This window comes from Monodelphis domestica, chromosome 1, assembly GCF_027887165.1.
Source record: "Monodelphis domestica isolate mMonDom1 chromosome 1, mMonDom1.pri, whole genome shotgun sequence".
Classification (NCBI taxonomy): domain Eukaryota; kingdom Metazoa; phylum Chordata; class Mammalia; order Didelphimorphia; family Didelphidae; genus Monodelphis; species Monodelphis domestica.
The window spans coordinates 576,573,212-576,645,300 of record NC_077227.1 but is presented as its reverse complement, the minus strand read 5'-3'; the positions used below and the strand labels follow the sequence as shown (position 1 = coordinate 576,645,300).

General features: G+C 35.5%; 1 protein-coding gene and 1 long non-coding RNA gene across 3 annotated transcripts; one reads left to right on the top strand and one right to left on the bottom strand.

The window, feature by feature from the left end:
* Positions 1-14,875: 14,875 nt before the first annotated feature.
* Positions 14,876-18,637, bottom strand: LOC130456534 (uncharacterized). Its single transcript, XR_008915546.1, has 2 exons — positions 17,599-18,637; positions 14,876-15,278 (listed from the first exon to the last, which is right to left on the bottom strand). It is a non-coding gene; the product is annotated as an uncharacterized LOC130456534 (long non-coding RNA).
* A 20,895-nt stretch (positions 18,638-39,532) lies between these two features.
* On the top strand, positions 39,533-42,564 carry LOC100029635 (ezrin). Of its 2 annotated transcripts, XM_007476328.3 has the most exons (2): positions 39,702-39,760; positions 40,132-42,564. In XM_007476328.3, the coding sequence occupies exons 1-2, from the start codon at positions 39,702-39,704 to the stop codon at positions 41,423-41,425; spliced, it is 1,353 nt and encodes a 450-aa protein (XP_007476390.2). In that variant the 3' UTR covers positions 41,426-42,564. The 2 variants fall into 2 exon arrangements, with proteins under 2 accessions (XP_001372743.1, XP_007476390.2); XM_001372706.4 differs by having other exon boundaries at positions 39,533-42,564.
* Positions 42,565-72,089: the final 29,525 nt, after the last annotated feature.

The following is a 72,089-nucleotide window of genomic DNA, read 5'->3' as shown; positions in this document are numbered from 1 at the left end:
TGTCAACCATTAATTTCCTCTAGTGCCTGTCTCAATAATCTGAACATAGTATATATTTAATAAAATATTATTTGAATGTATTCAGTTGGATACATCAAAGATGCTCTTTAAATACCAGTAGTTTTTATTCTAGTAGAGTCCTCAATTTCAAAAAGGCATAAAAATGGAGAAACAAACAACATTATATATAGAGAAAAAATTTTTGGTTTGGAAACAAATGACCTCATATCAAATCCTGGTTTACCAATTTCTATTTATGTGACTTTGGAAAAGTTACCTAAATTTATTGGGCCTCTGTTTCTTCCAAAATGGGAGAGACTTTACCAGATATAATTTTATGATCCTCTGACTCTTTTAATGAGTTGTTTCTATGTTACTAGATAATAAAGGTGATAAGTAGCCTGAGCTTTGGAGTTTGTGTTATGAAGGTAATGGTGGACACTCAGTTTTTTAAAATGCTAGAGAAAGCAAAGGGTGAGAGAGAGACATTGGAGATACAGAACAGCATATGGTCCTGAGAGAATTTCTGAAACCTACTTACTATATACCCAAGCTCTGAAGACCTTTTTTTTGGTTCTTGTGCTTCTTATTTTCCTCATAGATAATATATATGTATATATATATATACACATATATTTCCTCAGATAATATGCATATATATAAATATGCATACACACATCTATCATAATTTTAGTTGTTTTTGTTCATCCTTCATTTTTGAAGAGTTCCAATGGGGGACATTTTGACTTAAACATGAGTTAGATTTAAGTGAAGTAGTTGCTCAAAGATTTCTGTCTCACTCTCTCTTCTAGAACCTTCTAAGGCCAGCAGCAAGACAAAAGTTAGAATGATTGGTGATAGTAGACAACCTTGATATCTTCAATATTTGACCAAGCTTAAGTGCTTCATAGACCCTACATTTGCTACTTCCATGGCTATTGGAATAATTTTTTTTCATCTGACCATTCCATTTTGGGAATTCCTTGAATACTTGGGGTAGACATCCCCTAACTTACCCACAGGTTTACGGCCTGTAGGTAGCTTCAACTCTCTTTAGTCAGTCTGCTGAGAAGTTTTACCAGTTTACAACCAATGAGCATGCTACAGCTTTTTGGAGCCACAGGTGAGAGTTGGGTGAGTGGTGGACAAAAAAGGTTGATGAGCAACCCTGAAAATGACTCAATAAGCCCACACTCCAGAAGCACTAGTACTCCATGAATATTCCTTACACTCATGCTTTCAGTATTCAGTAATGAGTGGAGTGAGGAGAAATGTTTGCTTTGGATTGAGGAAAGATTAAAAGAAAGCTTTTGTATTCTTCAAATTGAGAAAGCCCCATTCCTTAGAAATGTGGGTCCAAAACAACGAATAAGAGATCATATAATTTAATAAACTGGTCTGGGAAGTCAGAATTTATTTATTTATTTGGTTAAAATACTCACTTTATTTCCCTCTCTCCCCTCCAACCACCCTTTCTGCAGGTGATGCACATATTTCATTGGGCATTACTTGTGTCCTTGATCAGAACCCATTTCCATGTTGGTATTTGCACTAGGATGTTCATTTAGAGTCTATAACCCCAACTATATCCCTTTCATGCATGCATTCAAGCAGTTGTTTTTCTTAAGTGTTTTTGCTCCCACAGTGTTTCCTCTGAATGTGGATAGTGGTTTTTCCTCATAGATTTCTCCAACTTGTTCAGGATCACTGCACTGCCACTAATGGAGAAGTCCATTACATTCATCTGTACCACAGTGTATGAGTCTCTGTCCACAATGTTTTCCAGGCTCTGCTCCTGTCACTCTGCATCAATTCCTGGAGGTTGTTCCAGTCTCCATGGAATTCCTTTGAGCACAATAGTATTCCATCACCAACAGATAACACAATTTGTTCAGCCATTCCCCAATTGAAGGACATCCCCTCATTTTCAATTTTTTCCCACCACAAGCAGCTATGAATATTTTTGTACATGTCTTTTTTCTTATTATCTCTTTGGGGTACAAACCCAGCAGTGCTATGGCTGGATCAAAGGACAGACAGTCTTTTAGCACCCTTTGGGCATAGTTCCAAATTGCCCTGCAGAATGCTTGGATCAATTCACAACCGCACCAGCAATGCATTAATGTCCCAACTTTGCCACATCCCCTCCAGCTTTCATTATTTCTGTTGCTGTCATGTTAGCCAATCTGCTAGGTGTGAGGTGCTACCTCAGAGTTGTTTTGATTTGCATTTCACTGATTATAAGAGATTTAGAACACTTTTTCATGTGCTTATTAATAGTTTTGATTTCTTTGACTGAAAATTGCCTATTCATGCCTGTTGAACATTTATAAATTGGGGAATGGCTTGATTTTTTGTACAATTGGTTTAGCTCTTTATAAATTTGAGTAATTAGAAATTTGTCAGATATTTTTGTAATGAAGATTGTTTCCCAATTTGTTGCTTCCCTTCTAATTTTGGATGAATTAGTTTTGTTTGTACAAAAATTTTTAATTTGATGTAATCAAAATTATTGATTTTACATGTTGTGATTTTTTTCTATCTCTTGCTTGGCTTTAAAGTCTTTCCTTTCCCAAAGATCTGACAAGTATACTATTTTGTGTTCACCTAACTTGCTTATACTTTCCTTCTTTATATTCAGGTCATTAACCCACTCTGAGTTTATCTTGGTGTAGGATGTGAGGTGTTGATCTAAGCCTAATCTCTCCCACACTCTCTTCCAATTTTCCCAGCAGTTTTAATCAAATAATGGGTTTTGGTCCCCAAAACTGGGATCATTGGGCTTATCATTGACTGTCTTGCTGAAGTCATTTACCCCTAGTCTATTCCACTGATCCTTCTTTCTGTCTTTTAGACAGTACCAAATTGTTTTGATGACTACTGCTTTATTGTATAGTTTGAGATCTGGGACTGCGAGTCCTCCTTCCTTTGCATTTTTTTTCATGATTTCTCTGGATATCCTTGAACATTTTTTCTTCCAAATGAACTTTGTTATGTTTTTTTTCTAATTCATTAAAAATTTTTTTGGTAGTTCAATGGGTATGGCACTAAATAAGCAAATTAATTTGGGTAGGATTGTCATTTTTATTTTGTTAGCTTGTCCTTCCCATGAGCAATCAATGTTTTTCGAATTGTTTAGATCTAGTTTTAATGTGTTTTGTAGTTGTGTTCATATAGTTCCTGTGTTTGTCTCGGCACATAGATTCTTAAGTATTTTTTATAGTCTAAGGTGATTTTGAATGGAATTTCTCTTTCTAATTCCTGCTGCTGTAATGTGTTGGATATATATAGAAATGCTTATGACTTATGTGGGTTTACTTTGTATCCTGCAACTTTGATAAAGTTGTTGATTATTGGACTAGCATTTTGGTTGATTCTCTAGGATTCTTTAAGTAGACCATCATATCATCCGCAAAGAGTGATAGCTTGGTCTCCTCATTGCCAGTTTTAATACCCTCAATATCTTTTTCTTCTATATATGCTACTGCTAGTGTTTTTAGTACAATGTTAAATACTAGAGGTAATAATGGGCATCCTTGTCTCACTCCTGATCTTATTGGGAAGGCTTCTTGTTTATCCCCATTGTAGATGATGTTTGCTGATGGTTTTAGATATATACTGTTTATTATTTTTAGGAATGGCCCTTCTATTCCTATACAAATCATGTGATTTTTGTCTGTTTGCTTGTTAATATGGTCAATTATGTGGATGGTTTTCCTAATACTGAACCATTCTTGCAATCCTGGTATGAATCCTACTTGATCATGGTGAATGACTCTTCTGATCGCTTGCTGGAGTCTTTTTGCTAGTATCCTATTTAAGATTTTTGCTTCTATATTCATTAGGGACATTGGTCTATAGTTTTCTTTCTCTGTTTTTGACCTGCCTGGCTTTGGGATCAGTGCTATATTTGTGTTGTAAAAGGAATTTGGTAGAACTCCTTTGCTTATTATGTCAAATAATTTGTATAACATTGGGATTAGTTGTTCTTTGAATGTTTGATAAAATTCATTTATGAATCCATCTGGACATGGGGATTTTTTCTTAGGGAGTTCTTTGATGACTTGTTCAATTTCTTTTTCTGATATGGGGTTGTTTAAGTAATTTATTTCTTCCTCTATTAGTCTAGGCAATTTATATTTTTGAAATTATTCATCCATATTACCTAGATTGCCATATTTGTTGCTATATTATTTGGCATAATAGTTTTTAATGATTGCCTTAATTTCCTCTTCATTAGAAGTGAGCTCTCCCTTTTCATCTTGGATACTATCAATTTGGTTTTCTTTTTTCCTTTTTTTAATTAGACTGACCAGTACTTTGTATATTTTATTTTTTTTTCAAAATACCAGCTTCTAGTCTTATTTATTAAATCAATAGTTCTTTGACTTTCAATTTTATTAATTTCTGCGTTGATTTTTAAGATCTCTAATTTAGACTTCATCTGAGGATTTTTAATTTGTTCACTTTCTAGTTTTTTAATTTACATGCCCAATTCATTGTCCTCCGCCCTCCCTAATTTGTAATATATGAACTCAATGATATAAATTTCCCGCTGAGTACTGCTTTGGCTGCATCCCATAGGTTTTGAAAGGATGTCTCATCATTGTCATTTTCTTCAAAGAAATTACTAATTGTTTCTATGATTTGTTCTGTGACTAACTGGTTTTGGAGAATCATATTTTTCAATTTCCAATTAATATCTGATTTACCTCTCCATGTACCCTCACTAATTATTATTTTTATTGCATTGTGATCTGAGAAGTTTTCATTTATTTTTTCTGCTCTTTTGCATTTGTTTGCAATGTTTTTTTACCCTAATACATGGTCAATTTTTGTGAATGTACCCATATGCTGCTGAAAAGAAAGTGTATTCCTTTTTGTCCCTATTTATTTTTATCACTGTATCTACTAACTCTAATTTTTCTAAGATTTCATTCACTTCTCTTACCTCTCTCTTATTTATTTTTTAGTTTGATTTATCTAGTTCTGATAGAGGAAGGTTCAGGTCTCCCACTAGTATAGTTTTTCTATCTATTTCATTCTTGATCTCCACTAGTTTCTCCTTTAGAAATTTGCATGCTATGCCATTTGGTGCATACATTTTGTGTTTTGATATTTCCCCATTGTCTATACTGCCTTTTATCAGTATGTAATTACTTTCCCTATCTCTTTTAATTAGATTTATTTTTACTTTGGCTTTGTCAGATATCATGATTGCAACTCCTGCCTTCTTTTTTTCAGTTGATGCCCAATAGATTTGGCTCCATCTTCTTACTTTGTCCCTATGTGTATCTACCTTCCTCATGTGTATTTCTGGTAGACAGTATATGATAGGGTTTTGGATTCTAATCCACTCTGCTATTTGCTTGCGTTTTATGGGTGAGTTCATTGCATTCACATTCAGAGTTATGATTACTAGCTGTGTATTTCCCAGCATTTTGATTTCTACTCCCAGTCCTGCCATTTCCTCTTTCACTATTTCCTTCTACACCAATGTTTGTTTTTAATCAGTTCCACTAGTTCCCACCCTTATTTTATTTCCCTTTCTACCCTCCTCCCTTCTTATTCCCCACTTATTTTCTGTGCAGTATTTTAAACTACCTGTCATCCCCTCCCTCCCTTATACTGCTTCATTCCCCACCAGTCCTTTTTTTTACCCTTCTACTCCCCTATAGGGCATGAATCTATTCTCTGCCCCAATGGATTGAATTGTTCTTCCCTCTTTTGGTCAATTTCAATGCACATAAGAGTTGAGTATTTCCTATCTCCAACCTCTTTACTCTTCCAGTATATTGATGTTCTCCCCTCTAGCCATGAGGTTCTTTGTGACATATAACTTTAACCCCTTTCATTTCTTTCCCCATTTCTTTTAGTATTAACCTCTTTTTTAGATCTAGTTGTACATATATATGTAAATATATATGTATGTGTATATATACACATGTATATGTATTTATGCAACATATATCAATATACCTATTTATGTCTTGTTATTTCATCCTATACAGTTTGTCACTGTTCCCTCTAAGTATAATTCTTCTAGCTGGCTAGGTGATAATAGTTTTTAAGAGTTACCAATGACCTCTTTTCTTATAGGGATACATATCATTTTAACTTATTGAGTCTCTTAAAAATTTTTGTTGTTGTTGTTGTTCCCCCCCCCTCTTTTTTAATTACCTTTTGATGGTTCTCTTGAGTTCTGTGGTTGGACATCAGATTTTCTGTTCAGGTCTGGTCTTTTATTTATGAATGCTTGGAACTCTTCTGTTGTGTTGAATGACCATATTTTTCCTTGTAAGAATATAGTCAGTTTTGCTGAGTAGTTGATTCTTGGTTGTAGACCTAGTTCCATTCCTTTCCAGAATGTCATATTCCATGCCTTTTGGTCCTTCAGTGTAGATGCATCCAGATCCTGTGCTATCCTCACTGTGGTTCCATGGTATCTTAATTACTTCTTCTTGGCAGCTTGCAATATTTTTTCTTTGGTCTGATAGTTCTTGAATTTGGCTATAACATTCCTGGGTGTTGTCAGTTGGGGATTAAGTACAGGAGGTGATCTGTGGATTCTTTCAATCTCCACTTTTCCCTCTTTTCTAGAATATCAGGGCAGTTTTCTTGAATAATTTCCTCTAGAATTATGTCCAGGCTCTTTATTTTGTCATGGTCTTTTGGTAGACCAATGATTCTTAAATTGTCTCTTCTCGAAAGATTTTCTAAATCTTCTGTTTTGTGAATGAGATGTTTCATATTTTCCTCAATTTTTTCATTCTGTTTATTTTGGTTTATAGTGTCGTACTGCCTTATGAAGTCACTTAATTCTAATTGTTGTATTCTGGTTCTTAAAGACTGGATTTCATCCCTGGCTTTTTCGTCATCTTTCTCCTTCTGGTCTGATTTTGTTTTGAGGTCATCTTTTATCCTCTTTACCTCATCTTTCATCTCCTTTCCTCATCCTTCATCTTCTTTGCCTCATCTTTCATCTCCTTTGCTTCATTTTCAAGCTGCTTGATTTTGGCTTTCAAGATACTATTTTCTATATCCAGATGACTTTCTTAGTTTTCAAGTTATTTTCCCAATTGTCTTCAGCCTCTCTTAACTGTGTTTTGAATTGCATTTTCAGTTCTTCCAAAGGCTATATCCAATTCACTGGGATTGCTGATTTATCATTTGATATTTCCTCCTCCTCTGTTCCATTTGCTCTTTGTTTGTTGCCTGTATAGAAGCTGTCTGTTGTAATTTCTTCTTTTTCTGTTGTTTGCTCATATTTACTCCTTCTGCACTCCCTGTATTTGTCTGTGCTCTTCATCCTGTCATATTTTTTGGTTTGGGGGTTTTCTGTCTGTCTCCCCTCTTGGAGCTTTGACAGAAGACCTCTCTGTGTAGTCTGTGGGGGAGGAGTGTTGGAGTTTGAACTTCCCTGTCCTCTGGAGGCTTTTGATTGGATTAAAGTCCAGCAGTCTGTGGGGTTGGGTCATTGGAGCTTGGGCTTCCCTGACCTCTGAAGGCTTTTGATGGGATTAAGTTTATCTGGGTTCAGCTGGATGTGCCCTGAGGTCAAAACCTCCTGGAAGGCTGGAGCAATATGGAGCATCTACACCTCTGTGACCAGGCTGCCCACTCTTCACTCCCTCTCCCATTCCTTCCCCACCACCTGTGTTGCTTGGCAGAGCCCTGCCCACAACGTACACCCTCCAGACAAGTGCCTCTGTCTGCCCAGAGGTTCCTGCTGCCACTGGAGGCTTAGTGCTCTTGGTGGGGGGTGGGAGGGAGTCCTGGGACCTTCCTTCTGTCTTCCCCTTCAACACAAGTGTTCTTGAATTCTGGCTTTTGTGGGGAGTACCTTTTGCATTGAGTCCAGCAGGAGGGTTCCTTGGCTCTGTCTTGTTTTTAGATTTGATTTTCAGTCCCCTAGGAGTATTCAGTTTGTGATCAGTAAGGAAGGGTTTTCAGAGGTCTGAACTTTTGCTGCTTCAAAAAGATGATCTTTTCTTTGTATACTACTTAGATCACAAGTATTCTGGTGTTTATTTAGACAAATGCTAGGATTCCTTTATCCAATCAACCCCACCCACTTTGTGATCCAGTAACACTTGGCTCCTCATTGTTTCTCACACAAAACATTCCATTTTCCAAATATAAATTGTCACTGTATCCTTCTCCACCAACCCCACCCCACCCCAACACATACCTTGCTTCTCTGCAACCCTTCCCCCCAATCCCTTTCCTATTTCACCTATATTTTTTCCTCTTTTCATGACTCCTGACTTCTCTAACATCCTTCAAGTTATAGCTAAAATCTCACCTTTTACAGAAGAATTTCCCTGTCCCTTTTAACTATTTTTAAACCCTTATCTTCTGTCTTAGAATCTATACAATATATTGATTCCAAGGCAGAAAAATGGTAAGAGCTTGGCAATGAGGGTTAAGTGAGTTTCCCAGGGTCATTTGACAAGGAAGTGTCTGAGGCCAGATTTGAACCAGGACCTCCCATCTATAAGTCTGTCTCTCAGTCCTCTGAGTTACCCAGCTGCTCTATCCCCATTAATTCTATTGTCTTCTTCTCTCTGTTGATTATCTCCAGTCTGCTCTTTGTGTGTGTGTGTGTGTGTTTATGTGTGTGTGTGTATACAGATATATCTTATTTCAGTATGGTTACATCCATATTGTCATTCCCTCCCTTTCTTCCCCACTGGAATGTGAGCTTCTTGAACAATGATTGTTTTGGGCTTTCTATCTCTAGAGTTTAGGAAGATTTTCTAGGAAGGATATAACCAAAGGGAAGTATATCCAGAGAATGTATGTAGAAATAAATCCATAGAATAATTAGGAAAAAGAAGATCTTTTGGAAGAACAGGGAAAGATTATTGCAGAGAAGAAAAGATATAAGGGGAACATAATAGTTATCTTTAATCCTTTGAAGCTTGTCATGTGAAAGAAATTATTAGATTTATTTTCATTGACACTAGAGAGATGAATTAGTAGTAATGTATGGACTTTATAAAGAAATATACCTGGGCCTGAAATAAGGAAAACTTTCTAAATGAGTTAACTTTGGAATTTATGAATTCCTATTCATTGGAGATATTTAAAGAGTTACTGAATGACTATTTGGCAGTGATATAGAGGAGATACCTTTTCAGACATGAAGAGTTCCTTCAACTCTAAAATAAAGAAGTTGGATTGGGCAGTTTCTAAGGACCAGCCTAGTTCTAAATGATATAATCCTAAATCCCTCTAATATTAAGGTTCTGTGAGCACTGATTCAAAATGGAAGTAGCAACATGGTGAACAACACTTGTGGAAGATCTCAGAGTTGTAGTGAAATAAATAAACAACCTTAAAGCAGCAGATACTGAAATGTTAGTGGAAAAATATTTCTAAATTAAGTATAGTGATAAGAAAGCGTGATATAATTTAAGCAACACCAAACAATCATGGAATGATTGCAATTTATTTGGATGTCTCGTTTTCTCTAACATGAAGGTCAGGATCTTTTTGGAAAGGCTCTAAGAAAATAAAGTTAGTTGAAAAATATAAAGTGTTGCCTTATCAAGTTCAAATCATTTAAAAAACAAGAATTTTGTATCCCTAGGAAATCATGAATTTGTATTTCAGTCTCTTTTTGCTTCTGTCTATCTCTCTGAGACCTTGATGACACTGGAATTCAAGTTTGACAGTATTAATATAAGCAGAGCAAGTCATTTCCCTGATAAACCTTAGCTGGGACAGGGGACATAAAAGCCATTGGATACACTTTTTATCTAATAGAATCCTTTGTTCTTGGGTTGAAAATCTTACTGACTTAGTAGTCAGTAGCACTTTTCTCAATTCTCCAAACCTGACAGACAAGTCTTAAGAACTCACTTCAGAAGAAATACAGCTGAGGGTATATATTTTCCTTTCAACCAGAGGATTTCTGAGCGAGTCACAGAGGGATTTGTTGTAATACACTTATTCCTCTTGGGGAGATCAGTTGTGTAAGGAAATATTCCACAGGATAGCTGCTGTAAACAGCTGAGAATATACTTGGAGCAGAGACTCCAGTATCAGAACTACATCAAACAAACAAGGATTATTTAAAGGGGAACAAAATGTCAAAAAATTAAATGATAAATCATCTAAATTGTCCCATTGGCAAGAGAGACATTAATTAATAAGAAAGCAACTAAAAAGCTAATTCCTTATTAAATTGGCTTTTGAGTGCCATTTGTTTTCTATGCATATGACTTTCTACTATTCTCCCCCAAAACAAAAAGTTAAACAAATTTTTATATTGGTGTCATTAGGAGGATAAAGAGATTCTATTACTTCTTCCAATAAGTCCACATAGCTCAGGATGTTTTCTTTTCGGATTCCTGACCCTTTTTGGCAAGAGACTAAGACTGAGGGAGTGGGATGACCCTGTGGACCTTAGGTTAAGGATCATTGGATCATAGAGAGGGAGGCAGAAAAATTTCCAGGCAAACCATAGCCTGAAGACAATATCCATTTGCCACCTATTTTGTGTAGTTTTCAAACTAAGATTTTTTTTATTTAAGAAATACATTTTTAAATTTAATATCTAAAACCAAGCTATTGATCTGATTTGTTCTGAAAAGGGAAGTTTTACAACTCCTGAACTAACTGGTGAGCAATCCCAGAAGTTTTTAACTGACCAAAGGCCACACAGGTAAAAACAGTGAAAATAGAACTTGAGCTCATTTCCCCTTTCCTTAAATCCAATGGAGTTAAAACTGCATCATGGAACATCAGTACATGATGGGAAATAACTCAACTATTCAAATAGAACTATGATTTGTTGATGGGGATAATATTCCCTAATTCAGTAATTCAGAAAACAATGCTTCCATTGCTGCCAAATCTATGCTATTCTTGCCCATACCTTCCCATATGTTTGCCACAAGGAATTTATAACATGGCTGGGATGGGTGGAGCTGGAGAGGACATTCTCAATTTTTGGCATTGGCAGTACCCATGATCCAACCAAGTCATTTTAAAATTTATACCTAATTCTCAACCTATTACCAGTTTGAGTTCTTTATTTTTTCAATTTTATCTTTTTGATGACCTCTTTAGGAGGTAAGGAACATTAAACACAAATTACATAACAAGCATTTATGAAGCACATACAGTGCTCAGACTCCAATCTATCTGGTCAAAACACCAAGTTTAGTTAAGTTATGATTTCTCCCTTCAAGGATTTTACAGTAGAGTAGGTGGATAAATCACCAGTACAGGTTGCTATAATTGACATATATTAGACCATAATGTTAGGGCATTCAGGCAAGCAGTCAGTAAACAACTATTTATAAGCATTTTTTGCAAGATTACTATGTACCAGGTACTGTGATAAAGGCAGAGAATACAAAGAAAGGCCAAGAAAAAATCAAACAAAATAAAATCTCAAACAAAACAAAATAAAATACATAGTTCTGGACTTTGAGAGCTCACCTTCTACTGGGGTGGGGGGGGGAATAACATGTAAATAATTTGTCATATACAAGATGTATAAGGATCCATCATGGAATATAATTTGAAGAAAAAAGGTAGTAGAATCTGGAGAGAGGAAAGGCTTCCTGAAGATTGTAGGATATGAGCTGAGTCTTCAAGGAATACAAAGAAACTAAGAGGTAAAATGATGAAGGCATGGAGATAGCCATTGGAAAGGCATAGAAACAGGAAATGAAGTGTTGTGTTCAAGAAACTACAAGTGGGTCACAGAATGTGTTTAAGAAAGAAGCTATAGACAAGCTATAGACAAGGGTAGGAAGAAGCTGCATATCTGAAAAAATCTTTAAATACCAAATAAAGAAATTATTTGATCTTGGAAGTTACAGGGTACCACTGGAGCTCACTGAGCTGGGAGAAAGATAAGGAAGGGGTCACATAGTTAAACCTATACTTTAAAAAAATCACTTCAGCTGCTGGGTGGAAGATGGATTGGAGAGTAGAGAGAGTTGTTAGGGAAAGTTGTTTGAAGGTCACATAGCATTCCAGGAAAATGCAGCATTTTAGTAGTGTCAAACAGTCCTCATAGACATGTAGTCTTATAGACAAGCCACTTTACTTTGAAGTCTCAGTATCTCCAACATAAAATTGAAATTTGATGGAAATTTTTTACAACATAAGTATTACAGAAAGAATTACAAAATCAAATGCTAACCACATTTGAGGGGGAAGGTAATAACCAATTTGCAGGGGGATGGGAAGGAAAATTAAGAAAGGCTTCTTAGAGAAGAAAATCTTTTGAGTTTCATATTAAACAATAAATTATTTAGGTGAAAGGGGGAAGGAACATTATGCCAAACATAAGGAATAGCCTTCCTAAAAAGGCAAACATTTGGAGATTGTGATGCCTGTTTAGCAAGAAGAGAGTAGTTCCTGAAATTAGGACATTCTCCAAACAAGTATAATATAGAAGGCTCCTTCTATGTTAAAGACATCATGTGAAATACAAAGATATAAAACATAGGTCCTATTCTCTGCTTTCTAGGAACTTATTTAGTTTAGAATATATATTTACAAGTATTATGAACCAAAACAGTATATAAATACTATAAATCACATGGTTAATAATTGTTAGCAGACTTTAGGAGGGAAGAACCTTTCTGATGAAAGTGATAACACAAGGTTTAAAGGGAGATTTGAACTGGTTCTTGAAAGGTACCTAAATAGAATGAAAGAAAAGAGCATGGAACAGTTTTATAGATGAAGGGAACAAAGTTAGCAAATATTTTGGAATAATTGTGCCAGAAATATTCAGTGGTTAAGGATGAGTCAACATTTGGTTGGATTGTAGAGCCCATAATGAGTAAAAAATGTAGTTTGATTTTAAACTATGCTGAATCTTTAGTACCAATAATTTTGGACTTAAGCTTGGAGGCCCATTAAACATATATGAACTGGGGAAATTACATGAAAAAAATAACTTCTTAGGAAAATTCAGTAGGCAAATGAATGAACATGCTAATGGGGACAGCTAAGAGGTACAGTACATGGAACACTGAGTGTGGGATCAGGAAGCCTTATCTTTTGAAGTTCAAATCTGGCCTCTGGCCTCAGACACTTTCTAGTTGTTTGATCCTGGATAAGTCATTCAATCCTGTTTGCCTCAGTTTCCTCATCTATAAAATAATTTGGAGAAGGAGATGTGAAACACTCCAGTATTGTTGCAAAGAAAATCCCAAATACAGTCACAAAGAATTGAATATGACTAAAATAACTGAACAGCAAAAACAATAAAGTCTGTATTGGCATTATGGATTCCCCCTAACCCATCCCTCCCCAAAATCATGCTCTAGTTGATCAGTGATTGATTTTTCTGGTAGCTACCAAAGTGATCTATTTCACAGGAATTATTCTCCTCAATGATGGCTTCACATTGATAACAATATGTCTGATGGGTTGGAGAAAATAGAAACTCTTGTTATTGTGACCATTAATTTCAGGACAAAAACATGAACAAAAAGACAGTGTGATATATAGGGAATAGAATTTAAATAGTTATGAAGAGGTTTGGGCTCTAGTCCTAGTTTTACAAGGTCCTTATACTCTCTGGTCCTCAATTTTTTTTGTAAAATGATTGATTTGAACTATGCCATAGGCTACTATCATTTTCTTAACTAATTTTATAGTTTCTCCTAACATATTAAATCCTAAGAGAGACCAGATTCCATCTACCAAAGCCTCTTCAACAACCAATTAGAAGGAAGGGATCTTCACAATGTAGCCCTTTCTTGTTATTGTCTCCCTTTGTTAGTTCTTTTATGTCAAGTTCTTCATTCCAATTTTGGTATGTGTTGCTAACCTATTGACTCAGATATTCCTTCTTGGGATTTTCTTTATCAGCTGACCCATTTCCCAGGAATAATTTTTAATCTTAGTCTTATTAAAGTAATATCTAGTAATATGTTTTTGTTTTTGTTTTGTTTTGTTTTTAATGGACCCAGCAAATGTGTTTGATTTTTGTAGGGGGAATGTCCATCTCAAAAAAAGGAGAAGGGCTGTGAGACTGCTTCTCCACTGGAATGTTTTAGCCTCCTGCTGTTGGGCTGGTTCTTCTCTGTGACATCTCATCTTCGTTTGCTCATTCTTGATTTAGCTACTTATGTTTCATAGTTACTTGACTAGCATACTTTGTTATTCTATATATTTCTTTATAAATCTATTATCTTTGTGTAAAAACAAAAAAAAATAGGAGGGAGCATCATTCTGGATTCATAAAGATTTATTTCAAAGCTAGGGCATCTTGATCTTCAAATAGATGCAATCTAGCTTTCTCTAGCACTCTGATTTCTCCTATCCTGTAGCTCCAAGAAAATCTCTAAAACAAGCTCAAGTATGGTTTATGCTATTTCCCTTGAATGGGTTAACAGAATCTCTTCTAGAAAAGGTTGTGTTTGTCCTTCATTTTCAAAAAGGACCAATGACATCACGGGATGCTGTATTGATTTGGGCTTGAATTGGATTAAATGAGACCCAGTTGCAGAAAGTCATCAGCTTCACTCTCTCTTCTGGAGTCATCAAAGTCCAGCGACAAGGCAAAAATTAGGATGACTGGCAATGGCCTGGGATGTAGTGGGTGACTTTGGCATCCTAACAGTCTGAACAAGCACTAAGCACTCCACAGTGCCTTTTTCAAACACTTTGATAGCCAAGAACAAATTATTCTCATCTGCTATTATTTTTCAGGGAGAAGTCTAGTAAGATACTCACTGTAAAACATACTTATTAATTATTTCCTTTAATAATAAATGATTTTAAAAGCTTTTATAAGTATTCATTAAGATATATTTAAAACTTGAAATTATGACTCACTTAATCAACTCTCATGGGAAGTAAAGACATCATTGGGAGAATTGCTGAATAGGTATTTCATTTTTACCTTTGTCCTTTATTCTCTGCATCCCATAAATCTAAGTATCCTAGGAAGCTAGGTAATGGCTTGAGTTTTCTAAGTCCTTTTACCTGAATCATCCTGGAAGTGATTGTCTTTTCTGATCTTCTGGGCAACATGTTTCTTAATTCTGGAACTGGTGAACTCTTTACGAGATTACCAACAGGGTTGGAAAGTCCTTTTTCCAAGATCACCTTCAGTGACTTGGATTAAGGGAAAGGGATAAAGTCCATTTCAGGTTTACTTGGGTGACCAACAGATTCTTGCTGTCATATTGGTGCAGCAGTCATCACTGCATCAGGTAGGAAGAAGGGAAGAAGTTGTTTCTCACCAAGATGTCTAAGGATTAGTAGGCACTGGTTATATCGCAACAATGAAACTACATAAAAAAAAAAAGACAAAAGTATATCTTCCTTCATTCCTTAAAGCATAAAATGTATAACTCTTTTTGGCCCAGTACTTTATCAACTTTGACAATTCCTATTATCACTAACTGGAAATATAACTGGAAATGTTGACATTTGAAGTAAATTCAGTTGTGCAGTGAGATTGGGGAAAGAGCTAGCACAAGTAGACCTGGGAGAGACTGATCATGGATAGAGTTGTGCTAAGAGAGGGATGATCCATTCTGGATTCTTTTTCTCCCAGATTTCACTGTCCAATGATTCTTCTTTATCCCTCTCACCTAACTATATAACTTTCTCACCCACAATCCCAGAGATACAAATGTAGTAGACACCGCTATTAGGGGAATTATGGTAATAGGGAAATGTTAGAGCAGTAACACCAGGAAGGTGTTAGGGGGAAAAGACTGGATCTTGAGCCCCTACCCCTGCACTACTTCCTGTTCCCTTCCAACTGTTTTGAAATGTTCTTCTCAGAAATGGTAAGCTTGAAGATTTACCCTAATATCTAACTCCCACAATAAAATCTTTTTAACTAAGAGATATTGTATTCTTTTGGATGGAGGAGGTAAGAAGAGGGAGGGGGTGAGAGAAAAATAGGTCTCCCTAAATTTTTCAAGTTCTCCCCGTTGTTTGAAGATTGCAAGATGTATTCAAATTCAGGAAACAAAGTTATTTTTCCCTAAGGGTAGATGTTGACAGCAAATGCTGACAGGTTTCTTCTGGGCTAAACTCATTAGTCTCCTCAGCATTCAGTCTTATGGATAAGCAATAACCAAAGAGAGAGTTTGTCTTCTACCTTCTCATTCAACAGCCAGAGAAGGAAGTGAAGTTCAAGCAACTGGACTTTTCCTAACTGCTCCCTTCAAGATTCAATTGAAACACAGTTTCTCCTCCTCTGCCCCTCCTCCTATCAGTGGTGTTCCAAGAGTTTTGAGCTTCTTGCTTTTTCTGCAGATCCATTTTGTATTGCCATATCATCAATTAAACAGACCACAACAGGACTGTCAAATATTGCATGGAGAGATTCTGGATCACTCTGGAGAAGAAACAACTTGCTATTCTCCACTAGCTATTAGTATACAGGGTAAAGACCCAGTTTTCCCACCACTCTTATGAATTTTGGACTCACTGTTTATAGCACTCATTTGAATTCCTTATGCTTTACCAGGTCTTTGTAATTATTTCATTACATATGCATGTGCCATGTGTCTCCAACAAAATTTTAGGCCCTTCATGGACAGGAAGTATCTTTTTAACAAATTTTATTTTTATCAAAATGTTTAGCTAGCTGATTTACATATGTCCAGTTGGATTCCTCACCTGCAAAAAGGGATTACTTATACTCATGAAAGTTCAAATTAACTAATAGATAAAAGAATTTAAATTTTAAATCCCTATATAATTATAGTTTTTATAATTATTAAGTAAATCAGGGCTAACCTAGGACATCTGTCTTAAGAATTAACCACATTTTCACTTTAGCAAGGGAATATTTCCAATTCAGCTTGTTAATTAGTAAACAGCCAATATTGCATTGTTCAGGCATGCCTTAGGAACTCAAACATTTGTCATAACAGATATGCATGGTGTGTACCAAAATGATGAAAAGGCACTCCACTTTTATCTGGTGGTTAAAGGGAAAAGTACATATTTTCCTCTTCATCTTCATACTTGGTTCCAGTTTTACTATATGAACATCACTGGATCTTATCATCAGACCATGCAGCCTGTATTCTAATCTTCATTTCTACTTCTTTCCAGCCCCTCTAAGAAATTTGAATTCCAGTCCTGAAATCAGCCTGTATTCCAATAGATTGCCTTTTGCTTTATCTTACTGGGAACTACTATGACCTTATCCCATAGTCATCTCTACAGCATTCTACTCATACCTTATTCTATGTCCTTCACTACCATTTTCCCCAGAATCTCCTTTATATGTTAACCTTCTCTATTACATGGGAGACTATGAGGAACCATCTCACTTATATTTGTAGCCTCTTTGTTTCATATTGTGCCTATTACATAATAAAAATAATGAATAGTTTCTGTTTTACATCTAATCCCCTGCCTTCATTTTCATATCCTCTTTAACCTTTAAGTTTACACTACAATACTTTGTAGATAATGTTAGAGGGCTCAAAAAACCAAGAGAAATGAAATTGTGTATGCTTCATTATAGGCATATACTTAAATTCTGAGGATCAGGTTAACATTTTTTCCCAGAAATGCCCTATTTCATTCCCTCAATAAATTAGGTTTTGTGATACTACATTATTTTATTTCTTCATGTACCTGTCTGACCATTTCTTCACTCTCTTTCTTCTCCCTTTTCATCCAAGTCACACCTTGGTGTGTGGTGACCTACTAGAGATGACCATCCCACAGGGCCCTGTCTTTGCTCTTTTCCCTTTATACTTTTTCACTTGGTGATCTCTTCGGCTCTCATATTTTTAACTCATCAAGCCTCTTTCCTAATCTTCAGACTCTCATCTCAAACTTCATATTAGACATGTCAAACTGGATGTCCTGTAGACATTTTTAACTCAAATTGCACCAAACTGAACTCAAACACTCTCCCTTTCCAATAATTCCTATTGTTATTGAGGCCATCACTAATTTCCCAGGCACCCGGGCTCAAAACCTAGGTGTCTTCTTTGACTCTTCACTCTCTCCCACATGATATATCAAAACTGCCAAATTCTGTCAGTTTTACCTTCATAATATCTCTTATGTGTGTTCCATTCTCTCTTATGACATCATCACCATCATAGCACAAGCCTACATAATGGAGGGTTTAGATTCTAGGCAATCGGATGAGGACTGGGTCTTTTATAATGAAGACCTAAGATAAATCTAACCTCAGACATAATAATTTCATGATCACAATAGTACCTACTTCAAAGGGCTGATGTGGGAGTCAAATGAGATACTTTTAAAGCTCTTAGGGTATAGCAGACATTTAAATGATTTTTCTCTCATGCACCTTCCTTGCCTCACATCTGGTCTCTTGACACTGTTTGGTCTCCCTGCCTCAACTCAAAAATCCATCCTTTATCCTGTCAAAGTAATTAAAGAACAGATTTGATCTCACCCCATATACATTCAATAAATTCTGGTGTTTTCTTATCACATCCATGATCAAATATAAAATTCTCTATTTTACATTCAAAGCCCTTTCACCATCTTCCTCCTCACCTACCACACACATTTTCTGTTCTTCTTCCACTGACACTGACTTGTTTGGTGTGTCTCAAATGAGGTTTTCCTTCAACAGATTATGGGCATTTTTACTGGCTATTGTCCATGGCTAGAGTATACTTTTAAAATTTTATTTAGAATATTTTCCATGGTTACATTATTCATGATCTTTCCCTCCCTTTTTCCCTCCCCCTTCACAGAGCTGATAAGCACTTCTACTGGGTTAAAATTTATCATTGTTCAAAATCTATTTCCGTGATATTCATATTTGCAATAGAGCTATCTTTTTAACATCAAAACCCCCATCATACCTCCATCAAATTACATGATTAATCATATGTTTTTCTTCTGCATTTCTGCTCCCACAATTCTTTCTCTGGATGTGGATAGTGTTCTTTCTCATGAATTCCTTTGGATTGTCCTGGATGATTGCATTGCTGCTAGTAGAGAAGTCCATTACATTTCATTCCATTGTGCCATAATGTATCAGCCTCTGCTTTCTTCTGGTTCTGCTCCTTTCACTCTGCACAAATTCTTAGAGGTTTTTCCAGTTCACATAGAAATACTCAAGTTCATTATTCCTTTCAGCACAATAGTATTCCATCACCATAGGATACCACAATGTGTTCAGCCATTCTCCAATCAATGGATGCCATCTCATTCTCCAATATTTTTGCCACCACAAAGAGCATGGCTATTAATATTTTTGTACGAGTCTTTCTCCTTATCTCTTCGGGGTAAAAACACAGTAGTTGTATGGCTTGATCAAAGGGCAAGCATTCTTTTAAAGCCCTTTGTACAAAATTCCAAATTTGCCCTTCAGAATATTTGGGCCAATTCACAACTCCACCAGTAATGCATTAGTGTACCAATTTTGCCACATCCTCTCCAACTTTTATCACTTTCCTTTGCTGCCATATTGACCGGAATGCTAGATATAAGGTGTTACCTCATAGTTGTTTTATATTTGTGGAAACTGAGGCTTAATATATGAATTTCTTGAGTTAACAAGGAATGAAAGGCAGAATTAGGATTAGAAGCTAGATCTTCTGTTCCCCCTCCCCTCCTGCACTCTAGTACTCAGTCCACTGTAGTATATTGCCTCAAAGTTTCATTCTTTTGGATAATTTTAAGTAGTACAAAGACTTCATTTATAGTAACATTTCCCACCTAATATTAATAAATGGTATAGTAGAAGGAATGATGGGCTTAGAGTATTAAGACAATGGATTTTGTACTGTAAGCAATGGTAGAGATAATCAAATACAACATCTAAATTGTATTAAGGAAGAAACTTATGTTGAGAGATCAAATGATTTTATTGTATAATTTTCATCTTGGAAAAATCAAAATAATTAAACATATTTACATGTAATAAAACTTGCAATATTTTATGTCTTTAAAATGCTTTTATTTTCTTGTTTTTGCTTCATAGTTTCTTTTACACAATTTGGTTCACAAAATTTAGATGTATATTTTATCATCTTTTATCATGTACCTATACTTTTATCCCATCAGATCTTAAGTATACCTTTGATAACCTTTCCATTTTTTTCCAGTCAGGTTTAGTTATAGAAATGAGTTTTCAAATATGTCTTAATAGGTTAAGTTACTAAGCCATCGGAACAAGCTTATCTTCATATTTTTGAAAAATTTCTAAACTTTTCAGGATGTCTACAGTGGTAGAAAGGCCAAATGCTATATTTCATCTGCCTTTGAAAACTCCTGCAATTCCACAACAAATGCATTTTTTTCTAAATATTAATGTATGTACTAAAATTCATCATTCTGTTAATGCAGACAAAACTTCCAGGGGCATCTGAAGTAAAAAAAATCCTCCAAATACTTTGTGGGTGGATGATAGTCTGATTAAGATGCTCAGATTTTTTATTGGCCCATCTGTGCTTTTTCAGGCAAGAGCTTTGTTCACTTTGAAGAAAATAAAAGTGATTTTCATCCTTAAAAACTAAGCTTTCTCCAATCTTCAGTAGTTCAGTAATCTAGTAGTAGTATTTTCCCCTATAGCAATGGTTAACATATTTCTTTTTGCTTTGTTTTATATGTTTAAGTGTCTTTCTCTCTGTTCTTTCAAATTCTGGAAAACCTTCATTGCATAGTAGTGCTATCCCTGCTCTCATTTCTCTCTGGTATTTGTTTGTTTTATAAGGATACATAAACTCTTTTGCAGCAACATTTTGTCAGCCTCAGTGATTTTTTTGGACAACATTTTCCTTTGTCCTTTGATGTGACTGAATCTGTTTCTCATTGTAGACTCAAATGATCATTGAAAGGCTTGACTTCCTTACATCATCAGCCAGAGCAATTTCTCCAGTCATTGAAGTGTGCTCTTTGAAGACTATGACTTTTGCACATTCCCTTAGAGCAATATCCTTTCTGAAAAAATAATAATTATTAAAACTAAACTAAAAAAAGCAATGAAATAGGTATGGCATGAAGTCTAGCACTCAAAGTGCAAAGAACTAAATGAGGAAATTAGATTATTATAATATTCACCTGATCAAAGCCTAACATTTTGAGCCAGTCCAGTGCCAAGAAAAGTAGACATCTATACTTGTAAACACAAGTGCCCAAAAATGTAACTAGATCAAAATGATTGCTTGTCTCAAATAATTCACCTAATATGAACATCTAATGCAGAATTTGAACACAGATCTTTCTTCCTATTGGTGTGGCATTTTACATACTTTTTATAACGTATTCATATACTTTGTATGTGTATGCTTCACTGCTGGGCTGATTCCACAAGTGGTTTCCTTGAGCTGTATAACATCACAGAGCACTTTTCTTCACAGAAAAGGAAAGAAGAATTTAGGGATGGAAAGAAACCGACAAAGGGAGATGTAGAAGAAGAGGAAGAGGGAGAGGCAGAGACAGACAGAGAGAGACAGAGATAGAGAGAGGGACAAAGATACAGATAGACAGAGAGACAGAGACAGAGAGAGAGAGAGAGAGAGAGAGAGAGAGAGAGAGAGAGAGAGAGAGAGAGAGAGAGAGAGAGAGAGAGAGAAAAGAATGGAAAACACATACAGTATTTAGTATGGGTCAGGCACTGTATTAATAATTTTAAAATTATTATATTACTTGATCTTCATAACAATTCTGGAAGCTAGGTACCCTTATTATCACCATTTTTTCACAGGAAGAAACAGAAGCAAACAAAGTGTAAGGGCCTTGATCAGGGTTGGACAACGATTAAGTTTCTGAGGCCAGATTTAAAGTCACTGATTCCATACTTCAGGCCTTCTTGCTTTATCTATACTACCTAGCCGTACAAGGTGAGAATAGGGGGAAAACTATAATAGTCAATGGGCAAATGAGGCTGGTGAAAGACAATGCTTAAACCTTCCTGTCATTGGAATTGGCACAGAGAGGGAATATACTAGTTGGGATATAGAATTCTATCTTATCCAAAAGAGAAGTAGGAGGAGAATAAGACAGGGAGTAGTGAGGAAAGTAATATAAAAGAGAGGAAATTAGAGGGAGTCATTAAAAGCAAAACAATTGTAAGGAGGGAAAGAGTGAAAAGAAAAAATAACAGGATCAAAAGTGAGAAAAAAAATGAAGGAGAATACACAGATGGTAATCCACAATTATAAATGTAAATGGGATAAACTCACTGATAAAACAGAATCAAATAAAAAAGTGCATTTAAAAACATAATCCTATGATATGTTGTTTATGAGAAATATCTTTGAGACAGGTAGACACACACAGAGTAAAGGTAAGGGGCTGGAGCAGTATCTATCAGGCTTCAACTGAATTTTTAAAAAATAGCAGGAGTAGCAATCATTATTTCATTAAAAGCTAAAGAAAAAATAGATTTATTTAAAAGAGATAAACAAGGAAATTACATTCAATAGAAGGGATGATATATAATGAAGTAATATTGATACTAAACATTACTGAACCAAATTTTATAGTCTCCAAATATTTAAAACAGAAATTAAGCTTCAGGAAGAAACTGACAGAAAAACTACAGTAGTGGGGGACCTAATCTCCCTCCACTTTGAGATCTAGATAAATTGAACCAAAAACTAAACAATAAAGAAGCAAAGTAAATGAATAAATCTTAGAAAAGTTAGATTTAATAGCTCTCTGAAGAAAATTGAATGAGGTTAAAAAGAAACATATATTCTTCTCAGCAGTACATGGTACATACACAAAATTGGCCATGTCCTAGAACATAAAAACTTCACACCCTAATACACAAAGGCAGAAATAATAAATACATCCTTTTCAGTTCACAATACAATAAAATTATAGTAAAATGGTCCATGGAATGACAAAAATAAAATTGAAAATAAATCATCTAATAATCAAATTCTTTAAAAAAGCATGTATCCAAGAACATATTATAAATAAATATTTTCATTAAAAAATAAGAATTGGGAGACAACATATCAAATTCATGAGATGCAGCCAAAGCAGTACTTATAAAGAAAAATTATACTTTTAAATAATTACACCAATAAAATAGAGGGAAAAGCAGCTCAACGAATTGAACATGCAACTAAAAAACCTAGATAAATAAAAAATCTCTAATTAAAGACTAAATTGGAAATCCCAAAAATCAAAGAAGAAATGAATAAAACTGAAAGTAAGAGAGCTATTGAAGTTTGAAATATTGAAAGAATATTAGAAATTAATTTTATATTAAAACATGAAGTGTTGATTAATTTGATTTTAAAATAGAAAGAAGAAAATCAAATTAACTTTATCAAAAATTAAAAGGGGAATTCATCATCATTGAAGGAGAAATCAAAGCAATTATTAGGAGTTATTTTACCCAATTATATACCAATAAAACTGACAATCTAGGTGAAATGGCTTTTTATGAAAATATAAATTGTCTATATTAAAAAAAGAGGAGACAGAGTATTTAAATAATCTCATATTAGAAAAAGAAACTCAAAAGCCTAGGAAACCCCCCCCAAGGCTAAATTTATTAACAAAAAATTCTATCAAATATTTAAAGAACAATTAATCCCAATACTATATAATTTGGCAAAATAGGCAAAGATGAAGCCCTATCAAATTATTTTTATGACACAAACAACATTCTCCAATTGACAAAATGGTCAAAGGATATAAACAAATGGTTTTCAGATGAAGAAATCAAAGTTAGCAATAATCTATGGAAATTTTTCTAAGTCACTCTTGATTAGAGAAATGTGAATTAAAACAGCTTTGAGCTATCCCCTTACACCTATCAGATTGGCCAATATAGTAGTAAAGGAAATTGATAAATGTTGGAGGGAATGTTACAAAATTGGGGCACTAATGGATTGTTGGTGGAGCTGTGAACTGATCCAACTATTCTGTAGGGCAATTTCAAATTATGCCCAAAAGATTATAAAACAATGCATATCCTTTGATCCAGTAATATCACTGCTAGGTCTTTATCCCAAAGAGATAAAAAATGGAGGGGAAGGACCTGCTTGTAAAAGAATAGGTATAGCAGCTCTTTTTTATAGAGGTGAAGAATTGGAAATTAAGGGGATGTCTATCAATTGGGGAATGGATGAACAAATTATGGCATATGATGGTTATGGAATACTATTGTTCTATAAGAAATGCTGAACAGGATGACTTCAGAAAGACATGAAAAGATCTACATGAACTGATGCAGAGTGAAATATACAGAACCAGGAGAACTTTGAACACAGTAACAACAATAGTGTATGATGATCAACTGTAAAAGGCTTAGCTACTCTCAGTAATACAATGATCCAAGACAATTCTGAAGGCCTTCTAACAAATAATACTTTCCACTAACAGAAGGAAAAAAATACTGTGATTGGAATGCAGATCAAAGAACATTATTTTTCACTTTATTTTATTTGGGTTTTGATTTGGGGGTTGGTTTTATATGATTGTCCACTTACAAAAATAAACAACATGGAAATATGTTCTGCATGGTAATACATGTATAACCCAGATCAAATTGCTTACCATTTTTGAGAAGGGGGAGGAAAAGGAGGGAGAGAGACAATATGGATCCTCCAACTTCAGAATACTTATGTGGAAAATTATTACATGTAATTGGTAAAATATAATATCCTTACAAATTAAGTTGTTTGAGGCATAGAGAGATTAAATGATTTACACCCCAAGTCACTCTGCATTGTTTTTAAAAAAAATTAAAAAAGGAAGGGAATGTACACCAGGGGGAGGAGGCTTGGACCCCAAGGTATGGAGAGAAAGGGAAAGGGAGGAGAAACCCCCCTTTCACACACCTGGGTACAGGAGAGACAGCAGATGTAATAGGTTGACTCAGAGAGAGGAAAAGGGGTTTGAAGATTTCCCCCATTTCTGCCTTCCCTCCTTAGCTAAAGCTGCTCTCCCCAATTAGCCCCTGTCCCTCTTGTCCCCCTCCACTACTTGAGACCCAAAAGTTCTTCCCTTGATCCATTCACTCACACTCAGCTTGGGGAACAGATAACTTTTAATGTTAACTCAATCAGGTAATACAAAAGGAATAATGGGCAGGGAAGAATGGGAAAAGGGAAGTGGGAAAAGGGGGTACCTGTCTCTATCTAAACCCCTTTCCTCCCTCCTCAAGTTTGGGGGAACTCAGGCCTTGGCAGCCTGAGCCCCTCTGAGAGAAAGTCAGATTGACTCACCCCTGGGAAACAGGAGTTGAGGTAAAGTCTGCTCAGGTTTCTCCTCAGAAAGTCCCTTCAATTGGGAAGTGTTGAAGGGAAGGATTTCCAGTCCCAGCAGGAAAAGTGGGTAACCCTCAGGAGGAAGTCTTTATCCACCTTCTTTCTTCGATGTCTCAAGACAGAGAGACCCTCACTGTTCTCCCAGCCAGAGGTCTTCTCTCCTCAGGATTTCACTCCTGGTGCCCCACCCCAATTGAGGTGATAAATTTCATATACTCTTCAGTCTGGCCCTTTTTTCTCTAGTGCCAGCCTCTATCACAAATCCTCCAGTTCCTGTTGTTCGCTTGGTGCCACCCTGGCCCACACCAGTTACTTATCTTCTATGTCTATTCTAATCTATCTATGCTACTTATTGTTCCCATCTAACCTCCCCACTCCCAAAATAATAATCTGTCTATTTGCTAATCTAAGTTCCTATTTTATGCTAAGTCTGAGTTGTGGGAAGAGGGTTAGGATTATGTGCCAACAAAATTTTTACAATATAACAATTTCTTAATACATAAGTCATCCCTATTGCAATCAATAAAAATTTTAAATCTTAAGTAAAATTGAACTATCCTATACATTATGCTAATTCCAATGTAACAATTCATAACATTTACATATAGATAGATATAGATATAGATATAGATATAGATATAGAGATAGAGATAGAGATACAGATACAGATACAGATACAGATACAGATACAGATACAGATACAGATACAGATAGAGATAGATATAGATATAGATATAGATATAGATATAGATATAGATATAGATATAGATATAGATATAGATATAGATATAGATATAGATATAGATATAGATATAGATATATCTGACCTTCACCTGACACCCAGCTCTCACTTGTGGCTCCCAGTAGCTGCTAGCATGCGGCAGTGGCCACACCCCGGGCAACAGCTTCGACAGGCCGGCTAAACCTTGTGAGGGTACCAATTGGGTCGTCGGCCCCTGGTGAACCAGGGCTTTGCTCTCCCAGCATGTGAAGACTGTTTTTGGTGGAACAGGCGGAAGAAACCAACAAGAAGGTTCAATGGCTGAGATGGCGATGCAGCAAGGCACTGTGGAGTGCTCAGGGCATGTTGGAGCACAAAGGACAACACGGCCATCCAATGAAGCTGAGGAAGTCTCCAGGTGTAACGACTTTTCGTGCCACTGGACTCAGGCTTCCAATGCCGAGAGAGTGGGACTGTCTCTGTGCATCGACTTTTCCACTTAAATCTTCATGCACAAGTGTCTTTGTGCACAAAAATGCACAAAGACAATCGTCATCCTTGGTTACCGAGAAACTACTACCATATATATATTAACTTATATCTAATGAAATCTGATTAATCCTGTCCCTTTGTTACCTCTCTACTTCCTCTGACTAATCTTGCCATGACTGAATCTCCTCTTGGCAGTATGCTTGTTTGAGATCGTGCTTATCTACCAGAGAGAAATTCAGAACATGAATAGGATCAAATCTGGACTCAAATCTTGCTGTTATACCTGCCCTGTGAATTCCTAGTGATACCCTGTCCTTGCCAGAGAAGTGAGCCTTGCAATGGATCACTGCCACTTCCTTTGGCAAGTTCACTGCTTCTAAGAGTTCATTTATGAGGTTCTCATATGCTATCCTTTCTCCAGATGTTGTGACAAATCCCCTATTCTTCCAAGTTTGTCCTGTGGCAAATAAAATGCCAAAGGTTTAAGCTGAATCAGTATATATATATATATATATATATATATATATATATATATATATATATATATATTCACCCTTTTGCCTTTGGATTGCACCAGCGCTTATATGAGGGCTCTGAGCTCAGCTCCTTGAGCACTGACATGACTCAGTAATGAGGCATGCCAGAGGGTCCTGCCCCCTGACACAACTGTAGCCCCTGTGATTCTTTTGCCTTCAAAAACATATGAAGAACCACCCAAGTATATCTGAAGGTCTGGATCATTGAGTGGTGTGCCCTTCAGATATTCTCTGTTTCTATGTACTGTTTCTACAGTCTGTGTGCAATCATGTAGGGGCTTTTCTTCCAATGGTAGTTCGGTGATTAATGTGTCTGGATATCTATCTATCTATCTATCTATCTATCTATCTATCTATCTATCTATCTATCTATCTATCTATCTGTCTATCTATCTATCTATCTACAGATATATCTTTAAACTAGGTGGCTTAGATAAATAGATGGGCTCTATCTAGTCAAGAAGACCTAAGTTAAAATCTAGCCATAGACATTTACTTTATTGTCTGTGTATCCCTGGTCAGGTCACTTAACTTCTTTTTGTTTTAATTCACTGAAGAAGAAAATGGCAAATTACTCCTCTATACTTGCTAAAACAATCCCTTGGACTGTTTGATCCAGGGGTTTACAAAGAATTGGAAATCACTGAATGACTGAACAAGAAGAAGTGTGTGTGTGTGTGTGTGTGTGTGTGTGTGTGTGTGTGTGTGTGTGTGTGTGTGTGTGTGTGTGTGTGTGTCTGACTCAAAGGATGGGAGTTTGAATTTTATCTTGCTACTAAATTTGCTTTGTGATCTTAAGTCAATGCTTTCTCCTCAGGGACTCAATTTCTCCTCTGGTCTCAACATGCTCTCCCATAAAATACATTAGGTGATCTAAAACATTGCTAAATCCACTTCCGATGCATTTTATTATTATTATTATTATTATTATTATTATTATTATTATTTTAGCAACCTATTCTGGGTATCTCTACAAAGGGTTTTTTATGTTGTTTACTGTGAAGATCTTGATTCACTGTTTTGTTATTAAAATGTTGGGATAAAAATGAAAGAAGCTTTATTATATTAACAATTATTTAAAACTTGTTGACTGATTTTCATACACCATTAGGGAAGGTCAATTTCTGGTTAAAATGTGATTCATTATTCTTTCCCTTCAGTTGGTGTGCTATTCACAGATTAAATACTATTCTGTTCAAGTTAACACATTAAGTTTCCCTGATCTCCTCCTTAGGTAAGGACTCTGGACTCTTTCTGAGTAGGTTTCATACCACTGGTTGGTGCCTTCTTAACTTGGAAGTGAATAAACTTAAAGTCAGAAAATTAATCTTCAGGTAGGATCTAGAAGTAGCCAATTCTTTGTCAACTTCAATAACTTAGAAAAATATTATAAAGATGAAGGATCAAAGTCAGAGAACTGAAACTGCCAATTTAACCTTTTGTGAATAGCATAATTACAATTCAATTCAATTCAACTCAAAAAGGATTTATTAAACATCGATGCTATGCAATTCCTGTGTTATATCCTGATCATGCAATGAACACCTGAAAAACTATATGTACACAGCTAAATGAATATGAAATAAAAATGTCTGTGTGTGTGTTTCATCCATGTCTATCTGTCTGTCTCTTTCCCCTGCTCTTCTCTCCCCATTTTTCTTCTCTTCCTGCATTTGTGTATTGCCCAGAACCTTCCAAGATACAATGAATACTGGTTTTATCATAGTCAGTAAAGGAGGATGACATTGGGTTAGAGAACTGACCTCAGAATTAGCATAACATTAGACCTACATGGGCTAGGTGATGCTGAATGACCAGTCAATTATTTCGTGTCCCCAGAGAGCACTTCAAAGAAATTACATTACTTCATGAGAGTAAGGAATTTGGTGGCTTGAAGTGAGCCTTAAAGGGGAGAAGATTACATTATTTGCAATGCAAAACAAGAATATTCTAGTTATGGTGGGCAGCAGATGCCAAAAACAGAAGCAGAAATAGAATCATAGATAGATGAGGAACACCAGATAGGTTGCAACATAGAATATGTAGTGGGAAGTAAAGTGAAATGTCTGGGGAAAGATTGTAACCAGGTTATGAAAAACTCTAAATGTCAAACAAAAGATTGCATATTATTCTAGAAACAATAGAAAGCCATTGTTGTTTTCTGATCAGGAAAGTGTCCAAAGTTGTGGTCAGACCTGTGTTTAGGAATATCAATTTGGCAGTTGTTTGAAGAAGGGAAGAGACTAGAGGCAAGAAAGCTAATTAAGAGGCTACTTCCATAGCCCAAGTTAAATGTGATAAAGGTCTGACCTAAGGTGATGGCTATGAGAATGGAGAGATTATAACAAGGCTAAAGAGGCCATCAAATTGCATATAACTAGAATAAAAGGTTTAAAATTTTGGCTTCAACTTGACCCATGTTATTGGATTGAGGAAAACATTTTCTACCTTTAACAGAGCAGAAGACATGACTTAAAATTGATTTGTCCTTCGAAAAAGGGAATTTCCATTACTTTTAGTGGTAGAATAGATTTTAGAATGCAAAAGGTATGATGTTTCCACAACAGATTTTAGCAAGAAGAAACTGAAGAATATGATTCATGAATACAATAGAAGCAATATATGGAACTTGTTGACAAAGAGGTCTTGTGAATGCTCCTCTCTCATCTTTGTTTTCTCACTTTTTCTTCCAATTCTTTGCCATCACAAAAAGGACAACTATGAATGTTTTTTGTACAAACTTGTCCTTTCCCATTTTTTCAAATTCAGTACTTTATACATTTTACTTCCTAGTTGTTTGAAATGGATTGACTATCCTACTCATTTAGTTCGCCACATACCATGACTTTAGGCAGTACATGTGGCATTTTTAAAAACTGTGGTTAAGTACATCTGCAGCTCTTCCAGAGAATCAAGAAAGAGGTAAAGGAAAGTCTATGCCTTTTTCACAACACAAGTGAAAATTTGTCTTCTTCCTTGTTGACAAAACTAAGAATTCACTATTAGATGTTCATTCACAGCTCATACAGAATTTTAAAACAGGCCATCCTGTGTCTGACTCTCCTCATCTTCCCATGTCAATACTTCATGAACTGTTCTCATCTGTCCTATTGGTTCATCCTGATTTCAAAAACAAAATCTTCTCCAAGGAATTCATACATCATTGATCCCTTTCCAGAATGAATGCAAGCTTCCCTCTGAGTTCTTTACCTCTTATCTCCACAGAACAAAAGTCTGCTGGGCCATCTTCCTTGGCTCTCAGGATAGCATTCTTTTTCCTATTTATAAGAGCTATAAATAACCATTCTCAGGAGGGATATTGTTCAATAAGTATTATCTGGGGTTAAAGTTGATTTTGTCCTTTGTATGCCTTTTTTTCATTTTATTTCAATGTGGGATAGAGATTTAAATGTTACAACACTGGCAGTATTGATTTCAAACAAGCCTCCACACATCACTGTTCTTTGGCATAGGTACTAATAACATAACTAAGACTTCTCATCTTACAATTCCATTAAATTTAGCATTATTTTTATTTTTATTAATTTTATACAATCATAATATTTAAAATTTATGGACTTATTTAAATGTTCTTCTGTGATTAATGTATTATATCTTAAATGTTCATATCCCTTATCAGGAGCCCAAGATTTAGTGATACTTTGTCTTTGAGAACTCAGCCTGAACTCAGATTTTAGGATGTTTCTGCTTTTGGTGAGGTAAGAGAAAGAGAAAATTAGTTTTGATTGGAGTCAACCGATTTAGAGCTTCCAGAAGAAAGCAAGTGGACAAAAAAATATTGTGAACCAGTAGACACCATTCCCAAAGAAAATTTTAGAATGACTTTCTCTGAATGATCTTAGGAAGCAACTATTCCTATACATATTAATTGATAAGAAGGTGGGCTGGTCATCTAACAAGAAGGAGAGATAACAGATAGGCCACATGAGGGTTTCACTGGTATTATCAAAATATTGAAAGAATCATAGGAAGTTCTCAAATATGTTGAATGGATTCTCAGTGAAGAATTCATGAGAAACTTTGAACAAAATTGCACAGGGTGGAAAGGGATGGGGCATATATCCCCATGATTGAGATTACACAACCATGGAAATTTTCATTTTTATATATTCATATCCTCAAGTAAAGTCATTTTCTCAAATTATTTTCATGACATATTGATTTTATATACTTATATACTGTCCTAAGAGACCAAAAAGCCTATTAAATATTATAAAGTTACAAAGATTTATAATATAGTTGAGTAATCAATGACTTATTAGTTGCCTCTTCTCCATCCACTTAAGAATGGAGAAGTTCATCATAAGAATGCTTGGCCACCAGGTGTGTAGAGGCATCACAATATTCATTGCTGGATAAAATATTCACAACAGTGAATTTCTTGGTTCTTTAAATATTGAAGTCTAGAGTGTTATATGTTAAAACTTAACAATAAATCAATAAAAATTGGCAAACTACCTACTATGTGCCAGGTTCCCTTCTATATGCTAAGGATATAGATTTTGTCATGTCATGGAAAGAGAAGATTTAATGAGATATCCTTAATGTGAATAATTCAGGGAAAAGTATAAACTCATCAGTTTGTATGTGCCTCTGCCATATGTTCTTGAAAATTCAGAGCCATAAACAGTGTAGGTATCTGCCAATGATCAGCCACAGCTAACTTTCTCTTGAGGGAAAATAGAGGCAACAGTCAGTGACTATGAACAACTTCAGCTCATTCACAAAAAGAATCAGATCTGGATTAATACCACACCTCAAGACTTAACAAAACTAATAACAGTCTATTCAGTGAGTATGACAATTTCTGCACGAACTATTTATTCATCTTAAATATGCTAATCAAACTCAATCAAAAATGTTGTATACAAAATCTCTGTCATTTCCTTGTCAATTCTAAACCATGCAATCTATAGTCTTTCCATCCACCTTATCCCCCTTATTCTTCTACTTTAGAATCTTGGATTGAGCTGAGGTAAATAAGTTTTCATTGTATTATCCTTCATTCAATCAATCTTTCATTTCATGTCCTTGTCATTTCCAAATTGTCTTTGTCATTGCTTTTCTATCTCCACTTCTTCCCCTAATTTTTTATCTCCTTAATATACCCTCTTCCTCATCCATACTTAGAAAGTAGAAAATTAGAACTTATCACTTGTACATGGTAAGTACTTTGAAAATGTTTTGCAATTTATATAAACTCATCAAGATAAAATCTGTTAGAATTGTGCATTTTACACATGTATATAGAATAGTGAAATTTTATTTGAACTTAAGTTGGAATTTAGCATGTTTTATCTTTGGAGTTTGCTGTCATTGAATAGTGAGCACATTCTTCCATTTTCTAGTAGTGATTATTAACTAAGACTAAGAGGTATAGTGAATAGAAGGTTGGACTTGTAGTCAAGAGGACATGAGTTCAAATTCTTCCTTAGATATTTAATAGCATTTTGATTAGGTAAATCACTTAATCACTTTCAGCCTTAGTTTTGTCTGCTACAAAACAGAGATAATAATAGTACCAACTCAAATGATTATTGTAAGGATCAGATGAGATATGTATATTACAGTATAAACTTGAAAATGCTATAGAAATATTATAATTATTATGAATATCATGTTACTATTGGTACACTTCTTGCTTCTGGCCAGAGTAACATAATGGAATTAATTTTTGGAAAAGCATATGTATAAAATATTTGTAATAGCCTTTTTTGTTGTAGCAAAGAACTAGAAAAGTAGAGAATGCTCATCAATTGTAGAATGGCTGAAAAATGTGGTATATGAAAGTAATAGAATGCTCTTATGCTGTAAGAAATAGTGACAAACAGAATATTGAGAAGATTTATATGAACTGATGCAGAGTGAAAAAAATAGAATGGTTTGTAAAATAACTTAGAAAGACTTTAGAACTCTGATCAACATAAGACCAACTGTGAGAGGACTGATAATCAAATATGCTACATACTCACTGACATTGAGGTGATAGACTGAGACTGAATATAGTCACATATATTTGGGGGGTATATAATCAGAGTGAAAATGTGACTCGCTTGACTGCAGATTTGTTACCACTTTTTAAGTTAGTTTAATTAAAGAAAATTAATGTTTATTCAATGGGAAAAAGTAACATATATATATATATATAAAATTGGAATCAGATGACTTACTTTCAAATTCTAAATCCACTTCTTATATTAGACACTTCTTATATGATCCTGGGAAAAATCAATATCTTTAAATTACACTTTCCTCATCTATAGAGGAAAGTGAGTTATACTTTATTTGATGAACACAATATTCTTCTAACTCTAAATTTGTGACTGAATCCTACAATTTTTGGACTTTTAAGAACTATATATTTGCTGTGACTGGCCTCATCTTTTTCATACCACAGTCTCCAAATATAGCTTATGTTTGAAATGAATGACCATTATAGTTCTAAGAGGTTCATTCTGTCATTGGCTTTACTTGTGCTAGGCATTTAGTTACAAACTTGTGACTAAAGGAAAAAAAAGAGTCTTTCATTTGATTATACCACTCTAATCGCAAAAGAGAAGATAAACAGAGTATTTGGGTATTTGAATTATGGGGTACTTAGTTTCATGAATGATTATCACATCATGGTATCAAATCTTTGCCTGGCATGCAAGGCCATCAAAAATTTGTCACCCTTTCTAGTCTTATTTCATGTCACACTCCTATATACACCCTCTAGTCCAGCCAAATACAGCAGATTTGCCTCTGTCCTGTAAATATTCTCTTCAAAGTACCTTTTCTATCTTTTTATCTTAGATTAGATGATCCTGAAGACAACTTCCATCTTTAAATTCTATGAGTTTATTTCCTTAAACTGTTCCATAAGTCTGAAAGGTTCCCTCTCTTCTTTTTTCTCTATACAATGTTTGGCTAAAATATCACATTCTTCTTGAAATCTTCCCTCATCATCTCTGCCAATAAATAGGATTAAGGTATCATTGACTTTAGTCCAGAAGACACTCTAAAAGTCATATACTCAAACACTCTTGGGTTACAGATAAGGAAATTATAGCCTAGAGAGTTTAAATTTCCTCCTCAAGGTCATTTGGTTTGAAAGTGGTCAAATCAGGATTTGAACCAATGTCATCTGAATCTAGTCCTGTCTTCATTGTTATACTGCCAGTATCTGTCTTCCCTCTCAAGTCTTACATAGCTCATAGTCTATATTTTTCCTACTCACCTATCATGTGCTATTGAGAATTCTAATTTTTGGCACCTCCATACTGGTCTGTCAGCTTCTCAAGGGCAGGGGCATAAATTAGATTTAACTCTCCTCAACCCACAAATAGGATTTTTCACATAACAGATGTTTAATAAATGTTTTGTAGAATGAATGGATTCCATTATCAGCTTAACAAGAAATTAATAAACAATACCTTTCAATAACTTCACCCCACTAGGTGATTGGTAAACATTTGTCAGTTTCGGCCAATGTGACAGTGCATATGTGGCATTTTGTTTAGTAGCTCATCAGAACAAGTTTTCAGTCTTATGTTTTCCGTATTATTTTGCTTTGAATTCCCCCCCCCCCTTCTGTTGAGTTACCTCAATCCTACCCAAGTTGTACAAACCCCATAACAAAGTCCTTTCCTTTTCTGCTGGAGAAATTTTTTATGTTTATTCATTTCAATCCACTTTTCTCCCTGATGGATCACTCTGATAGCTTGTTTCCATCTGTTTTATCTCCTCTTCCAATGCCTTCCTCTTCATTTCCTTGCTTCACTTCTCCTGTTCCTGCTTTGGAGTTCCAAATTTCATACTCAGAGAAATTTCTTGGTCTCCCCCTCCCTTTCCTCACTGACCAAGGTCTCTCTCTTCTGTGTGTATGCCAGACTCTCCCTGGCTTCAAAGAAATGTTGTAATTTGTACTTAAACCTCCCACTGTTGTATGTTCTTTAAATAAAGAGACACACAGTTTAAAAATGTCTCTTTTTAGTGATGATTTACAGTCCACTCAGAGCACCCCGTGTGATTCTTGGGCTTCATCTCTGGGGCCAGCTGATTTGCTATGGCAGTGTATTGGATCATCAGGCATGATACATGTAGAAAGAGGGGGGAAATAGGGGAGGGGGCTCCAGAGTGGTGACATATGGCCAGCTTGCAACTGTCAATGAGACCCACTGTCGTCACTTAAACCTCTTGCTGCCTTTACCTCGAGAGAGCTTTTCTCCCTCAGTCTGAGGTTTTACATTTGTCAATTTTAAGAGTTCACGACCTGATTCCACTCTTCTCCGATTATTATTGGCAGGGCACTCATCTCCGGTGGTTGCTCTGACAACGAGTGAAAAAACAATGGATTAACAGCCTTGTGGGAATATACCTTGGACATAATTAATCTCTGTCTTTGCTATTCACACCTCATGTATCAGTGCCATCCTTTACTCTGAATTTCTACTCGAACAGGCATGGAAGATACTCTGGATTCACCTTGCTATTTCTACACAGCTGAATTATGTATTTTTCCCTCAAACCATGGAAGCAGAACATTTTTTTGAGTTGCTTGCCATCCTCTTTCATCAGATAACTTTTTTAAATGAATAAAATAGCACCATTTTTACTTGGGTCTAGTTGTTTTATCATCTAGAGATAATTAATGTGACTGTTAACCATTTGCTTAATCTGGGAGAGATAGCTTACATATTTAAGGGATAACAGAAACAATTTTAAATGGGAAACATTAGATTTTTCCATTTGGTGATGATAATAACAATAATTAAAATTTGTATAGTGCTACAAGATCTGCAAAATCACTTACTAACAATATGCTGCGGAGACTGGTAGTTTATCATTAGCCCTACTTTATAAGTAAAGAACCTAATATTGAGGTAGGTGAAGTGACTTGCCAATGGTCACACAAGAGGCAGCTGGCATAATGGGTTAAATGTTGGGGTTAAGAAGAACCGACTTCAAATACAACACTTACTAATTGTGTGGCCCTGAGCAAATTACTAAATCTCTTTTAACCTCAATAGGCTATAAATGGAGATAATAATGTGAACTATCTATAATTTTTTTGCTTCTGTAAGTTGGGAGTAATAATGACACCTACCTCAGAGGCTTACTGTGAGGATTAACTAATATAGTAGGTTCATAGAACGTTTCAAAAATTAAGTTGCTATAGAAATGCTAGTTACTATTCTATCCTATTATTATTATCATTACTCCTCATATTGTTATTGCTATAATTGTTGCTGTTAAATGTCAGAACTAGAATCTGAATCAGCATGTCCTGATTCCACTCCCAGTGTTTTTTTTTTTTTCACATTGGAAGATCTAGAGACCTCTTCCTTTGAGTTAATGTATATTCCACAATGATAAAAACAAAATTCAGCAAATATCTGCTAATCAACCACAGTCATCTATACAAAAACCTTTGCTCAGGAAAGTTAGGTGGCTCAGTGGTTACAGATCAGAACTAGAGATGGGATGTCTTGGGTTCAAATCTTGCTTCAGAAACTTCCTCTCAGATATATATGCAGATGCTTGCTATCATTTAGTCATTTTTCAGCCATGTCCAATTCTTCTTGACCCAGTTTGTGTTTTTTTTGGCAGAGATATTGAAATGATTTACTGTTTTCTTCTCCAATCCATTTTACAGATCAGTAATCTGAGGTAAAAAGAGTTAAGTGTCTTTCCCAATGGCACACAGTAGTAGGTATCTGAGACTGGATTTGAAATCTGAAAGATGAGTATCCACTATGCCACCTAGCTTTCTTTTGTGAAGATATATTTGCACCCAAGTATCTGTTTATCATATATAAGTTCACAAATATATATATGCACATGTATGTTTGTACACGTGTTTATATGTAGATATAGGTGGAAATATATATCCACATAAATGGCATAGATGTAGAGTTTCCCAAAAGTCTTAGTGTCGTTTTAAGCTTTATTCATGTGAATATAAACAAAAATATATACCTAAACAATTAAACAAAATATTTCCCATTTATATCTTATTCCCTTTGAAGACAGTTTTTGTCATTTTTCTATCTCCATGCTGAACACTGTATTTGGCACATAGTAGATGCTTAATAACTGCTTATTGCCTGATTAATTCATTGTCATTTAACTCATGATTTTGAGTGACTGCTGCTGTGCCAAACTAAAGACAGAGAGGTCCATGAAGCAGAACAGCATTAAAACCCTGCTCTGGCAGCACTACTTTGAAGGGATACATTAGCCAAAACCAAGATGCCTAATTCTTCCCCCCACCCCTCAGAAAGAGTCCCTTGACTACTTTTATTGACTGTTTCAAACACCTGAAAACTTAATTATATGTTGCCTTGAAATCTTCTTGTTTTAGTTTCATCACCCTAACAAAGACCATTAACTTCTCTTGGGCACAGGTCAGTTATGCCTAGAGTACCCTGAATAAAGCCTAATCCAGTACTGTGGAAAGACATTCTGCTCAGTTTTGGCTGGACATAAATGGCATTTAAGTTTAAATGACTTCAGTAAGTTTTGGCTCTCATTCACTTGAGGAAGGCACAATTATGTGAAAAAACTGAAACTCTTGGAGCCTTAGTGATTCAATAACATATTATTTTTCAAGCCAGTAATGGGAGATTGGAACACGCAGCCAGAAACAATGTGTCCCCTCTGGACTCCCATTTACCTTCAGCCCACATAGACCTGCTGTTCCGCTACTTGTTTACTGAGGCTGACTAATGTTGCATCAGGAAGAGGGACAGAACTGAAGTGGAGTGGGGAACAAATTGTTGTTTTCAATAGAGACATAACATGAGTATATTGTCCTTCTTGGATGCTTCCTTCTTGACTGAATTCCCTAATATTTTTGCTCATGAGATCTCTTTACCCCCTTCAGGAAATGTGAAAAAATGTTTTGCCCTGTATTTAGAAATAAAGTAATAAAAATCAGATATCAATCCCCTTCTATAGAGCAGATAACTCTCAGAAGATCCTTTAGAATCCAAGGACTTTAGAAATTGTGTGAGTAAGGAGGAGCACAATAAATCCAATCCAAGACCCCACTGGCACAGAGTCATCCTAAGAGTGCTGACTTTTAGAAGAGGAAATATTGAGTCACATAAATGATCTACTCCTGGAAATGTCCAAGAATGACTTACCAGGCTTATTAGTGTAGTGGGAAAAAATTCATGGACTCTAGAATGAGAGGACCTGAGATTCAGTTTTGCATCTAACACTTATTGATTGTGTGGCCTTTTTTAAGAGCCTTAATATCCTTGAACCTCTAATGCTTCATCTGTAAAATGACAGGGTTGGAGTCAGTGACCTCACAGGACTCTTATAGCTTAGAGCCAATCCCCTAACAGGTAAGAGATCTGGATATAGAGTAATTCAGACCTGAGTTCAAATCCCATCTTAAATACTAGCTATATGGCCCTTGGCATCATTTAACTTCTCTCAGCCTCATTTTCCTTATTTGTAAAATGAGGATGATAATATCTCTTCAACAGCATTGCTGAGGATCAAATATAAGATAATATATATTAAGGGATTTTTCACACTTAAAAGTGCTTTATAAATTATAATCTTATCCTCAATAATAACAATAATAATAGTAATATCTTGCAATCGATTTCCTTTGTCATAGCTTTTAGTAAAGCTATATCATAGACTTTTGATTTTCACGTATTACTTTCTTATTTAAACTCAATTCATTTTTGCAAGAGTATTTTACCCTTTATTTTCTCTGGTGTTTACCTTTTTTTTTTGGTTCAGTCATTTTCAATCATGTTTAAATCTCTGAGATCCCATTTTTTTTCCACAAAGGTTCTGGAGCTTTACCATTTTCTCCTCCTGCTCATTTTTTTTAAAATTATAGATGAGTAACTGTGGTAAACAAAGTTAAATTACTTTCCCAGAGTCACATAGCTAGTAGGTATCAGAGGCCAGGTTTGAACTCATTAAGATGAATATTCCTGAATCCAGCACCAGCACACTATCCACTGTGAAACTTATCTGTCCCACCTGTGTTTGCCTTGTTAATAGAATATAACGGTATAGTGCCTATATTGCCATATGATATTAGCCTCTGAAATAGCACCTTCCCTGTTATCAAAATCCCACTGGTTCTTCTTCATTTTCCCTCCTGCTTAATAAATTAACTGACAGTCTGCAGTTGTAGTTACTCTTTCCTGAGGACAGAGACATATGAAACTTCTTTGTTTTGGACTAACAGAAATAATGTCTAAACCAGGACATCAAGCAAATAGTTAGTGCAGGCAAAACTTCAAGTCAAGAAGATATCGTTCTGGAGGATGTCACCCCACATATATCTTTGAGTGTGGGTCAAGCAAAATGTTTTCAGACATGACTGACTAAGGACTTAAGGCAGGACTGGTGTGGGAGGAAAGTATAAATAAAAAGGAAAGAGAAAAAACAATAAGAAAGAGAGAAAATACAAAACATGTCTTTGTAGCAGTTCTGCATATGTCTATATAAAACAGAGATAGAGGAAATAAATGAATTAGGCATACCACAAAAAAATAAAAAGAACATATAAAAATCCCTCAAATATCAAATTAGAAAATCTGAAAGTCGGCACTAGCGCACTGACTGCAGGCAAGGCAGGCGGGACGGAGCAGCCCAAGGCTGAGCTTGCACTCGGGGAAAGAAGAGAACTCTTTGCATGAAAGCTTTGTTTGGAGGGCAATTGAGGAACACATCAGAAACCGAAAATGCCGAAGCCAATCAATGTCCGTGTTACCACCATGGATGCAGAACTGGAGTTTGCCATCCAGCCCAATACCACTGGAAAGCAACTCTTTGACCAGGTGGTTAAGACCATTGGCCTTCGGGAAGTGTGGTACTTTGGCCTCCAATATGTGGATAATAAAGGATTTCCAACCTGGTTGAAGCTTGATAAAAAGGTCTCTGCTCAGGAGGTCAGAAAGGAGAGCCCCCTCCAGTTCAAATTCCGGGCCAAGTTCTACCCAGAGGATGTGCCTGAGGAGCTGATCCAGGACATCACCCAGAAGTTGTTCTTCCTACAAGTGAAAGATGGAATCCTAAGTGATGAAATCTACTGCCCGCCCGAGACGGCTGTGCTCCTGGGCTCCTACGCCGTCCAAGCCAAGTTTGGAGATTATAATAAAGAGGTGCACAAGTCCGGCTACCTTGGCTCTGAACGTTTGATCCCTCAAAGAGTAATGGACCAACACAAGCTCTCCAGAGAACAGTGGGAGGACCGGATCCAGGTGTGGCATGCTGAACACCGTGGGATGCTTAAAGATAATGCCATGCTGGAATATCTGAAGATTGCTCAAGACTTGGAGATGTATGGGATCAATTATTTTGAGATAAAAAACAAAAAAGGAACAGACCTTTGGCTTGGAGTGGATGCCCTGGGGCTGAATATTTATGAGAAAGATGATAAATTGACCCCCAAAATTGGCTTCCCTTGGAGTGAAATCAGGAACATCTCTTTCAATGACAAAAAGTTTGTCATCAAACCCATCGACAAGAAGGCACCTGACTTTGTATTTTATGCTCCTCGCCTCCGGATTAATAAGCGGATCCTTCAGCTTTGCATGGGGAACCATGAGCTCTACATGCGCCGTAGGAAGCCAGATACCATCGAGGTACAACAGATGAAAGCCCAGGCACGGGAAGAGAAGCACCAGAAACAGCTGGAGAGGCAGCAGTTGGAGACTGAAAAAAAGAGAAGAGAGACTGTGGAACGAGAGAAGGAGCAGATGCTGAGAGAGAAGGAGGAACTGATGATGAGGCTTCAGGACTATGAACAGAAGACCAAGAAAGCAGAAAAGGAGCTCTCAGATCAGATCCAGAGGGCTATTCAACTGGAAGAAGAGAGGAAGAGAGCCCAGGAAGAGGCTGAGCGTCTTGAGGCCGACCGTGTGGCTGCTCTCCGAGCCAAGGAGGAACTGGAGAGACAGGCTGTAGATCAGATAAAGAGCCAGGAGCAGCTGGCTGCTGAACTTGCTGAATACACCGCCAAGATTGCTCTCCTGGAAGAGGCAAGGAGGCGTAAGGAGGATGAAGTCGAAGAATGGCAGATCAGGGCCAGGGAAGCCCAAGATGATCTTGTCAAGACCAAGGAAGAGCTTCACCAGGTGATGACCGCCCCTCCACCACCCCCACCTCCTGTGTACGAGCCTGTGAATTACCACGTGCATGAGAACCTACAGGACGAAGGGACTGAATACAGCGGCTACAGCGCCGAGTTCTCCAGCGAGGGCATCATGGATGACCGAAATGAAGAAAAACGAATCACTGAGGCTGAGAAGAATGAGCGTGTGCAGAGACAGCTGCAGACACTGACAAATGAGCTGTCCCAGGCCAGGGATGAGAATAAGAGGACCCACAATGACATCATCCACAACGAGAACATGAGACAAGGACGGGACAAGTACAAGACTCTGAGACAGATTCGACAGGGGAACACAAAGCAGAGAATCGATGAGTTTGAAGCTATGTAAAAATGAGGACTGTGGGGAAAGGCAGATCTGAACACATTGACTTTTCTGAGGGGGTCACTGTATGACACATACAAATATGTCTATTTTTTAGTATTCTATAAATCCAGAAACTCCCTACAATATTCCAGGTTCTCTGACTGAGAGAGAATAATTATTCAGCGGGAATATTCTGGGGGCTGGGAAGTGGTGTGGGGTTGGGGGGATGCCTAGAGAATTTCCTGTATGTATCCTAGTGCCAAACAGGTCTGGAGCAGAATCGATTGAGAATAAGCATCTATAAAGCCTGGTAAAGGAATAGCATTTCATGCTGGCATGTGTGATGCATCAGGATTGAGTGTAATTAAAGAAAACCACATTGTAGCCAGTCACGGTGCCATACTTGATTCTCTCTCTCTCTCTCTCTCTCTCTCTCTCTCTCTCTCTCTCTCTCTCTCTCTCTCTCTCTCTCTCTCTCTCTCTCCTCTTTCTCTTTCTCTCCCTCTTCTCTCTCTCTCCCTCTTTCTCTCTCTCTCCCCCCACTTCCCTCTTCCTCTCCTCCCTCTTCAAAGAAATTAGCTTAAGAAGTGCCTGATTCAGTTTTCATTCTATGGAAGATCCATCTTTGTAAATGTATGTTCCTAAAGTGCTCATTTTAAAAGATTGGTCTTAAAAAAGAAAAGGCCCTCCTTCCCCGCCATGGTCTCTTTTTCTCCCTTCTTAGTTAAGAAACATTCCTGCAGTGATCACTCAGAAGAAACAATATAGGAACACACTCTGATACCTTATTTTGCATGACAGCTAGGTTTACTTTGAACTTCTCTACACCTAATGTGTTATACTCTGACTTAATTAATGATCAGCTATAGAGTGTAGTATTTATATATAAATATAAGTGATAATAAACATGGGTTGTAACAGTTTAAAAAAGGGAAAAGTTTTGTTCTGTATATTTTGTTACCTTTTACAGAATAATAAAGGAATTAATATGAAAAAAACATTTAGACAAGGTACTTAAATCGAATGTACTGTGATGGCAGTCACGAGACTGATTACTCGATGTGATCACATTTGTAAAATGATTTTTTTATTGTGCTTTTCTTGCATGTGATTCAGTATACATACATGCATATATATATATAAACACTTCACTTTTTTTCTAACAGAGCTTTTAATTTTTTTAAAAGACGATGTTGATGAATAACAATTCAGACTCCAACCATGAAGGGACTGTTGAATCCTGCTTTATCATCTTTGTATTGTCACAAGGAAAACATCACTATGTCCTCTTTTCCAATCCATCAGCGTGTCTGGGGGTACACTGTCCACCCTGCTTCCTCACCAACTTCCTCCTTAAGCTTTTGTCTTTTTTCCCAAGTGAAAACATCATGCAGACATCTTCTGCACCGCGTACACGAAAATAAAAGATCTGCAAGGTGAAAAAAAAAACAAAAAAAAAATCTGAAAGTCAAAGGAGAGATGAATAAAATTGAAAGCAAGAATATCATTGAACTAATAAATTAGACAAGGAATTGGTTTCGTGAAAAAAACAATAAAATAGATTAACCATTTATCAATTTTATTAAAAAAAAGAAAACCAAATTGCTAGTATTAAAAATGAAAGGGATGAGAATACAACCAAAGAAGGGGGGAAATTAAAGAATTTCCATGTGCAAAGGACTACTTTCTTTTTTAGTCTTCACTTATGTGAAAGTACTACACAATATACCTGTGCCTTTGCTAGCCCTTTGTATTTATATTGGCAATGGGGAGGTGACATTTTGCTCATCTCTGAATTATTCCAAGTCATCCTTTGTGAAACAAGTTTTGTTTATATTTTTTTGTTTAATAATTCTTCTAGTGTTATGTTATTTTTAAAGGAATGATAGGTTATGTTAGTGTTATAAAAACACATATATCAACTTTTATTGCACCCTGACAAGGAGACCATTGGTCATTTTTAACTAGCTGATGAGCACCTTTTCCTGCAAATTGTATGACTCGACATTATTTTTTTCTAATTCATCCCAACACATTTTAATTGTCTCTGTTTTATAATGTTTTGCTAGTTCCCTCATTTTGAGAGAAAAGGAGTTTACTTCTTTAGGGGTTCATTATCATCCATCAAAACATTTGCATAGAGTAACATGTCATTAATGGATCACAGATATCTAGGCTTCTTAGATAAGGATATCATTCCTTTCTGCCTTCATCAAGAAGTCTCTTATCGTAACTTGAGAATGGCTGCTCATCTCACTCCTTTTTCCGGAGAGATTAAGTACATAGTTATTGTGCTTTTCAAGCTCCCAATCTCTTCCTTTATAAAGTGAATTCCAAACAATATTTACAGTATTTAAAATCTAATTTTTACCCTTGTACCCCAAACAGCAGTCATTCCAGCATCAGTGAGCAGGTGACTCAGTAGAAAAAGAAACATGTATATTTTGGGATATGTCAGAGTAGGGATTTGTTTTGCTTGACTATGCATATTTGTAATAAAGTCCCTCCCTCTCATTCCATATAACAAGATAAAGTCAAAACGAATACATAATTTAGAATTAACAGATATCATGAATCTATTTCATCATACCTATTTATAAACAAAGGCATAGATGATGTTACAAGACATAAAATAGATAACTGATTGTTTTATAGTTTAAAAGATTTGCATGAACAAAACCAATGGAAGCAAGATTAGAAGGGAAACAACAAAATGGAAGGGGGAGTCTTTATAGCTAATATCTGACAGGGGCCTCATTTCTCACCTATATAGAAAACCAAATATAATGTAGGCCTAATAAGCTATCTTTAGTCATATAAAATGCTCCTTATTACCATTAATTAGAGAAGTGCAAATTAAAACAAATCTGAGGTACCACCCCACATTTATCAGAATGACTAATATGACAAAAAAAGGAAATTGATGAATTTTGGAGAAATGGAAAAAATGGAGCTGTGAACTGATACAATCATTTTTGCCAGAAATTTAGAAGCCTACAAAAGGGACTTAAAACTATAAATACCCTTTGATCAAATAATGCCAACACTTGTTCTATAACCCAAAGAGATCAAAGGTAAATGAAAAGGACCTCCTTTTACAGTGAAGAAAAAAAAAAGAAAGAATGAATGAAATGCTTAAACCAGCTCTTGGGGAGGGAGGCAAAGAGTTGGAACCTGAAAGAATGCCCATCATTTGGGGATTTGCTGAATAACTTGGGGTATATGGTTTTAATGGGATACTATTATGTCATAAGAAACTACAAACAGTATAATAAAAAAATGGAAAGATTAATGAAGTGATTTATAGTGAAGTGAAGATAATCAGAACAACTTTGTACACAGTAACAGCAATTATGTATGATAACCAAGTGAATAACTAAACCATTGTCAGCAAAGCAAGAATTCAAGACAACTCCAAAGGACTCATGATGAAAAGTTTATACATTTTAATAGAATTAAGTAATAAAGTTTGAATGTAAACTTAAGCATATAATTTTTCGCTTTATTTCCTTAGTGAGTTTTTTGAATATGCAATATGTCTTGCATATTGCATCACAACATGATGAATATGGAAATGTATATTAAACATGTATTTCATGATAGCATAATTATAACTTACCTCATGTTACCAGACACCTAGTGAGAAGAAGGAGGAGGGAAGGAGAGAACATGTATCAGAAAATGTCAGAAAAGAATTATTAAGAATTGTTATCTTTGTATAAAAAATGTTAAGATATGGGGGGCAGATGGGTAGTTCAGTGGACTGAGAACCAGACCTAGAGACGGGAGGTCCTAGGTTCAAATCTGGCTTCAGACACTTCCCAGCTGTGTGACCCTGGGCAAGTCACTTGACCCCCATGGCCTAGCCCTTACCACTCTTCTGCCTTGGAGCCAATATACAGTATTGACTCCAAGACAGAAGGTAAGGGTTTTAAATTTAAAAAAAATATTTAAAAAATGTTAAGATATAAAAAATAAAGTCTTTGCCCCCTACAGTTGAGAAAGGTGGAGGTGGATAAGAGAAAAAATAGTTTTTTTCTTTGTTAAATAAAAATAAAATAAATTTAAAAACAAGGAAAATCCCTACCAATGATAAAGAACCAATGTTTCTCAAATAAACCAAAGACTTCAGCAGACACCCTGAACAGAGTGAACTATTTTAATCAGGACAGTGAATTGTTTGTAAACACTCTATTACCCACTTTTAATTTTGAACAATGTGATTAACCTTTAATGTGTAGACATTGCAAACCCCTTTATAATATCTTTGTCCACAAAATCACTATTAAAAATTACATACCAGAGGCAGCTAGTAGTATAGCAAATTGAGCTATATAATACAAGAAATTTTCAAAATATTCCCTGTTCAGGGGAATCTAACTGTCCTCTTATTTCTTTGCTTTCCATTCTTCTTCATCAAAGTTTTAGTTGATATTGTATGATTTATTTGTTCTTTATACTGCTTTGCATCCTCAAATCACCTTAAACTTTTTTTTTTTACTTTTGCTTTCACTGGCTAATTAAGATTAACTTAAGTTTATATTGTACTTTTGTTTTTTATTCCCCCTGTTTCTTTTGTGTTGTCTTTATTTGTGCAATACAACGTTCTAGTTTCTTAGTGAGAATTCCAGCTAGATTTTGGTATGTTCTCTTAATAATTTTCTAGATTTTTAATATTTTTTTAGAATTGTGGGTATTTGATGTTTGTACTTAGGGATGCTATTGACAATAGTTTCTGTCTGTATCATTGTATATAAGTTTTGAACTGTCTCTATTCAATTTAATCTTTTTAAAAAATACCAGGGGGGAAGCTGGGTATCTCAGTGGATTGAGAGCCAGGCCTAGAGATGGGAGGTCCTAGGTTCAAATCTGACCTCAGACACTTCCCAGCTGTGTGACCCTGGGCAAGTCACTTAACCACCATTGGCTAGCCCTTACCACTCTTCTGCTTTGGAACCAATGCATATTATTTATTTTAAGACAGAAAGTAAGGGTTTAAAAAATAAAAACAAATAAAAGAATATCAGTTTTGGTATAAGTGGTCTTCAAGCTGAATTCATGCCATAAATCACATCCCCACTCCCTTTCCCTCAGAACAAAATAATTTTTTTTAAATATCTCTTCTAAGCATGCCCATCTCCTTTTCAAAATATTTGAAATATTCCTATAATTTCTGTCATATGTTATATTATTAGTAGAATTTCTGGATTTTGTATTAAATGAAGATATTCGAAGACTTCATATTTCCATATTTCATCTAGATTGGTTTAGGGCTAAAAATATTTAAAGCCTACAGTATTCATGACTTCAGGCTAATTCATGTGAATGTTTTGTTTGTCTGCTTTATTATTAGTCAGCAGCATCTACCTTAAAAGGTTTTGTTTGGTGGCAGTTGAATCTTTCTGATTTGTTTCAGTGTATATTGCTTTTGGGGGGTATCAAGAAACAAATAATAATGGTCCTCTTCATTTCTCTAGCCCCTCTATCAATCTGGGGAATCACAAAGCTCTAGAATAGAGTAACATTGTCAAGGGAATTTCATAGATTTCTTAGATTCATTGGGAAGATCTCATTATATTGATAATGTTATGTAGTAAATATCTATTGCCATTCAACTATAAACATGAGTATCAGCAGAGGATAATGGAAAGTCCCACAGTGATTTTGAACAGACTACCAAATGTAAGCAATAAGGAACTCTGAAGATAAACAAGAGTAAAGTCATAAATGAATTATTTAGCAGGAAAAGAACCAGAGCTATTTCTATTCAAAAGTTTGAAATAACAGATGGTCAGTCAGAGTGCTCCCATGGCACCTTTACAGTGCTGGCAGAGGGAAAAAAGACTTCAAGATCCACTGGGTCAAACTTTTGGAAGAACATGGAAAAGAGTCACATAGAATGGTCAGGCATGTAGGGTTGTGATCTGTATGTTATTCAATGGCAATTCTAAATGACTGAGATAAAAAATACACCTGAATATTTTAGCATTATTTTAAAAATGAAAAAAGTGAGAATTTAAGTGACTTATTGAGTTAGAAAATATATTAAAATTGAGGTTTTAATCAGCAACAACCTCAAGGCATTGAATAAGAAATGAAATATCAAGAAAGAAAGATGAATATTGGGTATCTTGGTCAAATTTTTTAACTATAGCCTAAAAACACTATAGATTCAAAACATGTATTAGATGTACTAATTGTCAAAATATATTAACATTTTAAATAAATGTTACACCCTTACCTATTATTTTTAATGAATTTTTTCAGATTATTTTCAACCTCTATATTAAAAAAACTAATATTTGTTTGGCAGAGGTAACTATACTCTGATCAGATAGAGAACAACAACTCCCCAGCACAGCGCCCCATAGAGAAGACTTCCCTGGAGCTTCTCTGGCAGAACACTAAACTAAGTCTTTTCTGTGAGTCCAAGGAACACTCTGACCTGTCATTCATGAAAATATCCTGAGTCTGTCCTAGTTTGCACACTTTTTTTATTTCCAGGCACTCATGATTAAAAAATAAACACATATCCACATTCAAACACACAAGCACATACCCAGGGAGAACAGGAAAAAGCTGGCCATGGCCAACAATAAAGGCCATAAATCTGTAAATTTATTGTGTAATTTTACCCTAGTTACAACAATGTACAAAGGCGACAAGCAAGGCTGCTTTTCACAAACAAATTTATTACTTCTGGTCGTTCCTGTATTGCTTTCAATAAGAAATGCCAAAATAACTGTGATTTAAAAATGCTATCAGCTGATTTGAATGTTCAATAGATTCATGGCATTATAATAAAACCTGGCTCTAAGTGTTGTACTTAGAGGAAAACATTAGGTCGACTTAAATCCACTGGTTTTGTCTATGTTTTCAACAATATATTTACTAGAGACCACTGGAAGCCAGTCCTAGATACTTCATCTGCATATTTATAGGTCTGTCATATAGCTGGGAGAGAGTTTTACTAAGTTATCCCATTTTCAATATTTGGACTTTCTAATGCATGGTTTATGCAACTCTGCACTTGAGCCTACATCATTTCTCTGATACTGAGGTCATAATTTCTTGGCAAGTCAGTGGCATGATTTGAAAGCAGCTGAGCCATGTCAATATGTTGGAAAGTTGGATGGGGTGGAGGAAGGGAAAAAGCTACCTATTCCCTTTGGAAGGTGGAAATTAAAGCTATACTTGTTCCCAATAGCCAAGCCAGTAATTTCCAACAGTTGACCTGGTAATAAATAAATTAGCATTTATGAAGTGCCTACTATATATTACGTACTTTGCTAGCTTCTAAGGATAGAGAACATAACCCTGATCAGGGTAAACATCTGCGTATAAAACTGATAAATATGTGTCAGTTAAGTGCAAAGTACCTTTGAGTTAAGAGGGAGTGGAGCTAAAAGATTAAAAGCTTAGAGTAGAAGAATCAAGAAAAGATTCTGGTAGCCCTTAAGCTGCAATGCATTTCAGGCAATAAGGCTCTCCTATAAAAAGGTGTCTATAGAAAGTAGATGAAATTGTGTTCTGGTAGGACTTGTAGGCAGTGCAATTTGGCTCAATTATAGAGTGCACTAATAGGAAAAGCATATAATAATTTCATAAAGATAATCTAAAGCCAGACTTTTTAGAGCAAAGAACTTTTAATGAGAAACAGATGGGCTGTATTTTATTCTAGAGGCTACAGCAAGCTTTGTGAGATGTTGAAGGACATATTCTGGTCTACTCTTTAGAAATATCACTTTGATAACTGGAATGGAAGATATATGGATATAGAAGATATCCAGAACTAGGAGGCTATTGCAACTATCCAGATGAATGAAAATAAGGGCACCAATCTGTGATAAACTTTTGTGAGTCCCTCTCCAAAAAGTTTACTATCAAGAATCTTTAATTCTTAAAACTTTAATCTTACTTCTCCCTGAAACGATTCCTCTCATCTCTAGCTCCCTTCTCTCAAGATCCTTAACCCTAATCGGTACTGACACTCATACTCCTTCTACTGATATTTCTGAGATTTGGCCCTGGAACTTGTAGTGGGTTATATAATTACAACTATTTTATCTTAATAGAATGTAAGCTCTTTGAGGTAAGGAACTGCTTCATTATTGTCTTTATATCTTAGGCACATAGAATTCTTATTGATTGATTCATTTTTACATATATATATTTATTTCATTTCATAGTTTAGAAACAAGACCACCACCACCATTTTGATTCCATGTTTGGATTTTTAATTAACTAAGATATAGTTGACATTCATGGATATAGAATAAGAAAAATGTTGGTTCTGTTATTTACTTGGGTCACCTTGGGCAATTCACTTACTCTGGGTTTTAAATTCAACATCTGGAAAAATTTTTCAAATGATAATTAAAGGTCTTGACAACCATTATTTCTATTTTTCTAAATTTATAGATCTCATAAAACCATGTCATTATACTCTTGGCCATTTCAGGATACTTATTAGGGACAGTACACCAAAACAAAGAAATTCATTTTTTAAAATATTTTGGCTATGTTGATAGACTTGAGAATATTGGGACTTGAAGAAACCACTGGCATTTTCTGCAAAACTGAAAGTAAAAAAAATGTAGAATTCTCAGGGTGCTATATTGTCCAATCTACACTAAAAACAAAAACAAACAGAAAATTTTCATTAACATAACTTACAGGTGAACATCCAGCTTTTGCTGAAAGTCCTCCAGTGAATTGGAACCCACTATCACCAAAGGCAGTCTGTTCTATTCTGGATGACTTTGATTCATCATTTCTCAAATTGTAATGTATGGACTCATAAGATATCTGAAATACTTTTAGTGGGACAGTCAATAAAATCAAAGCCTTTTTTATAATAATACTAAGGTATTATCTGCCTTTTAAAATATTCTTCCATATTCCAGCTGTCAGACCACTTTTTTCAAATAATTAAAAGAAAACAAAACATTACATTAGATTGAATGAAGAAACAGATATGAGAATACTTTAAAGATATTTGCAAGCAAAATATGTAAAACCATGCCACTAATTTATTTTTGTTTTGGAAAAATGGTGGTTTTACATTAAAATATGTAAATATATAATGAATTAATTATTACTTTTAAATGAATTAATAAATATGAATATTTATATGTAATAGTATCCATTTTATTTCATAATATAAATATAAACAGACATAGTCCACAAAAATAAAAGCTTTTTGAGGTCCTTAATAATTTAAGTAATGTAAAAGATCTTTGGTTCAAATGATTTGGGAACTTTTGCTCTAATTATTAGGAAAGTTTTCTTGACTCCATTACTAAATTCATCTTTGATATTTTACTCTATTGCTCTCAATTATACTCTCTAAGCAAAACAGAATAAGTCTAATCTTCTGACTTATGAGATCCTTTATGCCCCTTACTGACTATTATGATGTTCCCTTCCCCAGATATTCTTATCTCCAGGTTAAACAGGAAACTAGTGTTGATCTTCATTTGTCATGTAATGAAGATCCAAAAATGACCCAATTGCTTTCTTCTGGTCACTCTACATATTGTAATACACTTTCAAGACCTAAATAGACTTCTATAGTTGTAAAAGAATACATGAAGAGTATCTTCTCATTGCTCCTCAAAGATATCTTGGTGCAACTATCAATCCAAAACCTTCTTTACTTGTCATATGACACTGTTGACTCAAATTAATCTTGTAGCCTGTTGCAACCTCTTAGTTATAAGACCACTTTTAGACAAGTTGCCACTCACATATGCCTTTTCTGATCTTTACTTGTTTTTTTCCATATCTTCCGAGTATAATTAGCTATCCCTGCACCTTCCCCTAACTAGATTTTTATCCTCTGAAAAATGGGTAAGCATTCCATCTAATCCTTTATCCAGGTCACTGACAAAAATATTAAACAGTACAAAGTCTTACAATGTTTCACTGAAGATTTTCTTTCAAGTTAATACTGAAGTTAAAGACAACTTCTTGAATTGAAATAAAGTGCTTTGTAACAAAAACATTATGTAAATCTAAGTTCAGGTGTTATCATTATTATCACTATTATCATAATTGCTCAACCTCTAAATCTGCAGGAACAGAAGGAGAGGGATTGGGAGAAAAGAGGAAACAAGAAAGGGAACACTGGTTGAATTATCAAGATGGATTTCTGGTTCCTTAAACTTTCCTTCAGAGAAGAATGAAGAATTATGGGGCTTAATGATCCAGATATTAACAATCAATGATTCCATAGTGAATGAGAGGGAAGAAGACATACATGAGATGAATATGGTCCTTTGGGTTATCATTATCATCATCAGTATTATTCAATACCTTCATTTTATGGATGAGAAAACTGAGGTCAAATGAGAAGAAATTACTTGTTGAATGACAACAGAACTACTTAGTAGATTGGAATCTATCAAAGAATAAAGGAGGTTTTAGAGATCAATCAGTAACTGGATTCTACATATATTCTATGTATATATACTTACTTGATGGTATGAATTATTGCCATCAACTCAGTCAATGACTCAAGAAGAACTTTGTTCATATACTAAAAGGGTCTATATTACCCAAGCCATAGCCAGTTTGATCAATATAAATAGATACTTTCTATGTCTATTCAATTTTAGCTTGATCTATATTCAATCCCATAATTTATGTTAGAAATTCTAAAGTCAGTTGTTTATTTCTGGCACCTTCACAGTCAAAAGGAGTTATTTGTAAGCAAATATAAATAACACCTTACTACCATTAACAATAGGGTTTAACTTATCCCCTATTGTTATTTTGTTTTAACTCATTTCCATTGTCTCTTGATTTAACAGCAGCATTATTTCTCTAGTTTCTTTTTGAACCTTGTGAGATGAGATGACTATCCTCAAAAATGTCAGCTAATTCAAGAAACTGGTAAGAGTTAGGGCATTGGATTTTGAGTTAGAAAATCTAGGTTTTCCTTTAGGCTCTGTCTCTTACTTTGTCTGTGATTTTGAACAATTCAAAAATACTCTGCCTTTCTTTCCTTACCAAAAAGAAAGGATTGGTTGGATTAGATAACTTCTAATAGCCTTTCAATTTGAAATCTATGCTAAGATTATAGAATTTAGGAATAGACTACAACATATGTTATTTTTCCCATTTGCTGGTCCAGAAAAGTGATTCTTTTTCATTGATTTAATACTAATTATAGATGTTGCTTTCAAGTTTGCAAGGCATTTTACAAATTTTATATCATTTTATCTTCAAAACTATTATTTGCCTTATATTTCAGATGAGGAAACTGACTCAAATAATTTGTCTAGGGTCACATAACTTAAAAGCATTGAACTTAGATCTTGCTTACTGCACATTTATTGCTTTATCCTTGAGTCTAAGTTTAATATTTTATACTCAGTATTTGTAAAATCAAAGCTCTTACTTATGCCATCACAACAAAAGAGGGACAAATTGCTTTGTAATGATGGGGAGGGTAGAGTTCTGATTGGGGGAGCTGTAACTATCAAACCTGGTTATGGCAGTCAAATATCAAATGACATACCATTGGATTGAACAGTCAGTAGAGCACTTCTCAAAATGACTAGAAGTTATCTTTTCAAGTTACAAAAAATCCATTTTGTTCATCACAGTTCAAACTGAAGAGTTTCAGAGTAAGTTGTAAGTGTCATGAGGATTTGATTGGCTTAACCCATTTTTGCTATTATCAAGCTGTGTAACCTTAAGGCATGTCACTGTACTTCTATAGGCCCAAGTTTTCTTACTGTAAAATGGAAAGTTTGAACTAGGTGATCCATAAAAATTTATTTGAACCCTAAGAAATGATTTGGAAGAGAATATTTGTTTCTGCCCCACCTAGGTGATATAGTCATAGCTGATGCAATTTTAAAAAAAGAGAAATGATGAGGTGATAACACTTGGTGATTCCTTTATAATGCATGAACATCTTTGTCTAAATTGGAAAGATCAATAACTTTGAATGAACTGAGAATTGGTCAAGTCTCTGAGAGTCATTAAAGATTGAATTGTATCTCTTCAGGTAGTATTGGTATTATCCAGCAGTGGAGAAAAAGCATGAACTTCAGAGAGGAGATCGCTCTTTGGTGTTCTTTCTTTTCCTTCTCACCATCTGTCACAGCATCTAGTAACAAAGCTGCTTTCCCAGAAAAAGGTAGCCATTTAGAAGTTGGGGAATCAGTTCAAGAGAGTTTAAGGCATATTTGAAATAATACAAACAACCCTCCAGATAGACGTGAATACATTAAGGCAGTCATTTGAGTAGCTTTAAGGAAAAGAACATTAAGCAATGGAAAATAGTGCAAACTACATATATAAATAATGTATACAATATACATATATGGGAAATACATATATGTATACATATACATACACATATGTGCATATATAGATACCAAGAAAGAGTTCACTTTGACAATTCAGTCACTTTCCAGAGAGGAGCAGTCCCTAGGAACCTTCCTTCCCACCATCTTTCTCAACAGTGATACTTTGCCTAGGGGAGATAAGCATAAGGACTTCACAGAAGAGAAAGGACTTGAAGATTCTATAGTACAACAGTAGTGAAAAGCCTGGGCTATATGTGTTCCCCACATTCGTGTCTCAGTACTCAGAGTTTATGCCAAATATTTTGGTAGATGCTTTGTGTATTTGTTAGAAAGAGGGTACCAGACTTATTCAGCAGTATTATGTAGCTACATTGAAAAAAATGGCATCTTAATAAAAATCTTTGCTAAGAGATTGTCCTATCTACTGGTGGTTTTTCTTTTAGATTTTACATGTGTAATAGTATAAAATATCTTTCCATATTAGTCATTTTGTGAAGGAAAACTTGAACAAACAAAAGTGAAGAAATAAAGGGAAAAATAGTAAGCCTTATTCTGCATTCAGATTCCATCAATTCTTTCTCTGAGGGCAGATGGTGTTTTTCATCTTGAGTCCTTGAGGATTTTCTTGGATCACTATTCTGCTAGGAATAGCTAAGTCATTCATAAATGTTCATCATACGATATTGCTACTTTTGTGTATAATGTTCTTCTGGTTCTGTTCTCTTCATTTTACATCACTTCATGTAATTCTTTCCAGTTTTTTCTTAAATCATCCTCATCATTTCTTTTTGTTGAGTAGTATTCCATTACAATTATATGCCACAGTTTGTTTAGCCATTGCCCATTTGATAGACATTGCTTCAGTTTCCAATTCTTTGACACCACAAAAAGACGTACTATAAATATATTTTATGGAAATAAATTTCTTTCCCTTTTTAAAACTCCTTGGAAAACAGACTCAATTGTGGTACTACTAGATCAAAGAATTTGCACAGTTTTTAAACTGTAGGCCTAATTCTAAATCATTCTTGAAATAGATGGGTTCAATAAGGGTTCAAATTAAATCTATATAGCAAAAGAACAGATTTTTTAAATAAAGGGAGAAGGGAAAAAGGATAAGGGAATATCTAACTTTACAAGCAAATCAGAGACTAAAACCCTAACAACCTTTTATACTTGTTCTAAACTAACTTTTTAGTTACTAATTAATGTTGGTAAGGGTTTGGTAGGAGCAAGAATAAGGGTCAAAGTTAATCTCACACAACTGGAGTCCACTTTGGGTCAAGCAGAAGTCCCAGTATGAAGAGTAGCATTGAAGGAATCAAGATAAGAAGGGGAGTGATGGATTAATACACACTTATCCACTATCTCTATTACTTCCTTAAGATGATTTTGATCGTAGGAAGGTCCAGTCTCCTGGCAGCTTCAAGTCTCCCTCTCTCCTCCAGAGAAGACAACCAACTGCTCCCAGAACCTGTCTGTGTGATCAGTTCCTCAGCTCCTGAGAGCTCCGGAATGTTGACCTGCAGGATCTCCTTTCAGCTTGCTCCTGCTAAAAATCCCTTACAACACTCTCCAAAATGAGTTTACAATTCTACCAGCTGTGCATTAGTGTCCCAATTTTGCCACGTTCCCTCCAACATTTATCACTTTTCTTTACTATCATGTTGGTCAATATGATAGGTGTGAGGTGGTTCCTCAGCATTGTTTTAATTTGCATTTTTCTAATCAAAAGTGATTTAGACATTTTCTCATAAGATTTATAGCTTTGATTTTTTCATCTGAAAATGGCCTTCGTACCCTTTAATCATTTATCATTTATGTAATGATTTGCATTCTTATAAATTTGACTTATTTTCCTATATATTTGAGAAATAAGGCCTCTATCTCTACTAATTATAGATGCCGCATTAGTGGGGAAGTTCATAGCACTAATGTCATAGTAGAATTAAGAATACACAAACTATACACTAGAATCTAGGAATACCACTGAGCATTTGGGGATCCACTTGACAAATGTGAACAAAAATTGTAAGAGAAGTCCACTAGAACCATATTATATATGGATTTGTGATATTCAATAGTTGTGGTTCTTAAGCATTCTCACATCACTTCAGTATGTGGAAGAACACTAGATATCACCTATATATATTCTTTTATATTCATTGTATGAATTTCCATATTCATTACAAACATTCTAATTCATTATAATCAATGCAATTCATTACAATCTTGTAATGTCAATAGAATGTTATTCTGATTTTGATAATATGCCAGTAAGCTGTTACCCATGCCTTTCTGAATGTTATGTCAATTCCTTCATGCTAGGATATTGCTTTAAAATGTGTCATGGATTATCAATAGTTTACATTAATATCTCCAAAATATATTACATATATAACAATGTTTGAGTTCCAAAATATACTTGTGGGCTAGATATTATAGATATTAACTTCATCTCATGTAAATAAAAACTGAGACTAAGAAAATTTAAGTGGCTTGCACATACAATATTCACACAGCTAAGTAAATAGTAAAGGTAGGTCTTTCAGGAATCTATTAAATTTGCCATATGTTCTCTCCAATAGTAGTCCTTGAAAAATATTTAGACAACTAATGCTGTTTCATATGAGGGAAAGGATAGAAGTCATAGTACTACCTTATTGAGCTCAACAAATAATTTATGATCATGACTGTGAGATCATAGATTTAGAGCTGGAAGTCCAATTGCCTTGTTACATAGATAAGAAAAATGAGAGAGATTATGACTCCCCAAATCATACAGATAGGTGGTTAGAGATGGAATTTTAATTGACATCCTCTTATCCTCTGATTTCAAAACCAAAACTCTTTCAACTGAATGATGATGATAATGATGATGCTTTTTTTTTTTCTAACTAGACCTAGATTAATTCATAAAGGGAATTCCCAGGAAAGAAACTGACTCCAACTAATGTTGATAATTATCTTCCCAGAAAGTAATAGTCTTTCTTTATATATTTTTTTTGGCACTTGTGGTTAAGTAACTTCCCTAAGGTCACATATTCAGTACTGTCAAAGACTAGAATTGAGCTTATTTGTCTGATTTAGGCCAGCTAACTAGATTTTATTGCCCTATTTTATATGACAAAGATAACACACATCAAAACGCTATATGGTTTCTGAGTAAAATTGTCTTGGGGGGGGCAAAATAAGTATTTTTTTTCTTGTTGAATTTCTTGCATTATCATCTCAATAGGTCATTGTGTTCTACGTATAGCTTCCAGGTTATAAGGTCCTAAAGAGACTTCTCCAAATATCCATTTACCTATTTCCAGATAAGTGTCTCAGCATGAAACTGAAGCTTGGGCCCTGATGTTGCCAAGCAACAAGCTATTGCTCTGGCATGGCAGCCAGCTTCTTGAAAACATTAGCAGGAAATACCCTGAGAAACATCTTCACTGCTGAAGTGAATATGTCAAACTTCCAGACTATTTACCTATAGTAGAGTGAAGTCAGAACATAGTTCCTTGATCTTCATTTATTTTATACAAAGAAACAACAAATTTATAGATATTAAGAAAATCTATTTTGAAGCAAGATAATAATCAGAATAACTGTTCTTGGCTCTTTTCTAGGATCCCTTTTTTTTCTAGTTTCACAATTAATCAATGAACATATCCACAAGTATTTGTTAATATTCACTAAGAGTTTTACTTTGCATATTAGTATAGTAGGTCCTTAAAGGATAAGATATACTCCCTCCTTGGTACTTGTAGTGTTTGGGAGTAGATATGTATAAGACCTATGTAAGTGAAAGAATAAAAAATTATATCCAATTGATATCTAAATGTTACATTGTATAATGGAGACTTTAAAAACCATACGTAAATCAAAAGTCCAGTGAGAACTGAAAAATTTTCTGGAAGAGGTGAGGATGACACAAAACCTTGAGGGATAGATAGACAGAGTAAACAGAGAAAAGGAAGGAAGACATTTCAGGTCACATGAGCAACAAGAACTCAAAAAGTGTTTTGTGTACTTACACCTTACACTGGGTAGAATGAACTCAATTGGAAAAGTCATTTGAAGACTAGGGAGATCTAGGGAATCCAAAGTTTCAAGTCAAGGACAATTGTACCCAAATTATTCCTATATCTCATAAACTCTTCAAATTCATATCTTATGCGTTAAATCTTCAAAAGAGTTGTGATGATTTCAATCAATATAGTTAATCTCCCCAATTCACACTACATATTGTTGATCATGATTCTTTCACAACCCAATCATTTTTATTCATTGCTTTGGCCCAGACCTCCATTATTTCCTCTGAATCATCACCCAATGATCAACCTTTTATGAAAAATGCTTTATTAGGCTGACTTTTTTGGTGACAACTGTAGTCTGTTGCAAATCAAAACATGTTTTGTAGAACATTATTCAGTTTTTACTCCTCAAGTATAGTTCCCAGAATCCAGAGCCACTTCTCCTTTATAATCAGGTATGGTGATGTTTATGATAGGAAATATGATTGGTGATCATAATATAAATATATTACATAATAAATATGTTATTTCTAAATATATAATTAATTATATACTGTTTAAATGATGTAAAATATATTCATTTTAACATATAATGATATAAATATATAATAAAAAACATCCTCTTTTTCAAAGGACATGACAATCTCAATATGGTAAAATGGACTGACCTGGAATAAAAAATCCAGGTTAAAATACTGTTTGTGATATAAATTCTTTGAACCTAGACAAGCAAACTTTCTGAATGTCAGTTTCTTCATATGTCAAGTACGTATAAAGATTTCTATAGCTCCAACCTCACCGAGTTATGAGATTCAAATAACATATAGTTGTACAGTACTTTCCAAACCATAAAGTGTAATATAATTGCAAGCTAGCATGCTAATATATGTTTATGACTTTTAAAGGTTAAAGTGTGTTTTATTTATGATAATCCATTTGAGGAACTTCAGTCATCATTGTCTCAATTTAAGAGGTGAGAATACTAAGCTCAGAGATACTAAGTAACTTGACTGAAGTCAAAAAGATATTAAAGACTAGAATGCTCATATAATAAGCAGAAGTCTTCTGCCTCTATTTCTGCATGCCCTAACAAAGAAATGCATTAATGCAGAGTGGGTGATCAAGTGATAAGAATAAGGGATAAATGACAGGTTGTGAAACTCAGGAGAATTCTATGAATATTTCTGACATATTGAGTGAATTCCATGAATGAATTCATGGGGAAAATTGGACAAGAGTGGAACAGGATAGATATACATGGATGGGCTATGATGTGAATCCTTAAAGAACTTAATCACATTATAAGATCCCAAAATCTTTGAAGCATTGGAGAATTCAAAAACAACCAAGATGGCTTAGTAATCTTCAACAGATTCTACTGAAGACTGAAAACAGATAGTAAGCATTTTTTAAAAATAAAATGAATCTTTCTTTGTTTTGAGGGATAAAACACTTATCAAATAAGAGATAGTATTTTCCCATTTAGAAAGAGTCTATCCATTAAATTCCTTTACCCAGAAGACTTTAAAGTTCATATTGGAATTAGAATAGCTGGGTGACTTCCTATCAAATTTCTACCAGGCTAAAAGTCTTAAGCCTTCCACTTCTAAATCTTTTCTTTTCTTCCCTTTTCCTTTTCTTTCCTTTTAGCCCCCACTCAGTAGGAGAAATAATAGTAACACATGAAAAATTTCTTTAACAGATTTTCAATAATCAAAATTACATCTGGACACCTCATGGTCATAATGGATTATTTATTCAAATAATATCATTCTATCAAGTACCTATTATGTGCCAGTCACTGTGGCTAGACAAAAAAAAAGTAAAAAGTAGTAGCTACCTTCAAGGAGCTTACAATCAAAAGGGAGAGATAACAAGTAAACACATATGTACAAAAAAATCTTTACACAGAATAAAAAGGATGTGAATAAAATATGGAAGGCACTCGAAATAAAAGGAATTGGGAAAGCTTTCTTGTAGATGATGGGACTTTAGTTGTAACTTGAAGGAAACCACTGAATCAGGGAGTCAAAATTGGACATGGGTTGTGGGGGAGTGTGAGAGATGGTGAGACATTTTGGATGATACGTACATTGTGAATTTGGGGGAGAGGGACAATAATGATACTCTCAAAAATAATAGGGCAGTTTGGAGGAGAAAGTTTAGGATGAAAGATAGTAAATGCATGAACTTATAAAGAAATGAAGATAGACCATTAATGGACTCAAACATTTTGCAGAGCTCTGGTTATGGTATCATGTCTGTGATGGAAAAGTTCAATAAGCTGATATCCTGTTTAAAAAAAAAAAAAACTTAGGAACAAGTAGCAATCAGGGTACCAGAAATTCGTAAGCAAAGTGATGCTGACAATGCTATCAGAAGATATGAACTTGGTATAAGATCCTGGATTAGAGGAAGAAAGATCCACAATTAATTCATCTTGGTTGACTAGGTCATATTCAGAATTACACCTGGGTTCCCAATACGCATGTTGACCATTTGGAAAAGATAGTGAAAGCAAATTCATTTCAATTTCATTCAATTCCTATTTATTAAGTACTTGGGATTTGCCAGACACTCTTCTAGGAGCTGGGGTTCCAAAGAGCAAAACCAAAATTAGTCCTTTCATTCAAAGAATTTATATTCTGCTGAAAGGATATATGTTCAAATCTAACCCAAGTCAAATTATCAAGCTTTAAGTATCTACCATGTTCCCAGTACTGTGCAAAGTATAGTATAGTAGTAGTCTCTCGGTTACCGAGGATGAAAATTGTTTTTGTGCGTTTCTGTGCACAAAGACACTTGTGCATGAAAATTTAAGTGGAAAAGTCAATGCACAGAGACAGTCCCACTCTCTCGGCATTGGAAGCCTGGGTCCAGTGACACGAAAAGTCATTACACCTGGAGACTTCCTCAGCTGCATTGGATGGCCATGTTGTCTTTTGTGCTCCAACATGCCCTAAGCACTCCACAGTGCTTCGCTGCGTCGCCCTCTCAGCCGTTGAAACTTCTTGTTGGTTCCTTCCGCCTGTTCCACCAAAAACAGTCTTCACATGCTGGGTGAGCAAAGCCTTAGTTCACCAGGGGTCGACGATGACCCAATGGCTACCCTCACAAGGTTTAGCCGGCCTGTCGAAGCCGTTGCCCGGGGTGTGGCCGCTGCCACATGCTAGCAGCTACTAGAAGCCACAAGTGAGAGCTGGGTTTCAGGTCGGGGTCAGAGGCTGGAGAGCTGCCCTAGGAGGGCACGACAAGCCCTCCATACCAGAGATATTACTCCTCCCTGAGGACCCCATACACTCAGGAATAGCATAATTATAGAATGAAACACCTTGAGGGAAGAAAGAATATTAACAGCTGAGGGAGATCAGTTCAGGTATCAAGTAGGCACACTTGTATAAGGTATTGAATCTGTAGTCAGGAAGATCTCTTTCAATTGCCATCTAAGAAAGTAGATGAGTGACTTGGGCAAATTACTTCACCTCTCTGTGCCTCAGTTCTCTCTGAGGTGATAGATTACCTGACCTCATGGTGCCCTTCTATCTCTAGATCTAGATAATCTCATGATCCTATGACCTGGAATGAGACCTGAAATAAAATACATATTCTAAAGCCTGTAGATTAGGAGAGATTGCAATTCAGGCAGAATCAACAGACTACATAAGAAGACATAGAGATGAGATATAATGTCAAGTTTTAAGTGAATTAGTTGGACACAGAATATGTTAAGGAGAATAATATGAAATAAGTCCAGAGAGGTAGTTTAGTGAAGTTTTGTTGAGGTTTATTAATTTTATAAAATTTTTTCTGTTATTTGTCAATATAATTTTAATTGTTTTCTGACATTTTGCTTTTAATGTTCTCTCTATCACTCCCATCCCTCCTCCCTCCCCAAGAAGGAAGATAATATGGCATAGATTGAACATATTTTATCATGTAATACATATTTACATGTTCATCATGTTATGAAATGAGACACATATTGCTTACACAAAGGAAAAATTCATGGAAGAAATAAAGTGAAGTATGCTTCCATTTACATTCAAACTCTTTCAGCTCCTTCTATGGCAGTGGATAGCCTTTTTCACCATGAGTCCATTGTATTTGTCTTGGATCCTTGCCTTGTTGAAAATGGTTGTCATTCACAGTTTATCCTTTTATATGATTATGAAAGAAGGTTTTAAGTGGAAAGATAAAAAAATGGGTTTTTTTAAGTTAAGAGAAAGCCACTGAAGACTTTTGAACAAGTGAATGATTCAGGCCAATGTTTAGGAAGATTATTTTGGTAGTTGTTTAGAAAAGAAATAAGATAAATTTTGATCCCTCTTGTCATTATTTTCTTTCTTTATGTGGCTGCTAACTGTTGTCCCTGCCTCAAATCCTTCCCCCCTCCAGTCCGTCCTAAACTCAGCTATCAAATTAATCTTCCTAAGACACAATACAACCATGTTCCCCTCCCCCATCCCATTCAATAAACAGGAATGTCTCACTATTACTTCCAGTATCAAATATAAAATCCTCTATTTGGAATTCATAGTCGTACATCACATGTTCCCCACATATTTCCCTTTTCTTATACTTTACTTTTGCTATACCCTAAATATTCTATTAAACAATGATGGTGACTTCTTTCTTCTTCCTCATACAAATCACTTCATCTCCAGATTCAACTTTAGGCATTCTTAGTAGTTGTCCCCTATACTTGAAATATTCTCTTCCTCATTTCTGTCTAATGACTTTCTCTTCTTCTTTTGAATCTCAACTAAAGTATCACCTTCTATACCAAGTATTCTTTCCCAATGTTCCTTCATATTAGTACTTTCCCTTTATAGGCTACCAATAAACTTTACTATATATATATATATATATATATGTACATATATATTATTTATACATAGTTGTTTTTATATTGTCTACCTCATTAGTTTGATAACTCTGAGAGGAGGGACTGGCTTTTTTTTTAAAACCCTTACCTTCCGTCTTGGAGTCAATAGTGTGTATTGGCTCCAAGGCAGAAGAGTGGTAAGGGCTAGGCAATGGGGGCCAAGTGACTTGCCCAGGGTCACACAGCTGGGAAGTGTCTGAGGCCAGATTTTAACCTAGGACCTCCCATCTCTAGGTCTGGCTCTCAATCCACTGAGCTACCCAGCTGCCCCCAGGACTGGCTTTTATCTTCATTTTTATCCCCATCATTTAGAAAAACCCCGAGCCTATGACCAAAACTTAATAAATATTATTGACTGATTGTTATTAAAATTATTTGTATTTACATTGTAGTTATAACCCTTTCCTTCAACAAAGAAACAGTTAAATGAAATTATTTGTATTAATGATTGCTACTGACAGTTTATTCAGTATTCTGCCCTAGTAACTCTTTACACTCTAACCCAGTGATGGCAAACCTATGGCACAGGTGCCAAAGATGACACTCAGAGCACTCCCTGTGGGAACTCAGCTGCCATGCCTCCTTCCCCCGCACACTGTGCCTGATGACATTTTTCACATTCTCCCACCCCTATTCCCAGAAGTCAATGGGAGCTCACAATGGGTAAGGTGAGCTGCTCACAGGAGGCAGAGCTGGAGGGGAGAGGAGTGCTCAGGTCACTCCCTTCCCCTTCTCTACACTCACTGAAGATATTTATTCCTCACTTCACCTACCCAGCAACCCAATCAGAATGTTTCCTCCCTCCCTTGTGTAGGTTAAGAGGTGGGGGGTGCCCAGTACTAAGTAGGGGGGGAGGGGCATGGCATGAAGTCTCTGGGAGGGGACAGGCACTTCATTCAGTCTGGAGTGGGGGTGGGGACAGGGCCTAGCATTCTATCTCTAAAAGACTCACTTACCATCACTGCTCTAGTCTCTCTGACATGAAGAGGAAGATGGATGGATGGATAGGTAGAGAGATAGGTGGCTAGGTAGATAGATAGGGGAGAGAGAGAGAGAGAAAGAGAGAGAGAGAAAGAGAGAGAGAGAGATGCAGACGTGAATGGATGATGGATGGTTGTATGGATATATGAAATGAAAGATAGGTTAATTAAGGAATGGATGTAGTGATGGACATATATTAAGTATATAGATACTATATATGGATAGATAGATTTACAGACAGGCAGATCATTTCATAATGCTTACTGTGCAATAGATATTCTTCTAAGCTCTGAAAATACAAATACATGTAAAAAAAGACAGTTGATACCTTCAAGAAACTTACATTGTAATGAAGAATTATGATATTCAAAAGAGAAAAAAAAAAGAGTTGGGGAAAGTAATTTGGTGGAAATACTCTTTTGGAGAAGATATGACAGTCCAGAGAGTGAAAAGTGGAATCAGATGTGTGTCAAGGAAGTTTATCCCCTCCCCCTCCTGAGTAACTTTACATGTCTATCAAACATTCCTGACATACCACATTTGCACTAGAGTTGAAGTCAGTGTATGTTCTGTACATCAATAAAAGTTAAGGTTTGGGGCAGAATTGGGGGAGAACCTCAGAGGAATCAGGAGAACCATGAGGAGAAGAGACAGTGCAGGCAGGTGAGGGGGAATGAGTAAGAGACTGATAGGCTAGGCACCACATGGTCAGGTTACTTATAGGAACATTGTCTACCTTTCCAATAAACTTTAAAAAAAAAATATATATATATATATATAATATATATATGGGTAGAAATATTATTTATTTTTAAGTATTATAGATGTCTAGGAAATGGACTGAGTATCCATTAAGTAGAGGATTAGACTAAGAACTCTTTATTAAAAGAGATGTATGATGATGCCAGCAGGAAGGCATATTTTATTGTTTATTTTTCAGGATCCTCCCTGGCTTTAGAGTGCTCTTTTATTCACATTGTAGTCATCATGTTCTTTTAGCCACATGTTTTACTCTTCTGTTCATACAAAATATTCATTTTTCTTTTAATTGTTCATACTAAATATTTCTTATCACCCAAGAATATTCCATACTTTATATATATGCTATATTTTTCATCTGTTCTTCAAATATTAGGCATCAAGATCATTCATCTCACCATAGTGATATTATTACCATTTTGATGCATAATGGATCTATACTCTTGTTTTTAACTTTCTTGAGGAATGTGGGTAGAAGGGATTATGGGTGAAATGGTATAGTTTAATAATTGAAAACTAATTAACTGAATTAGTTTGTAACTCTACCCAGAATGTTTTAGTATTCTACCTTCCCTAAACCACTCAAAGTGACTATTTCTGTTTATTTTCAAATATTTACCAATTTGTGAGATGTGAAGTAAAACCTCAGAGTTGTTTTAATTTGCATTTTTATTAGTATTAGGGCATTGAAACCTTTTGGGCAATGTTTTCATATATTCATATTCTGAAAAAAAAGGACTTCACTTTTATCTTTTAAACACTCATCCATTAAGGAAAAATTCGCCCTGTTCTTGGAAAAGTAGTTTAGGGATAGAAACATTGAAACATCATGAATGAGCAACTAATTGGCACAAAGTATAGAGAGCTGCATTTAGAATTCTGCTGACTTCAGTTCAAGTTCAAATTACAACAATTTATAAGTAGATGACCATAAGCAAATAACTTAAGTTCTCTGAGATTGTCTCTTAAGTAATAAAATTGGGTTAAAAATAAATTTCCTTATCTCAGATATTGTAAGGAACATACTTTGCCAATCTTGTAAGGTTATATAAACATGAGATATTAGATAATGTTTGAAATATTAACAAACACTGTGGTCAAAATAATCCTATGACACAGGAAGAGCAAGTATTTTATCCCTATTTAACAGATGACAAGACTGAGTTACACTATGCTGAAATTTATACTGTAAATTTGTCAGCAAGTATCACAGCTAGAACTTGAACTCAGATCAGTACTAGATTTTGTAGAGTACCTTTGCCACTCAAGAAAGTTGTTCTATATGTATAATGAGAAGAGTAGATTTATCATGTAGGTAGCATAATAGCAGGAACACATCCTGAGAATTGCATTGATATTCATAAAGAACTAATAGAATTGAACTTCCGGGTAAACATGGCTGTAATCTAGACGTGAATTACTTCCTCTCCCCGGCACTGAATGAAATAGAATATCTCAAAAGAGCATAAAAATCATCCTTGGAAGAAGAGAGGGACTCACCAGTACACCACAGAAATGAAGGCACATGGGGAGTGAATATTTCCACACTATAAGAAGGAGGAAAAGCTTGCACAAAAATGTGCACTGAGCTGCCCTTCCCCCGATCTCCCCCACGGAACCAGAGTAGGGGCACAGAGTGCTCACCAGGGACAGCAAGTGAGTGAGGAACATCTCTGTCCGGGGGGGGGGGGGACACCAGGATCCTTTGGATCTAAGGAGGACTGCTAGGGAAATACATCTCAGGGTAGTTTCGCTGGAGAACCCTGCAACTGGAGAGTGTGCAGTCCGCAGGAGCCCTTGCGAACTGCAAACAGTATGGAGTCTCGAGAAACTGTAGAAACTGCCTGAAGCCAAAACTCCGCTCCTCACTGTAGGGGGGGGGCACTCCAGGGTCCTTGTAAACTGACAGGGACTACCAGAGATCTACCTCTCAGAGAGGTTTTACAGGACATTCCTGAACACCGGAAAGAAGAGCATGGGGGCAGGTATGCTAACAAACTGCGAAGGTTGGAAAGAACTAGTCTGAGGCAGCTTAAACCCACAGAAAACTAGCCCATATCACCCAGACCTCTGACCAAAAAGGAAAGGGATAACCACCAAAGGGATGGCTCACACTGCCCAAGATCAAACCTCCAAAAAGAAAGGGGAAAAAAGTGACTATTGAAAACTTTTACGGAGGGAAAAACCCAGGGGACAGAAGAGAAAGAGGATGAAATTAAAAGAAAATCAAAACATGCCCCCAAAATGGAAATTATCCATAAGCTCTGGAAGAACTCAAAATGGAGCTTATGCAAAGATGGAAACCTTCTGGCAGGAAAAATTGGGAAAAATTCAGAAAGAGGTCAGCAGCCTGACAGACAAGACTTCACAATTGGAGACAGAGTTGGAGGCCACAAACAGAAGGGCAAAAAGAACTGAAAAAGCAAAACTAATCCTTAAAGACCAGAATTAAGCAACTGGAAGACAATGATCTTGCAAAACAGCAAGAATTATTAAAGCAAAATAAAAAAAATGAATTAGAAGAAAACATAAAATTTCTCACTGACAAGGTGACAGACCAGGAAAACAGAGGAAGGAGAGACAATTTGAGAATCATTGGTCTACCCGAAAAAAACAGAGATAAACAAAAATCTTGATGCCATACTACAAGAAATCATCAATGAAAATTTCCCTAATGTTCCTGAGCAAGGGGGCAAAATAGAAATAGAAAAGGTTCATAGAACACCCTCTATACTAAGTCCCCAATGACAACTTCCAAGAATGTAATCGCCAAATTCAAGAGCTTCCAAGCTAAGGAGAATATCTTACAAGAAACCAAGAAGAGGAACTTCAGATATAGAGGAGTTCCCATAAGGATCACACATGACTTAGCAATAAACATTTAAGAGACCACAAAGCATGGAACATGATATTCAGAAAGGCAAGAGATATGGGTCTCCAACCAAGAATCAGGCACCCATCAAAACTGACTATATACTTTCAGGGGAAAGTATGGGCATTCAACAAAATAGAAGATATCCAAGTATTTGCAAAGAAAAGACCAGAACTCAGCAAAAATTCTGACATCCAAACACAAAGAGCACGAGAAACATGAAAAGGTAAATAAAAAAGAAAGGGAAAAGGAGAAAAATGTTATCTTTTTCTTTTATTCAAACTCTTTTCTATAAGGACTACATTTATATCAAATTATATATATAGTAATATGTGGGGGAAATGTAATGTGTAACTCTCAAAAATTGTATGCATCATTAGAGTAGTTAGAAGAATTATGTATAGGGAAAGATTGAGGCATCAAGATGATATGGAGAAAGGGGGGAAGAAAGAAAAAGGGTGGGGGGAATCATTGATGGTACTAAGATATACTTCAAGAAATAGAAAAAAAACAAAATAGATTAATCTTTCCCACACAAAGATACACATGGGAAGGGGAAGGGAAGAATTCTCCTACAAGAAGGAGAGGAAGAGAGTGTGAATTAGTATTACTTAAACCTTACTCTCAGAGAAATCAACTCTGAGAGGAAAGAAGATCTAGATACATTGGGATCTTGAATTCTATCTTATCCAACAGGGTAAGAGAGAAGGGGAAATTAAGGAGAGAGAGGAGGGAGGGAGTATAAAAAAGGAGGGAAAAAGAGGGGTGAGGGCAAGGGAACAATAAGGGAGGGGCTAGAAAGGGAAGTATATCAAGGGAGGAGACTAGGGGGGCTGATCTAAAGTAAATCAGTGGTTTAAAAGGTTATAGCTAAAGAAGAAAGATAAGAATTAGGGGAGGATATAAAAATGCCAGGGAATTACAAGTGACAATCATAACTTTGAATGTGAATGAGATGAACTCACTCATAAAATGTAGATGAATAGCAGAATGGATTAGAATCCAAAATCCTACCATATGTTGTCTTCAAGAAACACACATGAGGTGGGTTGATACTCACAAGTTCAGAATTAAAGGATGGAGTAAGACCATTTGGGTCTCAACTGATAGAAAGAAGGCAGAAGTTGCAATCATGATATCTGACAAAGCCAAAGCAAAATTAGACCTGGTTAAAAGGGACAGGGAAGGTAAATATATTCTGTTAAAAAGGAGTATAGACAACGAAGAAATATCACTAATCAACATGTATGCACCGTATAGCACTAGGAGAATTGAAGGAGGAAATAGATAGTAAAATGATATTAGTGGGAGACTTGAACCAACCACTATCAAATTGAGATGAATCAAATCCAAAAATAAATAAGAAAGAGGTAAAAGAAGTGAATGAAATCTTGGGAAAATTAATTAATTACTTAAAAAAGTTAATAGACATGGAGAAAAATAAATAGGGAGAAAAAGGAATACACCTTCTCAGCACCATATGACACATTCAAAAGATTAATCATACACTAGGTCACAGGAACATGACATACAAATGCAGAAAAGCAGAAATAATAAATACAACCTTTTTAGATCATAAGGCAATAAAAATAATGATCAGTAAGGTAAAGGGAGAGTCAAATCAAAAATTAATTGGAAATTAAATAATGATACTCCAAAATCAGTTAGTTAGAGAACAAATTAAAGAAACAATCAATAATTTCATTGAGAAAAATGACAATGGTGAGAAATCCTTCCAAACCTTATGGGATGCAGCCAAATCAGTACTCAGAGAAAAATTCATAACTCTGAGTGCATATATTAACAAAATTAGGAAGGGCAGAGGTCAATGAATTGGAAATGCAAATAAAAAAAAACTTGAAAGCAAAAAAATTTTAAAACCCCAGAAGAAAACCAAATAAGAGATCCTAAAAATTAAGGGAGAATTAATAAAATTGAAAGTGATAGAACTATTGAACTAATAAATAAGACTAGAAGCTGGTACTTTGAAAAAACAAACAAAATAGACAAAGTACTGGTCAATCTAATTTTAAAAAAGGAAAGAAGAAAAGCAAATCAACAGCATCAAAGATGAAAAGGGGGACCTCACTTCCAACGAAGAGGAAATTAAGGCAATCATTAAAAACTACTTTGCCCAACTATATGGCAATAAATCTACCAATCTAGGTGATATGGATAAATGTTTAAAAAATATAAATTGCCTAGACTACCAGAAGAAGAAATAGAATTCTTAAATAATCCCATATCAGAAAAAGAAATCCAACAGGCCATCAAAGAAATCCCTAAGAAAAAAATCCCCAGTGCCTGATGGATTCACAAGTGAATTCTATCAAACATTCAAAGAACAGCTAATCCTAATACTATACAAACTATTTGACATAATAAGCAAAGAAGGAGTTCTACCAAATTCCTTTTATGACACAAACATGGTACAGATTCCAAAGTCAGGCAGATCAAAAACAGAGAAAGCAAACTATAGACCAATCTCCCTAATGAATATAGATGCAAAAACCTTAAATAGAATACTAGCAAAAAGACACCAGCAAGTGATCAGGAGGGTCATTCACTATGATCAAGTAGGATTTATACCAGGAATGCAGGGCTGGTTCAATATTAGGAAAACTATCAATATAATTGACCATATCAATAAGCAAACCAACAAAAATCACATGGTTATCTCAATAGATGCAGAAAAAGCTTTGATAAAATATAACACCCATTCCTATTAAAAACACTAGAAAGGATAGGAATAGATGTGTCTTTCCTAAAAATAATAAACAGTATATATCTAAAACCATCAGGTAACATCATCTGCAATGGGATAAACTAGACGCATTCCTAATAAGATCAGGAGTGAAACAAGGATGTCCATTATCACCTCTACTATTTAACATTGTACTAGAAACACTAGCAGTAGCAATTAGAGAAGAAAAATTAATTGAAGGCATTAAAATAGGCAAGGAGGAGACCAAGTTATCGCTCTTTGCAGATGATAGGATGGTCTACTTAAAGAATCCTAGAGAATCAACCAAAAAGCTAGTGAAAATAATCAACAACTTTAGCAAAGTTGCAGGATACAAAATAAACCCACATAAGTCATCAGCATTTCTATATATTTCCAACACAGTGAGCTGCAAGAACTAGAAAGAGAAATCCCATTCAAAATCACCTTAGACAAAATAAAATACTTAGGAATCTATCTCCTGAGACAAACACAGGAACTATATGAACACAACTACAAAACACTCTCCACACAATTAAAACTAGGCTTGAGCAATTGGAAAAACATTAGCTGCTCGTGGATATGATGAGCCAATATAATAAAAATGACCATCCTACCCAAAGTTATTCATCCATTTAGTGCCAAACCCATTGAACTTCTCCAAATTTTTTTTACTGATTTAGAAAAAAACATAGGAAAGTTCATTTGGAAGAACAAAGTATCAAGGATATCCAGGGAAATAATGAAAAAAATACAAAGGAAGTTGGCCTTGATGTCCCACGTCTCAAACTATATTATAAAGAAATGGTCATCAAAACAATTTGGTACTTGCTCAGAGACAGAAAGGAGGATCAGTGGAATATGCTTGGGGTAAGTGACCTCAGCAAGACAGTATATAACAAACCCAAAGACCCCAGCTTCTGGGACAAAAACTGCTGGGAAAACTGGGTAGACAGTGAGGGAGAGACTAGGTTTGTATCAACACCTCACACCCTACACCAAGATAAACTCAGAATGGGTGAATGACTTTAACATAAAGAAGGAAAGTATAAGTAAATTATGTGAACACAGAATAGTATACATGTCAGACCAGTGGGAAGGGAAAGGCTTTAAAACCAAGCAAGACATAGAAAGAGTCACAAAATGTAAAATAAACAATTTTGATTATATCAAATTAAAAATTCTTGTACAAACAAAACCAAAGAAACCAAAATGAAAAGGGAAGCAACAAATTGGGAAATAATTTTCATAACAAAAACCTCTGACAAAGGTCTAATTACTCAAATTTATAAAGAGCTAAATAAATTATACAAACAAATTCTCCAATTGATAAATGGGCAAGGGAAATGAACAGGCAGTTTTCAGCCAAAGAAATCAAAACTATTAATAAGCACATGAAAAAGTGCTCTAAATCACTTATAATTAGGGAGATGCAAATCAAAACAACTCTGAGGTATCACCTCATAACTAGCAGATTGGCTAACAGGACAGCAAAGGAAAGTAATGAATGCTGGAGGGGATGTGGCAAAGTAGGGACACTAATTCACTGCTGGTGGGGTTGTGAACTGATCCAACCATTCTGGAGGGCAATTTGTAACTATGCCCAAAGGGCAATAAAAGACTGTCTGCCCTTTGATCCAGCCATAGCACTGCTGAGTTTGTACCCCAAAGAGATAATAAGGAAAAAAGACATGTACAAGAATATTCACAGTGGTGCTCTTTGTGGTGGCCAAAAATTGGAAAATGTGGGGATGCCCTTCATTTGGGGAATAGCTGAACAAATTGTGGTATATGTTGGTGATGGAATACTATTGTGATAAACGGAATTATAAAGTGGAGGAATTCCATGGAGACTGGAACACCCTCCAGGAACTGATGCAGAGTGAAAGGAGCAGAGCCAGGAGAACATTGTACACAGAGACTGATACACTGTGGTAGAATTGAATTTAATAGACTTCTCCATTAGTGTCAATACAATGTCCCTGAACATTCTCCAGGGATCTAGGAGAAAAAACACTATCCACAAGCAGAGGACAAATTGTGGGAGGAAAACCACAGAAGAAAAGCAACTGCTTGACTTCAGGGTTGGAGAGGACATTATTGAGGAGAAACTCTAAATGA

Excerpts from the sequence above, each read along its gene's own strand:
- LOC100029635 (XM_001372706.4), top strand. The coding sequence starts at position 39,665 with ATGCCGAAGCCAATCAATGTCCGTGTTACCACCATGGATGCAGAACTG.